The following is a 72,089-nucleotide window of genomic DNA, read 5'->3' as shown; positions in this document are numbered from 1 at the left end:
TGTGGATATCCATTTATGTTGACTATATTACTATACACACCTAGAGAAGGATCATCAGGACTCTTCCAAGATGTCATAAATCTCTCTAACCCTGTTACCAAGTCCTTCCCGAATTTCATTCCAGGTAGAAATGTGTCCCCTGGATAGTCAAAACTTTGCCAAATCATTTTTATTTTTATTCCACACAACTAAATTTCCGGTATCTAAAAGCTGCACTGCCACCACCAGATTATCACTCCGCACAGATACCGTCGAATTGTATGACCAAACAAACGAGCTTCCGCCACTACGAATCACCAGGTTTTCCTATCTGCTAAGCTCGAGCATGCCTGATGTATCTGCAATTGGGGTCTCCCTGTTAGCAACCCATACAACAGTACGATATGATATCTTCTTGTACCATATTCCCAGGTACCGGTTCTTGGACTTCCCGGGGCTAAAAAAGCTCAATTCGAACATTTCGCCTTCGGAAACAAGGGTGGCTTTACCATCTCTGATTTTTTCATTTTCAGATATGGTATCTAGTGCAGAACAAGCTGATGACAACACCACCATAAAAATATACAATAATAATAATATATTTAGGGACTGGGCCTCCATTGATGATCCAAAGCAGGAAATCAATGTATTTTAACCTTTTACTATCTTAGGTAATTCAATTAGTTTAAAATTTAAACAAGGGAAAATAGCCAAAATGGCCAAGACTTGGTCAACCTTTCGAAAATGGCCAAGTCAAACGTCTTGGGGAGACGCCACCAATGGGGTCTAGCGTCTTGGCGGCTGACCAACCATGCGCTGCCACGTGTCCGACAGTAAACTCAGGCGTCTGGACGTCTTGGCTGTGACGTTTCAGACGGCTTGAGATGTTTCGTTATGGCTGCCCATTTTTTCAGACAACTTGAGACGTTTCCGCCCGACTTGAGCCATATCACTCTCTTTATCCGGCTACATCAGCTCGAGCCGGATGTCTTATTTTAACGTTATGTTGTACGAATTGAAGACGTTTCAGTACGAGTCTAAGACGTTTTTGTAGCAATTTAAGAGGTTTTGCATTTATTTAGAGAGACCCCTTATTTAAATACTGTACATTATGAAAAACCGTATTTGAAGTATAAATCTAAGATTCTAAGAGTTTGTTTTTTATTAATTATCTCACAACATGAGGGTCAAGTTTGTTGTTTATACTGGGGGGAAGTGGGATGTCATTAACGGAAACATTGAGTATGTTACTCATGGCGATTCAAGGAGACGTGGTTTAGAAGTTGAAACAGATCATTCATATAATAGTTTTTTAAACTATGTTTCTAAGATGTGTGATACTCCAAACATTACATGGTTGTCATACCGGATGTCTACGTTTACTGATCCGATCGATATAATTAATGATCGAGATGTTAGGGTTTTTTTTTGATTTGGCGATGCAGAATCCTTTTGAATTATATAAATTATATGTTATTCAAGAGTTTGTTGTTGGTTCCTTTGGTTTTTCTTCTTTAAACAATTTCAAAACTCCAGATCTAAATATTTCAGTAAAAGAAAGTGTTGATGTTTTAAACGATGAGTGTTCTATTTTTGAAAAGAATTTTGAAAAATCATCCACGTCTAACAACGAATCAGCTTCTTCATCTATAGTGTTTGAGGCCGGTCATATATTCAATAACAAAGAAGAGATGAAGGTTGAGTTGGGAAAGAAATGTTTGTTAGAGCATTTCGAGTTTAAAGTTGATAGATCATCTAAGACACGGCATGAAGTGTCATGCATGGGTGATGGTTGTGAATGGCGATTTAAGGCATACGCTATTCCTGGTGGTAGTTTATTTTTTGTTAAACATATGAATGATAGACACACCTATTCGAAGACGCAAACACACCCACATTTCCGTTAGGCTAACCCAAAGGTTTTGGGTCACTTTTTAAAGGAATAACTAAAAGACAGTGGTAGGATATATCGAGCGAAAGAGATTGTCAAAGATTTTAGACAAAGGTTCGAGGTTGAGATAACAAACCTTCAAGCTTGGCGTGGTAAAAGCCATGCACTTGAACTTCTACAAGGAACAACCCGAGATTCTTTTGCCGAACTACCAATATACTGTTACAATTTGAAGCTTGCAAATCCTGGAAGCGTTACTCACATCTTGGTTGATGAGCAGAGTCGTTTTGAAATGGTTTTTGTTGCTTTAGGTGCTGCGGTAATTTACAACTTTTCTTTTGTACTTGCTCTTATTTTTTTTAAAGTAACATGGGTTTTGATCTTATTTTGTTATCATTAATTTTCAGATTCATAGCTTTATGTTTAATCTAAGACCGATCGTTATCATTAACGCGGCACACCTAAAGGGTGAATTTAAAGGGACGTTGTTTTTAGCAGTGGCATGGATGGAAATAATCAGATTTTACCAATTGCTTATGGCATTGGAAAATCAGAGGATGGTGAATCTTGGACATGGTTTCTCTCAAAGCTTAGAGACTGTGTTGGTGAAATAGCAGATATGGCGATCATTTCGGATAGGGCAAATTCTATACATGTAGGTGTTAGAAGCGTGTTTCCACGTGTTTACCACGAGTTGTGTTGTCGTCATTTAATGATGAATCTACATTTGTCGTCATCTAAAAAAAAGAGTATGAGGCACTATGGTGGAAGACATGTAAATCTTATCGGATGTCTGACTTTAACGAGTCATTCAATGCTTAGTGTCTTGTCGTTCCTAGAATACGCCAGGTTTTAACAAATATTGGGTTTGGTAGATGGGCGAGAGCTCATTGTCCCGGCAATCGATACCACTATATGACATCTAATAGTGCGGAGTCTATTAACTCTTTGTCTAGATTCTCGCGTAAGATGCCGATAACGCAACTTATCGAATTCTTCCGCGAGTCTGTACAAAAATGGTTTTATAACCGTCGACTGCAGGGCATGCAGGAGAGCCACTCACTGACTCAGTGGGCACAGAATAAAATTTTAAAGAAAATTGAAGGGTCTAGAACCTGGACTATTGCAGGCATCGGGGTAAACAGTTTTGTTGTTGAAGACGGTGGGAAAAGGGGTGTAGTTGATTTTTTGAATCGTTCGTGCAGCTGTCGTGTCTGGCAAGTTTCTGGTCTACCTTGTGGGCATGTGATTGTTGTTTCAAGATTTTTGGGTGAACCTGATTGCAGTCATTATGCATTCTCGTGTTATTCAAACGAAGTATACAAAAAACGTATGAAGAATCGATTAATCCTCTGCCTCATAGGTCTGAATGGGTGATACCAGAAGGCCTTGGCAGTGTATTACCCCCGCATATTACAAAACGTCAATCTGGCCATCCAAAAGAAAACACCCGAATCTTGTCTCGTGGGGAAGAGCCCGTTCAGGTATATTGTTCACGGTGTCGAACATACGGCCATGTTCGTGACGTTTGTTTAGATCCAATGCCATCACAGATTCATTCACGTAAATCATCAGGCAAAGGAAAAGGGAAAGAGATAGAAACCCAGAGTCCAACGGATGACATTTGTCCATCTTATAATTTAGCAGAATTTTAATAATAGCTTTTTTATGTTTTAATTAGGAAAATCATGTAACAAATTCTCGTAACCGCAATAGTAATTACTACTTTTAATTTATATAAGAATTAAATTTTACAATGCGTAAGTCCAGCCTTCAAAAATTAGTTGGTGTGTAGCACCCGACGTAGAGTTCATCAGCCATGTAGCGTCTATATTTGACACAAGCATCCTGCATGTTTACTTCGTTCCATATCAATGAACGGTTGTAAACTAGATTTTCCATTAGCATACATATGATAACACCTGAGTTTCGGCCAACATGAGCTCCGTGATCAGGCCACACAACATCCCCGCAATACTCTAAGGCTTCTACACTATTTATCCTCGAGTGTTGCCAGTACGATATACGACCCAGAAACCATACGAATGGAGATTCAAATTCTAAAAGAATTTGATGTATTTTCCTATGTATGCAAAATCCTTCTCTGCAATTACTTAGGTTACAGTTATCGGGAAAATAAGCATATATTTTAAGCGAACGCATATTTATTTTTAGAAGTAACCAGTGGTTTTCGTTGTGCGCTACGGGCTTGTAAATCTGCAAAAAATTGAAACGCAAATAAGCCCCAGAAAAGGTATTATTTTTAGGGATTTTTTTTAAAGTTACAAATTATTTAAAAAAATCAATATTTTTTTATAAAACATAAAATATAAAAATTGCTAATTTCTTTAAACCGAAAGTTTATTTTGAAATTTATTAAAATACGTACAAGTCTATTATTTCCTTGTCAAATGTTGGTGTAAAAAAGTAAAGGTCTGCAAATTTATAAAAAGCGTACATTCCGAATAAGCATATATCACAACGTACCGTATCAACGTCCCAAAAGGGAGGAAAAAATTCTTTTGAACCGTCTCCATATCCGTAGGCCTCTCTATTTTGTTCTATTATCATGTTAAAAAAGTAGGCAGGACTACTGTCCACCGATAATCATTTGACGACATCGCCCTTAACCGTCTGTGAAGCTCCCGTTGATACATTAGCTTGTTACACCATGCATTGATATGCTGAGAAAAATATGGTAAACGTTTGACAAAAAAAAAACACTATCATTAACAGGAAAGGTATTTCGAAGGTACCGTTTCCTGAATAAATCCGTTTCCACAAAATCCAAGTAATCCGCCCCACCATTCTTTTCCGAAAGGTGTTTTACCCATGTAGGTTGAGTAGCAAGTTGGAGTATCGCCGTCATAGTAAAACTCTAGAATATTTGGCGACCAATGTTCAAGCCGATCATTTTGGTTTATCCAAATGGTGCGTTGCACGGAATGAGAAATGTTTGAATAAGACATCCGGTGTGGCATTATTGACATAGTGAGGGCACACATATATATACACACATGTTCACAATATATATAATATATAATATTTTAATATAATATTCGAAACATATATACAAATAATATATATAATGAATTCTGTTTTATAATATATAAATTAATACAAATCATTGAATACATTCAATATCGTCCTCTTCTATCTCGTCGACTGATTATTTAGGAATAAGCGAGTTGTAGAAAAGTATCGAAAGATGGCGCCTCATCCTTGTAGCCATTATGCTTGTGTCTTCACCATCATTTAGTGGTTTTTTGTTAATCAACTGGTCTAGAAATATACAAACCTAAACCCCACAGTCCCCTAATGGTCCTGACTGCTGTGGCACGTCATCTGCATATACTATTTGAAACGGATACTTTAACGGTAAAGGTTTGTTGTCATAGTAACCATGCATACGAAGCCAATGGTCAAAAACAAAATTTATAAAACAAACCACTTCCGTTCTTCCTTTTTCCAATTGTTGCATGCCCATCAAGCTACAAAAAAACGAGCATTATTAATTTTAAAGTCATACCTTTTGAGAGACCGTTAAGTAAAACTATTAAATAATCAGCTACAAAAAAAACCAGCGTTTATAAATTTTTACCTGTCGTAAATAGTGAGGGTCTGGTTAACCAGGTTGAAAACTCCTACAAACCAGTGATTTGATGGTATAAATAACGGTACATACACCTTGTCAACGCTACATATCGGAGGAAAAGGTTCGACAACCCCGTTGAAGTAACCTTCGAACTTCTGATCTAAACTTTGACAATGCATCTGGAAATATGGGGTAAAATGGACCAACGGTTGGATGGATTTCTTGAATGATACATGTGTAGCATCCATCCAAAAAGGTGCTGTTATAAGGTTGGACAATTTTTGGGAAAGTTTATAGGAAAATTTAGTATATTAAGTATTAACAAAATAATTTATACTGCTTACATCATCGCTTAACCAGCCAGTCCCGTCAGTGCCTAGTAATGCCGCCCAGAAATCAGGACCAACAAAGCCGCCTGCTGTGAGGGTTAGTTGTCTATCGCCGCTAGTTGGTGCCAAATTTTGTATCGTTTTGATTAAGTTATCTTCATCATTTGCTATCTTTTTTTGCTTCCGCTTCTTGTTTCTGTAAACTGCAAACGGTGATAGCATAGCCTTTGCGGGCTTCACAAGCCTTTCGGACCGTCTCAGTTTTATCATCTCCGGATCCTCATTCTACAATAACATTATAACATTAATTTAAGAGGTAAATTAACAAAACGTATATGGATAACTAAAATAAACATATATGCAGCCCAAACTTACGGCTTCTTTTGTAACATTTTCGGGATTTGCTGACACATGATAGACATCCTTATCGAAGTTAAAATAGGAATCAACTGCCGCCTACAAATTTTTAAAAAAATGTTAGAAACATTTTTAAATAAATTTATTTTTTAGATTTTTATAACCAAATAAACGGGATTTTTGGATGAATACATTATGATCTTCATTTGCGATTGTTCCATTGGTGTTCGTATGTGGCTTGGAGTATTAACCGAAGCTATACGAAAAGTTTGCAACAACTCCGACTTGATCATGTCAGTCAACGCCCGGTTGTTTGAGAACATCATTGACTGAAATTTAGAGACAAGCTGCTCTTTAGAATGAAATCCTGATGAAAACTGACCGGGAGCAGCATCCCGTTGCAAGTCAGCCGTGTTTAACGGAATATCATGCGTCTAAACCGGTACTTCAGGTGCAAATCCGTGCATTTGAGGAACCTGATCCGGTACTGCATCATCGCTGAACAAGTCGGCAATGAAGTCCTTCATTGGCTGGCCGCAGTTTTCACTCGGGTCGATTGGATGTTGGATTGGAGGGGGTAATTCAGTCGGCATAGCAGGTTGATAAATTTGGCGTTCACGGTCCAAATAATCCGAGCTTGAAATGAACCACTGTGTCTCGGCCTCAAACTCAGTTGGTAGTATGAAGTTTAGCGGTTTATATTCTGGTCTCTATCAGATTGAAAGCAAACATTTTACAAAAAAAAAATGTTAAAAACTATTAACAGTTGAAACTGTTAAAACGTCGAATTTTCTTTTTTAATTTTATAATTTATAAAATTATAATTTGAAAATTCATTATAATTTTCAACGTTTAACAGTTTTTGTTATAACATTATAATTTGAAAATTCATATAGAATGTTTCAGAAACTATTAACGGTAGGAAATTTTGTTTTATAATTTTATATTTTTTTACTTTTAACAGTTTTTATTTTATAATTTTATAATTTTATCGGTTTTTATAATTTTTTATAAATATAATTTTTTAAAATTATAAAATTTTATAAAATTTGTCAGCAATTTCAGACAGAATATAGCAATTTACCTTTATTGCATTCGCTAAGATGCCATCAACACTACCCTTCATCAGCTTTTGTCCTTCTTGCCATCCTAAAATTTCGGAATGGTCTGACCATTGAAATACCCCCTCCTTTGTTTGAATTCTGGAAATACCTCTAGAATCCACATTTGTAAATGCATTAACATATTTAACAGGTATTAGTATACAAATTAAAACGAACATTACACTTAAAATATAAAATATATATACGATTTCCCAGGTACCTTAAAGGGCCAAACAAATCCATCTAACGAAAAACCCTTTGCGTCTTCCTTTTGACGAACGTGCATATCATACACGTTCGTATACGCGCTCTCCCAAAAATAATTACCCCATGGATATTGGTTAAAGTCATTCAGATTATCCACCAGGTGTAACAGTTTACTATCGATTGCATTTGAATCCTGCAACCCTAAAAACCCTTGACCCAAAACCATCAGTAGACATATCCTTGTGCAATCTTCGTTGCTATATCGCATCGGACCTTCAAACATATCTCTTATTCGTTCGAAAGCAATACGTTCACGGCCCGGGAAATGTCGGTTTTTAAATGAGTCAGGGTGGTCAATCGGGGTCCAGTTAGTGGACCCAAACCTTAACCTCGTTATTAGACAAAATTGTTTCGGGGTAAACATTAAAATTCTTGGCCTAGGCGATATGTAATCCCTAATCTGGGTGAAGGTGTATGCACTTGTAATTGTGCAACACCGAGTAAGAGTAGGCTATCACACATAACACACTTAATATCCAAAAAAGGCCCAAAACATGTCTACTTAATCTGGGATTCAATAGGTGTCGTCATTCTTTTGTTCAATGTCTTTACTATATTCCACGTTTGGCAAACTTTGATCTTTTTGGCCTTGTAAAGTAACAAATGAAAGAAAAAAAAAACAATTGAATCTTAAGTTTGCATTATAAAAAATAGTAAATATACTAAAATACTAAAACACTATAATAAAGGAAACAAAAGAGATAAAGTATCACCGCTACACATGGGACAAGATTTTCTCCAACGTCTTGCATGACGTGATCAGGTTGCAAGTGCTCTTGACGACCCATTGGTGGGTAACCGTAGTAATTTGGATCCATTCTCACTCAATGGGCAACGTGGTAGTTCGGCAGCAGAAATGAAATGGTGGTCTGGTCTTCAACGCGGGTCGGGTCTTTGGTCGGATCTTCAACGGTCGTCGGGTCTTTCTTCAGATCTTCAATGGTCGTCGGGTCTTTCTTCAAGGTGGTCCTAAGGAGAATGTGGTCCCGGAGACGTTTGCCGGCCAAAATGAAACACATGAACCCACACTCCCAAGGTCAAAACCTCTTCCACGACACGTGTAACGCGATGGCAAAACGGGGAAATGAACTGGAACACGTGTCGTTCATCAAACGGTTTGCATGTCTGAAACGTCTCAAGTAGCAGTTTAGACGTCTCAAGATTCTTGTGTAACGTCTCATGTATGTGGGAAACGTCTTAATAAACAAAACGTCTCGATATGTGGGAAACGTCTTAAATGTCAGAATGAAACGTCTTAAATGTACTTAAACGTCTTAAAATGCCACGTGTCAAACGTCTGAACCCCTGAGACGTCTTAAATATCGTGAAACGCCTTACACGTCCTGAAACGTCTTAAATCCTGAGACGTCTTAAGTGTCGTGAAACGTCTACGCGTCCTGAAACGTCTTAAATCCTGAAACGTCTCTTGCATGCATGCCACGTGTCGTTCATCAAACGGTTTGCATGTGGGAAACGTCTTGGTTGAAATGTCTTGACCAAAATTCTTATTTAATTTTAATTTATTGAATTTTTTTAATAAATTGTAATTCTTCCCTTTATGTGTAGTATTTGAGTACATTTCTGGAGCTCGCAAAAATGTCTGAAAAAAGTAAAAATGATGTATACTACTCGCAACCAGCAAACAAATCATCATCTTGGATTCTCAAAAAATGGAGAAGTTCCAAGGGTAAAAGTTTTTCTGAAGTTCCACAACCAAATGATTCAGAACAAATCCACTTTGTACACAATCAACAAAGTTTTCACCTCCACCGGGCTAGTACATGGGCAATTCCAGACGACGAAAGTGAGAACTGGTCAAAAGACATGGAAACATTCTACAGAAATGGAGATGCGCCGTTCTGTTATTCAGCAGTTTTCACAAGATCAATAGAGTTGGACAAAAAATTTTCGGGGACTCTATTAGGTTTTCGCTGTGGCGGCTACCTAACGTCAACAGTTAATTACTCTTCCTAATATTTTTATTAAATCTAAATTTTTTTCCCGTTATTAATTAATTTTAAATTACAACTTATACAACATATTGAAGGATGGGTGGGAAGGCTAATGGCTTGGAGGGATAGAAAGATTCAAAGGGATCCGTTGTTAAACTTGCGGTGGACAATTCTTCCACCACAATTTTATGAAACATTGTTAGATTCTACTCAACCACCCAAAATGGGCAGAACCATCATGTGATATTAGAGAACCTGGCAAACACATTGGTGATGTTAGAGGACTTGGCAAACACATTGGTGAGAGCCCATTGTGTTAGCCAAGCTCTCATCAACCACCCAAAACGGGCAGAACCGTCATGTGCCGAACAACCCGTTAGACCCTTAACGTGTCCGTTGTGGATGAGTTCTTGAACCCGATCGACCCCGCAGAGCACGTGGAAGGGGAAATCTGATCTCATCCCATTAAAAGGGAGAAGATCTGTGTCCGTTGTAGATGACTTTTTAAACCCGTTGTAGATGACTTCTTAGAACCGTTTGTTGAATCAGGGGGTCTGTCCATTTTTTGAAGCCGTGAACACCAATGGGGTAGAAGATATGGTGAAGAAGAAAACATTGTGTATAACAGGGTTGAAAATTGTGAACAACTTAAAAAGAGGTTTCAAACGTCTTAAAAATAACTTTGAAAACCGGGAAACGTCTTAAAAAAACTTTGGAAAACGGGAAACGTCTCAAGGTTTGAATGAAACGACTTAAAAAGAACTTTGGAAACCGTGAAACGTCTCAAACGTCTTAAGGTTTTAATGAAACGTCTTAATTTTTTTTTGAAAAACATGATAATTTCAGACGTCTCGAGCCGTGTTGAGACGTCTCAAGCCGGCTTCAAACGTCTCAAGCCATGCAAAACTATCAGCTTATCAACTCAACTTTTAAAACGTCTCAAGCCGCCGTCTGAAACGTCTCAGCCAAGACGTTAAGACGTCTGAGTTGTGTCGGACACATGGCAGCGTTTGGTTGGTCAGCCGCCAAGACGCTAGAACATGTTTGTGGCGTCTCTCCAAGACGTTTGACTTGGCTATTTTGGAAAAGTTGACCATAACTTGGCTATTTTGGCTATTTTCCCTTTTAAACAACTAAAGTCAAGTCAACTGATAGCAACTTTAGGGTCTGTTTGGTATGTGGTAATGGAATGAATGAGGGAATGGAATGGACGAGGTAATGGAATGGACAATGGAATGAAATGGATCATTACATTCCATTGTGATGTTTGGTTACTTATACGTGAATAGAATGATGTTTGGTTACGTATAATAAAATGAATCATTACTTTATACAATTTGATAGACAAAAAAAGACAAAGTAACGGAATACAATTATATTAAAAGAAAAAAAAATTAATTGCCTCAATAATAATAATAATAATATATTCATGGTAAAAACTTAATAATAAAAAATTGATATATATTAATATTAGTATTAATATAAATATAATAATAATAATAAATATAATAATAATAATAATAATAATAATAATAATAATAATAATAATAAATATATATTTATTTCCATTCCTTGAAGGAATGGGAAAAAAACACCTCTTTACCAAGGAATAGAAATTGTTATATATGGAAAGAGTTACATTCCTTTAGAATGCTCTATTCCATTACCACATGATAACCAAACATGTTTCTTTTTATTCCATCAAAATGATCCATTCCATTCCACCATCTATTCCTTCATACCAAACGCTACCTTACATTTTAGAATTATTAATGAGATGACTAGATGAAAACGTTGGTGGACCGGTGTGTTCATTTTTTTTTCTTTTGACAAATTATTCAAAAGTAGCCATAATTATTAAGAAGACAGAAAAAGAAAAATAAAACTCTTAATTTCACTGGCTCTTAAATAAGAACTAGGTTTTTTTCAGTCGCGCGTTGCAGTGAAACGGAGCAAACGATAATGTAAAACAAACGCTATTTGAAAATGTAGAACGTTGTTTAGAAAGTCAAACCGTTAGAATCGGTTCAGTTTATCATCGTATCATTTTACGATAGCAAATAAATACTTTATTTTTTAATATAAATTCGTTTTTAATAAAACTTATATTAATCGAGGGTAAAAAATAAGCTCAACTACGTACTTAAATTTTTAGAAAAAAAATTAACGAACATAATTTATTAAAGAAATATCAAATTAGTTGATAAAGTAAAGGTAAATTTAAATAAAGAAGAAAATATTATGGAAAACAAAATAAATGATAAAGGAAATATGGTTTTAGAAAAGAAAAAATAAAAATACGTTAAAAGCTAAAAGTAAATAGAAAAAAAAATAAAACATATTAAAATTTAAAAATAAATATTAAAAAATATATTAATATAATAAAATATTAAAAAGCTATATATTATTTTAAAATTAAAATTACTATTCATCTCCTTCGAAAACTATATATATATAATATATATAACTATATATATATAATATATATATAATATATAATATAATATAATAGTACTTACATGGACTCTAGTTTTTTTTAACGGCAAACAATACTTTTATTCCATACCAAATTTTACATCACCAACATGTTCAAATGGTTAGTAAGAAACTAGCCAACAATCTGAAAAAACCTCACTAAAATTACATATAACTAAAACATAAAAATAGTCATTTCCTAACCAACTTCAAATTTTAACCATTTATTCCAATTCAGGTTTGATTTTTTCCCCTGTTTGATCCATGAGAAGGATGTTGCCTGCATCTCTCCAAATATTGTCTCTAAATTCACCTTTTTCCGCTGAAAATGAGTTTGTTTCTCGCCTTCCAAATGGTCCAACACATTGTCAAAATTATTGTTTTTATGAAGCTTCTTTTCCAAACATTAATTGTGCTTTGTTTGTAGAGTTCCAGTAAATCCTTCATGTTGAAAGCGAAAATTTGTTGTAATTTGCACCACATACTCACTTTGTACCATAGAACTGAAGCCACATAACAAGCCGTGAATAAATGAACCGCATCTTCTTCTTGTTCCCCACAAAGTTTACATGTCGCTGACCCTTGTAACAATCCCCGCCTCTTTAAACCGCCCAGTGTTGCTAATCAATTTTGAATTCCTCGCCATCCGAAAATGTTGACCTTCTTTGACACCCCTTTATCCCAATCGTAGGGATAAAAAGGCACAGCGTATCTGGTTAATTCTGACCGAAGAGATAAAAGGGAGAAAAGTCCATCATTTGCCGGTGTCCACACCCACTTATCGGGGCCTGAAGTCAGACTAATCACTGTTAACATATCAGATAATTGTTGTAGTTCATCAAACTCTGTTGTTGAATTTGGACTCTGTCTCCATTCCTATTCCGTTAATCTAGCTTCCACTGTCGCCCGTTTATGTCTCTCTAGCCCATATAGATCCGGAAATCTATCCTTTAAAAGTCCTTCCCCAACCCACCAATCCAGCCAAAACAGCCAAAACCTTATATTTTTCCCATTCCCCACCACACCTTTAAATAATGGGTAAATTACACTTTTCGTCCTTTATGTTTGTAGCGGGTTGCAGTGGATAGCCTTTAACTTCAATAATTACAGCCACAATCCTTTATTTTAAAAACATGTTGCACGTTTCATCCTTTACCTCAAACTCAATTAGAAAATTAAGTTAGTTCTGATCACGTGTTTCGCACGTGAAGGCATTTAAGACCATTCACCTATCAACTACCCCACCATATAAATACCCCTTTTTCTTCCCCAAATCCCTCATTAGGGTTTTTCCAAACCTGCAACTCTCTAACTCAGCCACTATCTACCATCACCACCATCCTAATCCAGCAACCACCATCTCTCTCATCGTTACATATTCGGATCAAATGACAGAACCCTCGGATTAGAGATAGATTCCGACGGAGGTTTGCAGTTGTGGCCGGTGAACGGGACTCTAGTTTCAACAGTGATTGTGGTGTCTTCGCTGGAGAACGGGCGACGGCGGAGGATACGTCGTAGAACGGGACTCAAAGGTTGTTGATTTATTAAGCCACTTCAATATTTATTGAATTTCCAATATGTTTGTTTCTGTTGTTTCTTGTAATTAATTTATTAAGTCCCTTCAATATTTTTGTACTTTCTCTAATCTACGTCCATGAGTTTAAAGTTCTGTAATCGGTGGCGGAGAGAGTAGGTGTGAGGTCGCAAATACAGTCCCAAATCCAGTCCATCCTGTAACCATTGACAGTTCATACTTCCTCATACCTTCTTTCACAAACCTTAATATTTTATACCCGCATTTGCCAGTCAGTCAAATGCCTCGATTTCATCACTCCTCCTTTCTTAAGTGTCACAAGATTCCAATTACAATTATACAGAACTTGGTGGAAAGGTGAAGAAGAAAGGGAGAGGTGAAGAAGAAAGGGAGACGGGGTTCGTTTTGGTGGTGGCAGTGGTGGTGCACGGTAGTGGTTGTGGTGGTGAACCTTGCCGGAAACAACGGCGGTGGTAGCTCTCACAGTGATGGTGGGGCTGGGAATTGGCTGGGGAGAGATAGAGAGGGGAGAGAGAGTTCTGAAACAAAGTGAAACAAAGGGATGTGTTTTATTTTTTGTTTATTTGTTTAATTTAAATATATTAGTAAAATTATTAATTTACCCTCATGTGCAAGGCATATGCCATATTAACTAAAAAATTTAACCAAGTTAGGGTCAAAGGACCTAAGTTGTAACGAGTTTTACAAATAAAGGATTGTAACTGTAATTATTAAAGTTAAAGGCTATCCATTGCAATCAGATACAAACATAAAGGACGAAAAGTGTAATTTATCCTTAAATAATTGTCCAATATTCAGATTGTAGATTGTATGAACCAATTTTGTTATCCACTTTTACTTTCCCATTCCAGATTCCAGCAATACTTTCTTTAACAGGTAAATATGATGTGGAGTGCATGTGAGCATGAATTGCCATTATTGTTTTTCCCCATAAGCTCTCTTTCTCGTGTTTGAACCGCCACCACCATTTTGAGATTAAGCTGATATTCATGTCTTTGTGAGACCCCAACCCAAGGCCAAGGGCGAAGCATTATGGTTTCCCAGGGGTGCACTCGCCCCCCCCCCCCCCCCCAAATGTTTCGTTAGAAGTGTATATGGTCCGATTTTTCGTCCGAAAATTTAAAATTTATATAGGATCCCCCCCCCCCCCCGATTATTTTTCCTAAATGGTGGGTAGTTTGGTAAATATATTTTAACTCTTATTTTATTTGTTTAACCCTAGATTACCTATCACACAACAAACTTAATACCAAATTATTAATTATCAAATATTATTTATCTTTGTCCCAGCGGCCGTAGCTTTTTGTTTCTGCAATTCTGCCGCAAGAGACTTTTGGTTCTGACTTCTGTTTCTTCGGTTCTCCGGTAAGACTTTTGGGCCAATTTCACAATTTGGGAAGTGGTGCCATCCTTATCCATTTGCAATTCACGGTTCCACCAACATTTGGGTAACAATTCTTTTCTTTATTGTTTTATAGTTATTGTTAATAGGATTATAGGAATACATTGTTTACTTTTATTCATGAATGAGAATCATAATTACACAAATGACAAGATCTAAAATACTTAATAGATAAAGAGGACTTGATACTTTGATAATGAATTAATTAATGTATTATTAGTACTTGATGACATGATATTAATATATTGTTCATGTATTAATCATTGATGATTACTTCAATTATTTTATATAGAGAAAAATGCCCGGATAGTCCCTGTGGTTTCGTCTTTTTTCACCTATAGTCCCCAACTTTCTAAAATTACCTGAATAGTCCCCAAGTTTTCATTTTTTGTTCCCGGATAGTCCTTGGGTCTAACTTCAATTTGTTTTCTATGTTAAGAGGGTGTGAAATGACAAAAATACCCTTTCCTTAAAAGGCCAAACCATAGGGACTATCCGGGCATCTTCTTCATATTTATTTATAAAACCCCACCACCACACTTTATCTTCAACCTCCACCCACCATCACCCTCCTCCACCCTCCACCATCACCGTCACAGGGTGTGAAATGACAAAAAATAAGTCACCGCCGCCGAGCAGACGGCGGCGCCGCTGTCGCCGTCGTTCCTCTTTCCCCGATGTGCGCGCTCTCTCTCTCTATCTCTCCTCAAAACACAGCCAAACATCATCACTTTCACTCTCCTCCCTCTCGATTACTACATACAGACAACCAAAAACATAAAATCCTCACTTTCCTTCTCCTTCCTCTCGACTGATACCCGCAAAACCATTGGAGCCAGACACCGACCGACTGATACCCACAAAACCATTGGAGTCAGACACCGGCCGATGACCGGTAGCTCCCCACTCCGACGAAAGAAAAGGGAGCGTCGCACGCGGTGGCGGTGCGGCGACAGAACCGGAACAGGAAGAAAGGGAGACGAGAGAGAGACTGGAGATCGGAGACGCAGAAGGAACGACGGAGACGCCGTCTTACCGGAAACTGCTCATCGAAGGTGGGTTACTGGTCTCCTCCGACGAGCTTCCGAGTGGTTGAAGATGATTTGATATTGAAGATGGTTGGTTCGTTCATGTTTAAATCAGGTCAGACTTCAGGTATGGTTCAGCAGATTCATGTTCAGGCTTGGGTTAGAGGTGGGATATCTCGGGTTTACTCGGTAACCGGAAGATGAAGATGAAGGTGAGATGTGAAGTAGTGAAAGAGACTGTGCAGCCATGGAGGATCGAACAAAACCCTAGGGGATTCTGATGTTTAATCCTGTTCAGTATAGTGAAAGAGATTAAGACAATGTGACTGGATTTTGTTTTGTTTTTTTGAGAGATAATACAGATTGTTATTGCGTGAGATTCTAGAAAACCTTTGAATTGGGCCACACACTCAAATAGCGATGTAGTTTTGAGGTCGGTTCGGGGCAGCGGTGACTTATTTTTTATCATTTCCCACCCTGTGGCGGTGATGGTGGAGGGTGGAGGAGGGTGATGGTGGGTGGAGGTTGAAGATGAAGTGTGGTGGTGGGGTTTTATAAATAAAAATGAAGAAGATGCCCGGATAGTCCCTATGGTTTGGCCTTTTAAGGAAAGGGTTTTTGTCATTTCACACCCTCTTAACAGAGAAAACAAACAAACTGAAGTTAGACCCAGGGACTATCCGGGAACAAAAAATGAAAAATTGGGGACTATTCAGGTAATTTTAGAAAGTTGGGGACTATAGGGGAAAAAGGCGAAACCACGGGGACTATCCGGGCATTTTTCTCTTTTATATATGATATTAGTATACTTTTTATGTATTATTAGTCCATAATATTAATATAATGTTCCTATTCATTGTTTCCTTTTTGTTAGTAATTCATGGGAAAGGTGAAAACTATTCATTTTTTTTTCAAAAGAAAGGATGATGAACAAGAGAGTAAACGCCAAAAAGTTTCAACTAGTGAGCCTGAAGTGCATGAAGCGCCACCACCACCACAATCAAACACAATTCCAAATGAAGTTCCACCACCACAATCAAACTCAAACTCAAACGAAGCTCCACAACCACAATCAAACACTAATGAAGTGGATGATAATCTTTTAGAAAGAGATCCCGGTAAACGAAAACCGACGTGGGGGCATCCGGTTAATTTAAGAGAACAAGTAAGACGTGCTTATCTTTCTTTTGGACCTTACCAAATAAAACTTACAGAATATAAAGTTAATGGTACAAAGAAGCAAGCTCATAGGTTTTGATATCCTTGGTTCAAACTTTACCCTAATTAGTTAGAGTATTCTCCAACAACACATTCGGCTTATTGCTTTCTATGTTATCTTTTTTGTGACAAACCAAATATGAGCCATGGTCATGATACATTTACAGTTAAAGGGTTTGATAATTGGAATAAAGTTTGTGGGAAACAATGTGCATTCATGAAGCACATTAAAACTTCACATCATAGAGACGCCCTTTTATTGAGTCAAAACTTATTGAACCAAGAAGCACACCTTGATAATTCCATATCGAAGCCAAATAAGGAGATAATTATGAAGAATCGTTTACGATGAAAGACTACTGTTGATGTAGTTCGTTGGTTGACATACCAAGCTTGTGCTTTACGAGGACATGATGAATCTGCTAGTTCTAAAAATCGAGGTAATTTTCTGGAATTGCTAACACTTCTTGCTTCTTATAATGATGAAGTTTAAAAGGTTATATTAGAGAATGCTCCTTATAATGCAAAGTATACTTCTGGAGATATTCAAAAATAAATTCTTAGTATTATTGCCAATAAAATTCGAAAGCATATTCGTAGTGAAGTGGGGGATTCGGCCTTTTGTGTCATGGTTGATGAGTCATGAGATGAGTCAAAGAAAGAGCAAATGGCCATAGTTGTGAGATTTGTTGTTGAAGAAGGGATGATACAAGAATGGTTCTTGGATTTGGTTCATGTTAGGGATACTTTACCAGCAACTCTAAAAACAAGTTTGTGGAAACAACTTTTGCATTATCAGTTTGATGTTAGTAAGATTCTTGGGCAAGGTTGTGACTGTGGTTCGGCTAATCTTGACACTTCCAGTTTCAACTGCAACAACAAAATGGAGATTTTCAGCAACGAAAATATTCAAGAATCTCCTTCATAATAAAATGGCAGATGAATATCTCACAAATAGCTTGGTGATTTACATAGAAAAAGAAATTACTGATAAGTTTGATTCGGAAGACATAATTGATGAATTCAGAAACTTAAAGGTCGCCGGGCTGAGTTGTAATTCTTCGTCCAGGTTCCATTTATCTCGTATCATTATATATATATATATATATATATATATATATATATATATATATATATATATATAAGTCTTTTGTTTGTTATACAATATTTAGTTTTTCTATGTGTAAGAACGGGTCCTTTGAATGAATGAATTTTTTTTTAGTTTTATTTGGAACTATTATTATTTGACCCAACTTGAATCGAACAGCCGACCTGACCTGACTCGAAACATAACGATAGGAAAAAAAATTTCAATCCCATTACTTTACGCCCCCTCGAAACTTTTGGTCAAGCTCCGCCACAGCCCAAGGCCACCCATTTCAGTGGGACCAATTACCTTTTCCCAACAAACCCACGCCATTTTTGATGTCATCATTACCCCCCAAAAGAACCTACGACGGAGTGCCTCAAGCTTGTCCAAAACACCTTGCGGTGCCTTGAACAAAGAAAAGAAGTACAAAAGGAGACTATCCAATGTCGCTTTCAAAAGTGTTAGTCTTCTCCATAAAGACAATCACTTTTTGAAGCTATCGACCACCCCCTTCCACTGTCTTATTTGATTAATATTTACCCCCACATTTATCCCGAGATACTTACACGGGAACCTCCCAACTTTACTGTTTATTGTTAATGCCATTTGTGTTATCGCCTCTACACCAACCCCAATCCCAAAAATGTTTGATTTTTTATAGCTATTTTTCAGCCCCGAAATGTAATAAAAGTACCTCATTAGTCTGACTATATTACTAATCGTATTACCGTCCCAATCACCCATAAAAACCACATCATCCGCATACATCATGTGTGTTATCTTTGGCCCATTATTTGGTAAACAAAAACCCTTTATCATACCCAACATCGACGCTTTTGACATAAAACCGATTAGTGCCTCCAATGAAATTATAAAAATAAAAGGTGATAACGGGTCACCCTAGCGTACCCCCGTATAAAATTGGAATTCAAGAGTCGGGGATCCGTTTATTAACACCGACGCCCGAGAAGATGCCAAGATGCCCCTTACGCACTTCCTCCATCTACCTAGAAACCCCATTTGTTCATGAACCTTTTCTATAAACTTCCAATTAATCGTATCATACGCCTTTTCAATGTCGATTTCTAAATGAATGCTTTCTTTTTGATTTTTTCGCCTAAGATATAACCTCGTTTAAAATAAGAGGGTCGTCTAAAATGTTTAGGTTTGACAAAAAAAACCTGATTAAACCTCAGACACAACCGACCCTACCACCCCTTTAATCCTATTGGCAAGAATCTTGGAGATAATCTTTGAGATACTACCAATAAGACTAATTAGTCTATAATCATTAAAGGAAATATGATTCGTACCTTTTGGAATTAATGCCAAGAAAGACGATCTGCATCCTTGATTGATTACTCCATCTTCGTAGAACGCCTCCATTATTTTCACCAAATCTTCTTTGAAAATCTCCCAAAAATGTTTTATAAAACCATAATTGAAGCCATTTGGCCCCTGTGCTCGATCACTATCACATTCCCAGATCGCCTTTTTATTTCATTAAGGGTGAATGGTTCAACTATACCGCTCGTCTCTTCATTCGATAATTGTTTTAGGTTTGGCACAAGAAATTTGGGTTTTTGTTTCATCGATTCCCGAAACTTGAAAGCAAAGAACCTCCGAGCTTCCATTTTTATTTCTTCCAGATCTTTTACCCAAACCTCCTTAATATCTACCCCATTTATTCGTTTATCCATATTATTTTTATTAATAAGTCCGTGAAAAAACGCAAATTTTCATCCCCCTCCACCGCCCATTTTACTCTCGATTTTTGTTTTAAATCACTTGCCCTAGCTACAAGAATGTCATGTAATTGTTTTTTACTTTCTAACCATAATTGTTTTTTAGCTTCACTCAAAAGTCTATGTTCCATTGTATCCTCAAGGTCCCCAATTTTTGACTCCAAGTGTTTACCCAACGCATTATCCTTTTCCCGTTCCATATTCACCCAAACCCTTAAATATTTCTTTATCTGCTTCAATTTTTCAGCAAAATATCTGGTGGCCCATTTATGTTCACCGATTGAATTGCTTGCGACACCACCCCATCCAACCCTTCCCGCCCTAACCATGAGTTATAGAATCTAAAAGGTATGGAACCCAAATTACTTGCAGGGGTAGACAAAGTAATAGGATTGTGATCCGATTCACACCTTGGTAATGCCATCACCGATGCATCCGGCCATCGATTCCAAAAAGTAGACGAGACCAAAAATCTGTCCAATTTACTAAGTTTGTCACCCGAACCCGAGACCCTTGTGAATTCCCTACCACCCATCGGATATTCCAACAACCCATTGTCCTCTATGAATTCATTAAACGCCTCAGCACACCCAGCATTAAAATCCGTGTTAAACCGCTCCTCCGGGCACCGGACTGCGTTATAATCACCCAAAACAACCCATAAATCCTCCATAGACCCGAACTGATCCGAGATTGCTCTCCATAACTCTCTTTTCTGCGGTACTGTCTGTGGTGCATACACATTTATAAAGTGAATCACCTCCCCCTGTAGTTTCCCCGATAATAGTAGGAAGTTTTGATTTCGTTTTGAGAAAAAAACAGGATCCCAACGCCTGACCTCCTGTATGAGTTAACCCAGTCATATTCCACTACACCCCTCCCGCATAATCTATTAACTGGAATTTTTGACCCATCTTTAGAAAGTGTTTCTTGAACTGCCACAAAATTTGCTTTTTGTGACCCATCTTTAGAAAGCTATTATCTTGTGTTCTTCCTTCACCCCGCAGATGTTAACCGAGATAATCTTCATTGGTTAACATCTTGTTCACCTTTAGGTTGTACCAATTGTTCCATGTCTTTTTCCAGTCCGGACAGAAAGATCCCAACTGCATCCCTAACATTAATAGTTTTCTGAACCTCAGTGTTAACCGAATTCACCCTATCACCCTCAGCTCCTTCTTCCGTTGTAGGAGTGTTATCATCAACTATGCTCCCCTCCCTTCCCACCGCTGAAGAATTCAGGACATGAGAGGGAAAACGGAAATCAAAAGACGAACCTGGATTTTCAATGTCACGACTGGTCTTCGATAAGCGTCTTCCTCTGTAAGCCCGCTTAGGAAAACATAAATCCTGTTGTTGACGGCATCTCCTCTGATCGGTGTTATTGAAGATTTGTGAGAAAAATGGATAAGGCTTTGGGGGTGAACCATTTAGATCAATATCCACCAAAAACCCAGCTTCCCTCCTGGTCCTTTTTCTAGATGTAGGCCCATCCAAAAACTCGCTAGCAGGCTCCTCCTCATAACCAGAATCTTTTGGGTCAGGCCCAGTTGAGATAACAATTGGGATATCCCCTCTAGTTTATCTTTATGAGGGTAGAAAGCTATTAGTGTGCAAGTTTTTTTAACGGCTAATATTATTTCTTTACACCAATAACCCTTAATTATTTCTCTTGCCCGGCCAGGTTTAACCTAAGTGGGTGTATTAATTCTAAGTCCATCCGTAGTAGGGCCTGATGTAGCGCCCTCCCACCACATAGCACCCTATAGCGCCTTCGTACACCACCCCAAGGGGCGCCATACCCCTCCAACTTGCTTCCCTTGTGAAAATTTTCACGACGCCATACCCCTCCACCATTTGTTTTTCTCTCACACACTTATATATATATATATATATATATATATATATATATATATATATATATATATATAGGGTAGGGATATGGTAAAAAGTGTCTAAAATGTAAGAAGGGTAAGCAGTGTTTTAAACCATTGGATATTTGATCTAATGGTTGAGATCAATAGGGTATAAAAATATAAATTGTGTTTTAATTAGAGGGACTTTATGTAAAATTGAAGGGCAAGAGTGTCTTTTTCAATGTTTGAAATATGGTAACCATATCATACACGACCAAAACCTCCTACATTCACTCCTTTTTTCTTAAATATAGGAATTAATGATTCACCTTAATTGTAGGAGGTCTTTGGTTACATATTCGTCATACATTATCATAAAGAGAACTGTAATCAGATTCATGGCGTGGTGTTTTAAAACAACTGGATAAAATTGACTATGATTCAAGTCATGGTGTTTAATCTGGAGACATTATTCATGGCGTGGTGTTCTAAACATCTATGATTCAAGTCATGGTATTTTATCTGGAGACATTGTTCATGGGATGGTGTTTTAAACATCTATGATTCAAGTCATGGTGTTTTATCTGGAGACATTGTTCATGGCGTGGTGTTTTATCAAAACAAAACATTCCCAGATTTTAAAACACCAGTCATGGTGTTTTATCTGGAGACATTGTTCATGGCGTGGTGTTTTAAACATCTATGATTCAAGTCATAGATAAAACACCACGCCATGAACAATGTCTCCAGATAAAACACCATGACTTGAATCATAGTCAATGTCTCCAGTTTTTTAAAACACCACGCCATGAACAATGTATGATTCAAGTCATAGATAAAACACCACGCCATGAACAATGTCTCTAGATAAAACACCATGACTTGTATCATAGTCAATGTCTCCAGTTTTTTAAAACACCACGCTATGAACAATGTATGATTAAAAGATGTTGCGATTAAAAGATGATGAAGAATATAGAACAATCAGATGTGTAATGTTTCCTAAAATTTCTCCTAATTCAAAATTCGATTCAAACCTTAAAAAGCTCATCGGCAGTTTTTTTTTTTGGCAATTATTCTTGGAAATCAATTAAATGATAAAAATGTCAAATTACTAATATACCCTTTTGAATTAATTAGGATAAAGGACACTTGTCATTCCCAAATTATTTCTCACACTTCTCACAAAAGTCCCATTTTTTACGGGATCCTCTACCTATATATATATATATATGTGTGTATAATTGAAGAGGTATAACCCCACTACACACTCAAGTTATATAACCCCCTTCTTACAGGGGCGAAATTGGAGGGTGGTCAAGAGAGTCTGACTCTCCTATCACTGGAATTTATTGAATTTATATATATAAAATTAGAGTTTTAAAGAAACAAAAATAAAAAGGACCACCCCCCCTTCTCTAATTATAACACGTAAAGAAAATAAGCTTATGATGACCCCGACTAAAGAGCTCTGGTTTCGCCACAACTTTCTTACACAATTGCCACATGTCATATATGAATGTTTAGGCCTTGGTTAACACACACACAAAACGCACACTTGCACGAGTTTCTGTATATTTATATAATATAAATTTACAACATTCCGGTGCAAGGTAAGCTGTACTCTCAGCTGCTAATGTTGGACAATGGTTTTTTATGCAACCATGGGCTGATGTGGGTTGTTTTATAACTTTCTTCAAGCCAGCTTCTTCATTGAAACCATCATTACTCTCTCTTAGATTTCTCTTAGATCTTAGACCATGTGTAGTGGTGAAAGAAAATAGTGCCCCCACTATGGGGCATTATTCGACACGTGTCATCCCAGTTAGCATGGGACATTGTTCCAAAAGTGGCGTAGTGGGGCATTATTTCAATAACGCGCATGCAATCATTTCACAATTATTTATTTTTTAAAACTTTAAATACTTCATTAAATTAAAAAAAATGCAATACTAGAAATAAAAAGTTTAAAATCCGATTAAATTAATAAAAAAACACTAGTTGAACTTCAAAATCAAAACAGATTTACAAGTGCTAGGAAAAAAAACGTAAACTGGGAATATAAATAGCAGAACAAAACAAAAAAAAAAAGCACATGCTAAAAATTGACCATGTACTCCACCATTCCAGCAACAAACTCTTAACTACTACTTCTTTAACGTGCACCTCCATACAACTCGATCATTCTTAGACTAAATCTTCATTAACCAACAATCTCTAAAACCTATTTGACCCAGTAACCTACTGACCCAGTTCGATTCGACTCGCTGACCCGTAAACAAACTCGATTACCCAACAGTATAACCCCACATCTATGGGGTTATAAGGCTTGACCACTACACATGGCCTAAGTATAAGTCATATATAATGTAAGATTAATGTTATAAACTGATAATCAAAGTCCAAACTAAGAGAGGTACTGGATTTTGAGTCAACATACCCACAACCCCTCAAATTCACATCTTCATCGTGTGTTCATCAACAGATGGAAGAGATTCATGATCACCGCAACTCTCTTCAGTGAAAAAAGCAGGTGTATTAGGTTCAGGCAGTGGTCCCTCACTAACCAGCATGAGAACCACAGACCACATAGTTGGTCTATCTTCTGGATGATGCTGCACGCATAACAGCGCTACATGTATAGATCTTAGTACTTCAGAGACCACACATGAGGCCTGTAAAGATGCACTCAATAGTCCGGTGGACCTTCCTTCTTTATAGAGTCTCCATGCCTACGTCATATCAAACCAAAACACATAAAATCACTAGTTTCTGGTCAACATATTGGGATTTGGTCTTGCAACTAAACTTACATGTCCAAGAAGGTTATCATTGTGGCCTCCGTGAGAGAATTCTCTGTTTCTGTTCCCGCAAATTATCTCCAATACAAGGTGACTATTTTATGTTATGAGATATTATATAAAGTTTGAAAGTAAGGTACCATGTGAAATCATGGAGAGTGACTCAAACCAAATAGAAACCAGTCCAAGCTTTTGTTAGCCATGTACTCATAAATTAACATCAGTTCATTTTGATGAACGCAATATCCAAGAAGCTTCACAAGATTCCGATGCTGAAGTTTTGCAATACATATGACTTCATTCTTGAACTCATCAAGCCCTTCTTGGGAAGTTTCTGAGAGCCGCTTCACAGCGATTTCGAGTTGGTGTCAAATTCCCCAAATTTTTGCCTTTTCAATTCGAGATCTTTTGGATATTCATAAGTACGTCGGATTCTCTAAGATTAAGGCCGAAGCCATTAAAGGATTGGTTATTGTGGCGTGTTGGAAGATTTCGAAAGCAAGGAATGATCGGATTTTTTCTCATCGCTATGTCAATGTGGCGGACATAGTTGTGGACGTGAAGGCTATTGGTTTTTTGTGTTACAAATATAGATACAAAAGGAATAGTGTCGATCGGAAAAATTGGTGTACTCTTAACTTGATGTAATTAGTTGGTTGTTTGTGGCCGCGGCTTCCTGTTTCGCCTTGTAACAGGTTGTCGTTGGCATCTTTTGGTGAATGAAATTGATCTTTCAAAAAAAAAAAAAAGCATAATCAATCTAATTTCTACACCCTATTAGAGACTAAAAATATTGAATATATATTTACAATTGTTCCTACAGTAAATTTAAAATTGCCAAGAAAATGAGGGAAAATTACAGGTGTTTGAACATTTTCCTAACATAAATGCATGCTTGCTATCGAGCATACAACATTGTTAGTGTGGCTTCATCAACTGATGCAAGTGGTTCGAGTTCACGGAAGACCTCTTCATTGAAAAAAGCAGGCTGTTTAGGATCAGGCAATGGCCCCTCACTAACCAACATTAGAACCACTAACAACATCGTTGGTCTATCTTCTGCATGATGCTGCACACATAACAACGCAACATGTATAGATCTTAGTACTTCAAAAATGACATGTGAGGTCTGTAATGATCCACTCATTAATTCAATAGACCTTCCTTCTTTAAAGAGTCTCCATGCCTACATCAAACCAGAACACATATTTTAAAAGATCACTAGTTTCTGGTTAAGATATAGGGATTTGGTTAAACAACTTAACTTACATGTCCAAGAAGGTTATCATTGTGGTCTCCATGAGAAAATTCTTTGTTTTTCTTTCCACAAATTATCTCGAACACCAGAACACCAAAACTAAACACATCAGATTTTATAGAGAAATGCCCATGCACTGCATACTCCGGAGAAATGTAACCACTACAAATAGATCAAACAAGATATATTTACAGATTAGTGTGAAGAGGTTCTCATTCAATTTCAACTTCATTCTTTTATGGGGAAAAACAATTATTGTTATGAAGGATTCTTACTATGTTCCCACCACTTTCTTTGTCTTAGCGGTGGTATCATGTCCTAAAAATATTCTCGCAAGGCCGAAGTCAGATATTTTTGGATTCATGTCACCGTCCAACAATATATTACCTGCCTTGAGATCTCTGTGGATAATTTGGAGGCGGGAATCTTGATGTAGATAGAGAACACCTCGCGCTATCCCATGTATTGAATCGTTGAGGCCAGTCAAGCATCAAACTTCTTGTTTCATCTGCCAAAAGGTGACTACTATGTCATGTGTAATTATATAAATTTTAAAAGAGTTAAATGCCATTTAGTCCCTATGGTTTGGGCCATTCTGCCAGTTTAGTCCAAATATTTCATTTTTCACCTGTGGGTCCAAAAAGGTTTCACCGTTGCCATTTTAGTCCACTGCGTTAACTTCATCTATTTTTTCTGTTAACGAGAAGACCAATTTGGTCATTTTATATGTAATTCTGTTAACTACAAGGGTAAATCGGCCATATAAAATGACCGAATTGGCCTTCTCGTTAACAAAAAAAAATTGGATGAAGTTAACCCAGTGGACTAAAATGGCAACGGTGAAACATTTTTGAACCCACAGGTGAAAAATGAAAGCTTTGGACTAAACTGACAAAATGACTCAAACCACAGGTACTAAAATGGCATTTAACTCATTTTAAAAAGAATGGTACTAAGTGAAAGAGTGAGTCAACCAAAGAGAAACCAGTCCAAGCTTTTGTTAGTCATGTATTCATAAATTAAAATCAGTTCATTTTGATGAACACAATATCCGAGAAGTTTCACAAGATTCCGATGCTGAAGTTTTGCAATACAGATGACTTCATTCTTGAACTCATGAAGCCCTTGTTGGGATGTTTCTGAGAGTCGCTTAACAGCTATTTCTCTTCCATCTTCCAACACACCCTAAATGATTATGAGCATATGATAACTTATAATTTTGTAGATTTATACACTTTTGATCGATGAAAGGTATAAGCAATTTGTTCTGTTTAAAGGCATAAAGAAGTTACCTTGTAAACAGGACCAAAGCCGCCTTCCCCAATCTTATTGGAGGCACTTTAGTTATTTGTTGCCCTTACTACCTCATGTAGACTAAGATATTGTAAATCATCAAGTTGTTCCATCTGCAGACTTGCATCCTTTTCATCCTGCCCAGACCATTTCCCTACAAAATGATATTGTTACAAGATTTTTTGTATATCACAGATTATAAATTTACATTCTCCTTTATCTTACCTCGTCTTTTCTTTAGCTTTGGACAGGCATAACCCGCTGCAAAGAGGAGTGTCACAGCTGATGAAGTTAAAAGTACCAGTATAAGTATTCTTTTCCTTTTGTTGACATCGGACAGGAAATCCACCGGCCCTTTCATTAAGAAATAACTATAATTTAGAACTCAAACATATAGCTAAAACCATGAAAATGCTTACCTTTTAGCTCCGAGGCTGCCATTCTTATGTAAATATCTTGATCTACATCAAACTCCCTAACGTCCAGAAGCTGATCAAACCATAGCAAACATCCACTTCCTCCATTTCTAATATCTATATTGGCATAACATGTACAGCTGCAGTTCCCTTTGCAGGCCATCTCACATTCTCCGAGGGTCATGCTCACATTATACCATGCCCGTCGTGTGTGGTCTGGTACCTTCACTCTTGCAATTTTCAAAAAACCATCCCCATCACCAATCTCATTCCCATTCCTACAATGCAGAGGCTTTTTGCGTATACACCCACTTACCCAATCAGATGCTTCCCATTCTTTTGGATTTCTTGGTTCAAAACCATCCATGCAAGAACAAGGTGGATGCTTGTTAATGCTACAGATTCCATATGGACCACAGAGTGAAAATCGATCGCAAGTATCTATATCAGCGGTGGCATATACAATCCAGTCTTTGATTCGGTCAATCCATTGCAAAACTAGTGTCTTGCCATCCCATGTTAAAACCATCCGTTGAACAACTGAACTCTTAACTTCATATGTAGTATAGATTTCCTTTTCATTCATGACAAACTCAATTGAGTAAATCTGATTTTCTTTTTCTATAGGAAAACTGCTAAAGCCGAGACCATTCCACGGTCCAAGTCTCCCCGTTAAAATTTCACTTTTCAACCTCACACTTTGTGGATACCCGTTCGTGTCTAGTATATCACTATACACACCTACAGATGGATCATCGGGACTCTTCCAAGATGTCATGGACCTCTGCAGTCCTGTTACCAAGTCATTTCCGAATTTCATTCCTGGTAGATGTGTGTCACCAGGATAGTCAAAACTTTGCCAAATCATTTTATTTTTATTCCACACAACTAAATTTCCAGAATCTAGAAGCTGCACTGCCACAGCCATCATTGGATTATTATTCCACACAGATACCGTTGAATTGGATGACCAGACCATTGGGTTGCCGCCACTGCAAATCACCAGGTTTCCCTGTCTGCTGAGTTTGAGCAAGCCTGATGTATCTGCAATTGGTGTCTCCCTGTTAGCAACCCATACAACTGTACCATATGATATCTTCTTGTACCATATCCCCAGGTACCGGTTCTTGGACTTCCCGGGACTAAAAAAAGCCCAGTTCGAACATTTCGCCTTCGGAAACAAGGGTGGCTTTACCATCTTTGATATCTTGATTTGCAGATATGGTATCCAGTGCAGTGCAATGTGATAGCAGCAAGATCAAAGCAATAAAGAAGAATATATGTGTGGACTGGCCCTCCATTGATGCTCCAGAGAGAGCGATGATATTATTTGAGACTTTTCAAAATCCAACTTTCAGAATATATAACGTAAAGTGGACCATTGGGTAAGACACTATATATGACTTTGCTTCTCTATAAGGTCATTTTCAATGTACATGTATAGTAGTTTATATTAACTTATTTAAGTATATGCATATAAAATAATATTTTTTAATGCATAGTAGTTTACATTAATTTTAGAGGAATTTACGAAATGAGTTGCCAAAATAGCCAACTCATGCATCGTTGGAATGGGGCATCCTCCCTCTTATGTGTCCTTAATTCTTTAAAGAGTAAACTGCTAAAATCGTCCCTGTGGTTTAACTCAAATTGCTAGATCAGTCCAAAATCAACTTTTTTTGCTAAAGCAGTCCCTAAGCCTAGTTTCTGTTGCTATTTCAGTCCAATAATTAACACCGTTAGAACCTCCGTTAATGAATGGGTAAAACTGCTAAATTCGTCCCTGAGGTTTGATTCAAGTTGCTAGATGAAGGGGTAAGGTCCCAAAAACCTCATAAAAAGGATTTGAGACCATACCACAAACTGGCCTTTCAACCTTTTAACCTTGCGCGGCCGCGCATTGGTCTTACAAAAGGGAGAAAGTAATCATCAAATTATAGTCGCGCGCTCAAAGGAAAGCATAAAATCCTTGCGCCTTCTTCCATTAAAACCCTGAGATCAATACCTCCGCCCAAATATCCAAACTTGGATATCATTTTACCCAGACTTGGGATTTATTCAGCTGTGTACACACAGTAAGGTGTCACACTAGATTACAGCAGTAATCTTCTAGAAAGAATATGATCGTGCACCACCCAGACGGTTATAACCGTCTGGACACGTGTCATTATCACAAGCATCCCTGAAATCACAACAAAAGCATGCAATTGGAGAATGATCTCCACTTAATCACTTTCCACGTGGCAATCCCCCAGCCATAGATCAAACCACGATCCGTGTGCAATCACATCGGATCGAGGCAACTTAACGTGGGATTAAAGAATTTAACGGAAGGAAATATAACCGCTACGGCGTTAGCATCTTCCGTCATCTTTTCAATAATAGGTTTTCCCTCCCAAACTCCCGGTTATAAATACGAGAACTATTCAGGTATAAACGCAGATCACATTTACCTCTCAAATACTTTCTCTTCTCCATTACCAATACTTATTCTCACACCGGAGTCGGGTCAAGGAGAGAACCCTCTTCTCCCCTTGACGAGGCTAACGGTGCTCTTTTTTGCAGACTCACCGAAGAACGAGATCGGTAGCAACTGAATCAACCGAGAGAGAGCTAAACCTTTTATGCGGAATCAAACCCCCTAGATATCTCGGTTCCGACCATTTATCTAGTGTTTCTTCATTGGCGCCCACCGTTTTCTCAGTTTTTCTAGTTTTTACCTCGTTTCGATTCAGTTCATTCCATCCTTCTGTTTTTACACATGGCAGAAAATTCGTCATCTCACCGGCAACATGGTCCTCGACCAAAAGTTAGAAACAATTTCCAAATAGAAGGATCCCCAGAACATTGGGTTAACAGATGCCAAGCTGCTTTAAACACAATCGTTATGCAAATCGCCAGATCTGATTTCCCAAACATCAGATCTGGAGAAGAAATCAATACTACAGAATTGGACCCATCAACGCCATGTTGGGGGGGCGTCCAATCCAGCCAATACAGAGATAGCAGTTATCAGAAACAAATGCACATGGTTCAAGGAGGTCCATCACGAAGACCAAATAAACGAAACTATGATCAACATTGGAGAGAACAACAAGTCGTGTTCCCTGTTGTTCCTGGGGGGCCCCAGGAAGAACGACCAGTGATTATCACTGGTATTTTCGGTCATTACCGAACGGACTATATGTTCATAGATCCAGGTAGCTCGATGGACATCATATACGAACAGTACTTTAAACAGCTCGATTCAGAAGATAAAGCACGTTTGGAACCCGTCGATTTTCCCCTCACCGGATTCTGTAATGAAGCTGTATTCCCATTAGGGCAAATCGCTTTCCCGGTGACTTTATCAGATGGCAAACATTCACGAACAGTTACAGTCAATTTCATGGTCATGACAGCAACATCACGTCATGATGTTTTGCTCGGGGGAAGGTCACAAAGAGAATTCAGCATGATCACTTCCATTCCACATGCCGCTTGTGGATTTCCGACAGAAACCGGAGTTGCAATTCTCTATTCAAGCAAAGAAGTCATGTCCGTGGACAACGAACCACCAGCAAAGGTAGTCAAATCTTCGGCACTAAACGAACCAGAGAAATGGGTCCTAAACAACAAATACCTAGAGCAGACCATTCTGCTAGGACAAGCCATTTCACCAGCAACACGCATACAACTGAAAAAGTTGTTGTTTAACAACAAAGATATATTTGCTTGGTGCCCAGCAGACATGACTGGAGTTCCACGCGACATCGCGCAACATTGTCTAAACATTAAACCATCAGTAGAACCTGTTGCTCAGGGGAGGCGCAGCTTCAGTGAAGAAAAAGCAAAAGCGATGGACGAGCAAGTGGCAGAGTTACTCAATGCGGGAATCTTGCGCGAAGTAAAATACCATACATGGGTTGCCAACCCAGTGATGGTACAAAAACATAGCGGCGGATGGAGAATGTGTGTCGACTTCAAGGACCTAAACAAAGCATGCCCCAAAGATTGTTATGCACTCCCAGAGATAGACAAAAAAGTCGACTCTCTGGCATCATTCAGATGGAAATGCTTTCTCGACTGTTATAAGGGTTATCACCAGGTCCAGATGAAAAAAGAAGACGAAGACAAAACCGCGTTCCGCACAGATAAAGGCATCTACTGCTACACGAAAATGCCGTTTGGCTTGCGCAACGCAGGCGCAACTTATCAACGCCTAATGGACACAGTCTTTAGCGAGGATATTGGCAAAACTGTCGAAGTATACATGGATGACCTCGTCATCATGAGTCATGAAGAAGAGACAATGCTCAACAATATCCAGCGCACGTTCGATTCCTTACGTAGCGTGAACTTAAAACTTAACCCGACAAAATGCTCTTTCGGCATGGAAGAAGGAAAATTTTTGGGTTTCATAGTTACAAGAGACGGCTTTAAGGTCAATCCAGAAAAAGTGCAGGCCATCCAGTTAATGCCATCACCTGCAACAGTCAAAGAAATGCAAAGGCTCGCTGGACGATTAGCAGCTCTGAACAGATTCTTGGCTAATCATGCGGCAAAATCTTATCCATTTATCAGTACGCTGCGGAACTGCGGAAAGAAAACTCCTTTTCAATGGACGCCTGAAGCAGAAGCAGCATTCAAACAAATGAAAGAATGTTTAATTCAATTGCCAACACTGACCGCGCCAAAAGAAAAAGAACCATTAGTCTTATATCTGTCGGCCGCGGAAGTAGCAGTAGGCGCAGTATTAATGGTAGAACGGGAAAATATCCAGACTCCAATCTACTATATCAGCAAAATGCTCACTGGGCCCGAAACTCGTTACTCAATGATAGAAAAATTGGTTCTAGCACTAGTACACGCATCCAGACGCTTGCGCAGGTACTTCTCAGGCCATGTCATCACAGTCCTCACAAATTATCATTTAGGCCAAATCTTGTCAAAACCTGATGTGGCGGGAAGATTAGCTAAATGGGCCATTGAGCTGGGAGGCTACAACATTTTTTACAAACCAAGACCAGCAATCAAAGGGCAAGTTCTAGCAGACTTCGCCACTGAAGTTCCCATCGATAAAATACAAGAATGTGAGGCAATCCAGAACCCAACACCTGTTTTCGACGACAGAGTCTGGACCTTACACACAGATGGTGCTTCCAACGATGATGGAGCAGGAGCAGGCCTCCGATTAATCAGTCCGGATAATCACGAACTTACATATGCAATACGCTTAGATTTCCAAAGTACCAACAATGAAGCAGAATACGAAGCATTTTTAGCAGGTCTCCGTCTAGCACTCAAAATGGGGGCAAGAAACCTTGAAGCCAACGTTGACTCAAAGCTAGTAGCTGAACAAGTTAATGGTCGTTATGATGCGAAAGGGGAAGCTATGGCGTTGTACCTTGAACAAGCGCGGATGTTAATCAGCCAATTTCAAACATTTAAAGTTAATCACATAAACAGAAGCGAGAACAAGCACGCTGACGCACTAAGCAAGTTAGCTGCTACCAGCTTTAAGCACTTAGCAAAGGAGGTACGCATAGAGGTATTTTCCAACCCTTCTATTCATCTCAAGCAAGTAAGCGTCATAGAAATGGGAGATCCATCCTGGATGTCTCCAATCATCTTGTACCTTCAACACGGAAAACTTCCGGAAGGAAAGGCAGAAGCTCGAAAAATACAACACAAAGCAATAAATTACGAGATGGCGGATGGCGTCCTTTATCGAAAGTCATTCATGGGCCCATTACTACGCTGTGTTGATAAAACAGACGCCCAATACCTAGTCAGAGAAATCCACGAGGGATTATGCGGGATACACGCGGGACCGCGCATGGTCGTGGCAAAAATAATGAGCGCCGGATACTACTGGCCAGGAATGCACATGGACGCAGTTGATCTATTAAGAAGATGCGAGGCATGTCAACGCCACGCGCCAAAGACACTCCGACCCAAAAATCCGTTAATTCCCATTACTTCCGCCTGGCCATTCCAACAGTGGGGCATCGATCTTGTTGGCCCATTTCCTGACGCGCCGGGAGCAATAAAATTCATCATCGTCGCGGTGGACTACTTCACAAAATGGGTGGAAGCTAAAGCTTTGGCCTCAACAACAGCAATGGTAATCCGCAAATTTATACGGGAACATATCATTTGCAGATTCGGGTTACCATTGCGCATTATTTCCGACAATGGTACAAACTTCGCCGCAGAAGATCTTCAAAAATGGTTCAAAGAAATGAAGATCGAGCACAACTTTGCCTCCGTTGCGCATCCTCAAGCGAACGGTCAGGTAGAAAGCGTAAACAAACAAATCGTTGACGGCATAAAAGCGCGACTTGGGACAGCGCGCAGAGGGTGGGTTGACGAACTTCCCAGCATCCTCTGGGCGCATCGAACAATGCCAAAAACTAGCACCGGAGAAACTCCGTTCAGTCTAGTCTATGGGTCTGAGGCGGTCATTCCAGCTGAGATAGGTTTACCCTCACCGTGCATGTTAGCCATGGAAAAACAGAACAATGAACAAGAGCGAAGAATGGATTTGGATCTTCTGGAAGAGAGGCGCGAGAACACTGCCATAACGGAAGCAAGGTACAAATCCAAGCTCGAAAAATATTACAATGCGCGCGTGCGTGTTTGCACCTTTGTCCCGGGCGATTTTGTCTTACGCGACAACGAGGCTTCAAACGCCGAAAAACCCGGCAAATTAGCGCCAAGGTGGGAAGGATCGTACGTCATTAACGAGGTCTTAGGCAAGGGGGCATATACCCTAAAAAGGATCGATGGGACCTTAGTCCCCCGCACCTGGAACGCACAACAGTTGCGCAGGTGTTACATATGAACCAAGTCTACAAAAGCGGAAAGAACATACAGGCAATGTATTTCTTTATTATGTCTTGTATCACAAAGCCTTGCGCTCTTATCAATACAAACATCATTTTTACTTGCATCACTGCTTAATTACAAATTGCATGTAATTTCTTTGGTTCGCGCGAAAACGATATGGTCAAACATTGTACACCTCATGAACAGTCTAAAAACAGACAAACTGTTGTGCCTTTTAGACAAACGTTCACACATGAGCACAATACCATCCCTCATTCGCCTTACCTATCCAAAAGTAATTGTACACATGCAACATATTGTAATCCACACATACAAGAATTAAACCCTACGGAATAAAAGTATATCACAATATACATCATCAAAAAAGTGTAACATAAACACTTAACAAGATCATAGCAATGATCTTCAAAAAAAATTGTCCAGTACCAAAAGCTTACAAAAAAGCATTAACAAAAGACAGAAACTGGTCCTAAAGTTAAAACACTTAACCAGCACCGGAATCACCATCAATAACAGGCACCTGCTCACTCCGACGAATTTTCCGGCGTCGATACACTAACCGGCATTCTCCTTTTTGAAGCATCGGGAACCGAGCCATCAACCCATCGACATCCAACACAATATTAGCACCAGCAGTAACATCAGTATGCTGAAGAACCTTGCAGTCAGAATCAACAACCGCCGGAGAAGCAGGTTTGACCAGATTCTTTACCGGAATAATAGTGAGTGGTGGTGAACGAGAAAGAAGTACGAGACCTTCAGCAGCTTCATATACCCTAAGAACATCCAGCAAGAGACGAGTGTGGTAAGAACGTTTCATCCTTTTTAATAAGAATCAACTAGGAAGACAAGGTATCTCGAAAATACATATATAAAGAGAACTCAACCTCGAGAAAGGAGAAACCTATCATTAACTGTCAGAATTACGTCACATCTAAACGGCGCTACAGGAACCAGGGTCATTTCCCCATTAATGAAGTCTGACAAAGCGCCACTACAAGTCTCAAGACCAAAGAGAAAAATACCCACTCTTACTGCCGGACGACGTCATTACGTGTCAGAGCATGATTACAAAGTCACATTTTTTCCTTTTCCAACAAAATTAAATCTTCCCATAGAAGATTCCGCATCTTTCACGCCCAAAAACATTTCCCTCTCATAAGTCCAGTGCTCCACTTATTTGCATAAGTACAACACTAGACTGGGGGGACTTGAAGGGGTAAGGTCCCAAAAACCTCATAAAAAGGATTTGAGACCATACCACAAACTGGCCTTTCAACCTTTTAACCTTGCGCGGCCGCGCATTGGTCTTACAAAAGGGAGAAAGTAATCATCAAATTATAGTCGCGCGCTCAAAGGAAAGCATAAAATCCTTGCGCCTTCTTCCATTAAAACCCTGAGATCAATACCTCCGCCCAAATATCCAAACTTGGATATCATTTTACCCAGACTTGGGATTTATTCAGCTGTGTACACACAGTAAGGTGTCACACTAGATTACAGCAGTAATCTTCTAGAAAGAATATGATCGTGCACCACCCAGACGGTTATAACCGTCTGGACACGTGTCATTATCACAAGCATCCCTGAAATCACAACAAAAGCATGCAATTGGAGAATGATCTCCACTTAATCACTTTCCACGTGGCAATCCCCCGGCCATAGATCCAACCACGATCCGTGTGCAATCACATCGGATCGAGGCAACTTAACGTGGGATTAAAGAATTTAACGGAAGGAAATATAACCGCTACGGCGTTAGCATCTTCCGTCATCTTTTCAATAACAGGTTTTCCCTCCCAAACTCCCGGTTATAAATACGAGAACTATTCAGGTATAAACGCAGATCACATTTACCTCTCAAATACTTTCTCTTCTCCATTACCAATACTTATTCTCACACCGGAGTCGGGTCAAGGAGAGAACCCTCTTCTCCCCTTGACGAGGCTAACGGTGCTCTTTTTTGCAGACTCACCGGAGAAGGAGATCGGTAGCAACTGAATCAACCGAGAGAGAGCTAACCCTTTTATGCGGAATCAAACCCCCTAGATATCTCGGTTTCGACCATTTATCTAGTGTTTCTTCATGATGTTAATGATTTATATACCTAAATAAGTTTATAATCTACATAAGTTTATAATTAACAAATTCAAAAAATTAATGCAAGTCTAGAAAAATACCTAAATAAGTTTATAATCTACATAAGTTTATAATTAACAAATTCAAAAAATTAATGCAAGTCTAGAAAAATTATATACCTAAATAAGTTTATAATTAACAAATTCAAAAAACTTGATTTGGACTGATCTAGCAACTTGAATCAAACATCAGGGACGAATTTAGCAGTTTTACCCATTCATTAACGGAGGTTCTAACGGTGTTAATTTACTGGACTGAAATAGCAACAGAAACTAGGCTCAGGGACTGTTTTAGCAAAAAAAGTTGATTTTGGACTGATCTAGCAATTTGAGTCAAACCTCAGGGATGATTTTAGCAGTTTACTCTTCTTTAAATGTATGCGTGCATGGATGAAGCAGGAAGTACGAAAATGGGATGCATGGGATGAGTCACAGATGCATGAGATGAGTCACGGACGCATGGGATGAGTAACGGATGCATGGGATGCCTCAAAGCTCCTAAAAGTAAATTTTATGAGTCACGGACGCATGGGATGAGTCACGGATGCATGGGATGAGTCACGAATGCATGGGATGCATGATGTCACTGAGACACGTGTCACTTCTACATTGGCGGACGCATAAATGACCCTGCAGGCGCATAAGCTCCCTCGTAATTCGTGATGCCCTGCTCCAAAGATGCATGAGCTGGCCATTTTAGTGCATATAAAATAATAAGTACTTCAAATGTTGAAACATTCCGGTATAAAAAAAACCAGTGACCAAAAGGGCCTTTGGCTTATAAGAGTAGATTATTGTAAAAAAAATTAATAATAAACCAGGCATATTTTCCACAACATACATTCTAGAATCAATAACAACTTTACATTTACGCTTTCCTGGATTTCCATTCACATGCTTTGGTCAAACTCTCTGTTTTTAATCAACAAGACACACTGTGGTTATCTGCCAAATGTACATCTTCTAATTTGTTTGCTTCATATTGCAATGAACTTCATAATTCTTCGACACAAAATTGAACTCAATTACCTCTTTCGGTTTAAATTTTGAACCCAATCTCTTTGAGTCCACAATGACAATCGTTCATCTATGAGTCTACAAATTGCCGCCGGTTGTAACACTACTGCCGCCATAGCCAAAAAAATGACTTTAATTGCAGGTCTTCAAGTCGAGAGCCAACATTCGGTCTCCTCTGAGAAACCGTGCTCAGATAATTGTAATGATCTTGGTTCAATTGGGAACTCTAGATGGATCTTGTTTCGGGTAAAAAAAATCTGTCATGACTTATAAATACGGCACAAATATAATACGAAATTTATGGGTTAATATTTACTCTAAACTAGCAATAACACCCGCGCGCGTTGCGACGCGGTACATCGCAAACATCAAATGGATTAGTCCGAACTTTATGTGATGCGTTAACCATATGAAATTAGACAGAAACGTAAAACGTAGAAAAGAATAACTAAGTTGATCTAAGATCTGCGAGTTGCGACAAACTTATCAAACGGAGAAAAAGAATTGCGTTGCAACTGGCCTGTCAAATGTGAAGAAGTAGACAAAAAAGCGTTGAACCCCACACGCACGTTGCTGCGTGTTGACTCGCAAAATTTAGAACGAAGCGTGAACTGAAAAACTTGCAAAAAATGAAAAGTATGAGAGACTAAAGTTGAAAATTAAAAAGTGTTGAGGTTAAATTGAAAAGTTAAAAAGCTTAGGGTTAAAACTAAAAAACTCTAAGGTGTTAAAAATGAAAAATGCAAAAAATTTTTGAAAAACTCCCCATCCACAAGTTACAACTACATAAAGCAACTAAATGTTGCTAATTTATAAGTTGGAAATGGGTTCGTGTTAATTTCAGGCTGAATCCATGAACCTGTTTAGCTAAACAGGTAGGGTTTGGGTCAACATGGTCGGATTGATGGGTCGATCCGTCTAACCCATTTATATTATATTATATTTTATACAATATGTTTTATGTTATTAATTAAATTGGGTTTCTATTTTATGCCATAAGTATAACTTAAAAAGAAAATTTGACGTATGTTTTTATAATTTAAATGTAATTGTATAATACGGATCTGTGTTTTTTTGTAGTAAATTTTAGTTTTAATATATTAATTTGCGGAAAAAATATTAAAAAAAATATTTTTTTGGTTAAACGTGTCGTGTTCGGGTAAACCCCCGAATATTCGGGTTGTGTTCGGGTTCACGTCTATGACACGATTTTCGGATTCGGGGCGTGTTCAGGGTTGTCTAAAATCCTTTCAAGATACCTCTCCAATCACAATCCCTTGTGATGTCCACGGCTGGGGACAACTATGGGGCTTGCCCTCTTGCTTATTAAACTTTTGGATGAAGCAGGAGTCAAAATCGGTTCTCTCTTCAAATTTTCATAGAAAATTAAAGATTAGAGGAGAGAGGTCATTCCTTCTCTTAATTATTTACATACTATATATTATTGTTTATAGGTCCTCATCAAGGGTGTTTTTGCTTGTTCCCGAAACACTAAGGCCATGTTTAACTTAGCTTTTCAAAACAACTTATAACTCTTTGGAAAAGTTAATAAGTCACAATGGAGTGACTTATTTACCTTTCCCCTCACAAAATAGTTTCATACAACCACTTTTTAACTTTTCAAAAAGTCAATAAACTAATAAGTCACTAAACTAAGCACTCCCAAACACCCCCTAAGGGTGGTTTTCCAGGGTTTTTTGTCCGACACCGAGTACCCGATCTTCCACTTTGTTGCCCAATTTTTATTACAACATTTAGTCCGACAGTTTGTTCAAAGTGACTTATTTTATCCTTGAAATGAACACCACTTAAACTTTTTTGTTAGATTATAAATGTTTTAACCTTGAAATGGACACTAGTTAAACTTTTTCGACAAATTATAAAAAGAAATAATATCAAAATCTATCTTAACATTAAAAAAAATAAATTAAAAAACCTAATTTTCCATGGGCCCCAACCATTTTCTAGCAAATGGGATTTCATCCTATGCCTAAAATACTCTTACCAAATGATAAACAATGTATATAAGCTTTAAATATATATAAGCTTTAGATTAATTTTAGGGGCATTTTTTCTATTTATAAAAAACAAATTATAATGTCAAAAATTTGAAACTAGTCTCTCAAATAATAAAAGAATTTAAAATTTAAAATTGTTATTTTGGTCGAACCAAATTGATGAGAATCGTGTTTAACTATTTGGGACCCACTTAATATTAAAAAAAATGTATTACCACATTTAGTCCAACAGTTTGTTATAAAACGCCAAAAGTTGGTACCGGATTGAGTTTGATAGTCTTTTAGTTCGAGAAATTTGGTACTGCTACCCAGTACCATTTTAATATTATAATAATTGTTATTTTCTTTACTTTTTAAAATAACTTGTTTTATCCTTGAAATAGACACTGGTTAAACTTTTTTTTTATTAAATTATAAATGTTTTATCCTTGGACACCGGTTAAACTTTTTTGTCAAATTATAAAAAGAAATAAGATCAGGGGCATTTTTTCTACTTAAAAAGAGTTAGCAAAAAGTATCAAGTCTAACGAATTATATTGTCAAAAACTGGAATCTGGTCTCTCAAACAATAAAAGAATTTAAATTTATAAATTGTTATTTTGCTCAAAACCAAATGGATGATTATCGTGCTTAATTGTGTGGGACCCACTTAATATTAAAAAAATTGTATCAACACATTTAGTCCAACAATTTGTTCATCCTTAAAATGAGCATCAGTTAAACTCTTTTATGAAATTATAAATGTTTTATCCTTGGACACCGGTTAAACTTTTTTGTCAAATTATAAAAAGAAATAATATCAAAATTCATCTTTAACATTAAAAAAAAATTAAAAAACCTAATTCTCCATGGCCCCACCCATTTTTTAGCAAGATTTCAACTAGGGATGAACTCAGTACTGACCGGTACCGAACCAGTACCGGAACCGAAAGTACCGTTACCGAAAATCCTCAAAAGTGGGTACCGGTACTGGTACCGAATATACCCGGTATGGTACGGTTCGGTACCGGTACCGGTACGGTACTGGTATTTGAGGGTAAAAATCGGCAAATACCGGTACCGAAAATATCAAAATTCGGTACCAAATCGGTACCGAAAAGGTACCCGGTTCGGTAAATTCGGTACCGGTACCGGTACCTGGTCCATTTTGCTCATCCCTAATTTCAACCGTGTGCCCAAAATACCCTTACCAAATGATAAACAATATATATAAGCTTTAAATATATATAATCTTTAAATTAATTTTAGGGGCATTTTTTCAACTTATAAAAAATTTAGCAAAAAATATAAAGTCTAATGAATTATATTGTCAAAAACTAGAAGCTTGAAAACTGGTCTCTCAAACAATAAAAGAATTTAAAACTATAAATTGTTATTTTGGTCAAACCAAATGGATGAGAATTGTGTTTAATTGTGTGGGGCCCATTTAATATTAAAAAAAATTGTATTAACACATTTAGTCCAATAGTTTGTTCAAAGTAACTTGATATATCCTTGAAATGAACACTAGTTAAACTTTTTTGTTAAATTATAAATGTTTTATCCTTGGATACAGTTAAACTTTTTTTGTTAAATTATAAAAAGAAATAATATCAAAATCATCTTAACTTTAAAAAAATAAATTAAAAAACCTAATTCTCCATGGCCCCACCCATTTTTTAGCAAATGGGATTTCATCCGTGTGCCCAAAATACCCTTACCAAATGATAAACAACATATATAAGCTTTAAATTAATTTCAGGGGCATTTTTTCTACTTATAAACAAGTTAGCAAAAAGTATAAAGTCTAATAAATTATAATATCAAAAGCTGGAAACTAGTCTCTCAAACTATAAGCCATAATACACTATATAACCATGTGCATGTTATCGAGCACACAATAGTGTTATCGTGTGTTCATCAACAGATGGAAGAGATTCATGATCACCGCAACTCTCTTCAGTGAAAAAAGCAGGTGTTTTAGGTTCAGGCAGTGGTCCCTCACTAACCAGCATGAGAACCACAGACCACATAGTTGGTCTATCTTCTGGATGATGCTGCACGCATAACAGCGCTACATGTATAGATCTTAGTACTTCAGAGACCACACATGAGGCCTGTAAAGATGCACTCAATAGTCCGGTGGACCTTCCTTCTTTATACAGTCTCCATGCCTACATCCAACCAAACACATTAAAAAAAACACTAGTTCCTAGTCTATAATTACTTAACTTACATGTCCAAGAAGGTTATCACTATGGCCCCCATGAGAGAATTCTCTGTTTCTCTTCCCGCAAATTATCTCCAACACCAGAACACCAAAACTAAATACATCAGATTTAACTGAGAAACGACCATGCACTGCATACTCTGGAGAAATGTAACCACTACGGAGATGTCAAGCAAAATAAATTTACAGATTAGTATCTCATCTTTGTTCTTTTCTGGGGAAAAAAAATGTATTCACACTAAGGAGCATAATCTCACTATGTTCCGACCACTTTCTTTGTCTTATTGGTGGTATCTCGCCCCACAAACTTTCTAGCTAGGCCGAAGTCAGATATTTTTGGATTCATGTCACCGTCCAGCAAAATATTAGCTGCCTTGAGATCTCTGTGGATAATCTGAAGGCGGGAATCTTGATGTAGATAGAGAATACCTCGAGCTATCCCCTCTATTATATTGAAACGTTGAGGCCAGTTAAGCATCAAGCTTCTGGTTTCATCTGCCGATAGGTGACTACTATATGTTACGTGTTATTATATAAAATTTAAAAGTAAGATACTGTGTAAAACCATTGAGAGTGACAAACCAAATAGAAACCAGTCCAAGCTTTTGTTAGTCATGTACTCGTATATCAAAATCAGTTCATTTTGATGAATGCAATATCCAAGAAGCTTCACAAGATTCCGATGCTGAAGTTTTGCAATACAGATGACCTCATTCTTGAACTCATCAACCCCTTGTTGGGAACTTTCTGAGAGTCGCTTGACAGCTATTTGTCTTCCATCCTTCAACACACCCTAAAAGAATACAATTATGATTATTATAACTAGTAATTCTGAAAAGTTTACACTTTTGATTCATGATAGGAATAAGCAATGCATTTTGTTTAAGAAGCATAAAGAAGTTACCTTGTAAACCGGACCAAAGCCACCTTGTCCAATCTTATTGGAGACGCTGAAGTTACCTGTGGCCCTGGCTACTTCATATAAGCTAAAACATTGTATATCATCAAGCTGTTCCATCTGCAGACTTGTATTCTTTTCATCATGCACATTCCACTTTCCTAAAAAAGATTTTACTTCTTAAATTCCGTATCCTATAAACATGCAAATGTGCTAACATTACTTGCTACTTGGTGTTACCTTGACCTTTCAAGTGAGGCGTTTTCTTTATCCTTCTACAGGCATATGCCACTACAAAGAGAAGTAGCAGAGCTGATGTAGTTAAAAGCACCAGTATAAAATTTCTTTTCCATTCGTTGAGATCGGACTGGGAGTTCACAAGACCTTTCAATAAGAAATAATAATCATTTAGCACATAAGCTAAAAACACAATGAGAGTCTATTTTTTATATAAAAAAAAAGTATGTACCTTCTAATTCAGAGGCTGACATTCTTATGTAAATATCTTGATCCACGTCATATTCTCTTGTGTCCAAAAGCTCATCAAGCCATAGCAAACATCCACTTCCTCCATTTCTGATATCCAAACTTGTATAAGCCGTACAAGAGCAGTTCCTTTTGCAAGCTATCTCACATTCTCCGAGGGTCATGCTCACATTATACCATGCCCGTCGTGTGTCTGGTACCTTTACTCTTGCAATTTTCCAAAAACCATCCCCATCACCACTCCTATTACCACACTGCAGAGGCTTTTTGCGTATACACCCACTTACCCAATCTGACGTCTCCCATTCTTCTGGATTTCTTGGTTCAAACCCTTGCATACATGTACAAGGTGGATGCATGTTAATACTACAGATTCCATAAGGACCGCAGAGTGAAAATCGATCACAACTATCTACTGCAACGTCTGCGTACACAATCCAGTCTTTGATTCGCTCAATCCATTGCAAAAACAGTGTCTTTCCATCCCATGTCAAAACTACCCTTTGAACAACCGAACTTTTCAGTACATATGTATGATAGATTTCTTTCTCATTCATCACAAACTCGGTGGAGTAAATCTTATTCTCTTTTTCAATAGGAAAGCCACTAAACCCGAGGCCATTCCACGGTCCAAGTCTTGCTTGTAAAACTTGACTCTGCCTCCCCAATGTTTGTGGATATCCATTCGTGTCGACTATATTACTATACACACCTACAGAAGGATCATCAGGACTCTTCCAAGATGTCATGAATCTCTCTAACCCTGTTACCAAGTCCTTCCCGAATTTCATTCCAGGTAGAAATGTGTCCCCTGGATAGTCAAAACTTTGCCAAATCATTTTATTTCTATTCCACACGACAAGATTTCCGCTTTCTAAAAGCTGCGCCACCACTACTGAATTATTACCCGTCGAATTGGATGACCAAACCAACGAGTTTCCGCCACTACGAATCACCAGGTTTCCCAGTCTGGTAAGCTCGAGCATGCCTGATGTATCTGCAATTGGTGTCTCCCTGTTAGCAACCCATACAACTGTACGATATGATATCTTCTTGTACCATATTCCGAGGTACCGGTTCTTGGACTTGCCGGGACTAAAAAAGCCCAATTCGAACATTTCGCCTTCAGAAACAAGGGTGGCTTTACCATCTCTGATTTTTTCATTTGCAGATATGGTATCTAGTGCAGAACAATCTGATGACAACAAAACCATACAAACTAAGAATAATAATAATAATATATTTAGGGACTGGGCCTCCATTGGTGATCCAAAGCATGAAATCAATTTATTTTAATCATTTTACTATTCAATTGGTTTAAAAGAAACATATAAAGTCAAGTAAACTATGGTGGTCTTCTTTACGTACGTGACCATTTTTCAACAAATATTTATTACCAATTTAAGTTTTATTTATTTATTAAAAAAAGGAACCTTCTGAATAGTCGCCGGAGATTAGAAGTCAATGAATTAGGTCGGATTTAAACGTGTTAAGATGTATTAAGGGAAGGGAATTTTAAGGGAATGGAAAGGAAAAGATGTGATTATATTCGTGTTCCCGAGTTTAATGAAATGAAAAGGAAATGAAAGGAAATTAAACATTTTATGTGTTCCCGAGTTGGGAGGAAAAGAAAAGAAAGTTACAATTTTACTATTATACCCTTTTAACATAAAACATCTTAATCTCATGTAAACACACTTTGAATTATAAGTACCAGTCATAACATTATTTCAGTAAATCAAAAAGGTAAAACTTAATAAAAACTTGATCATTCATTCAAATATAAAGAAAACACATCAAATATTAAAACAAATCATTATTTATGTATATAATGTATTTATGTATTATTTATGAACATTATAAAAATATTGGTTCAGCTTAGTGCTTTGAAAGTGGTATGAAATATCATTTTAAATAATGCTTTTGCCAATAAAATTGTAGAGGCAGATCTCCTATATGTAGATACCTGCTGTTGTCCTCAACGGCATGGTAGGATGAAAGATGTAATTTAAAACATATACATACACATAAACCTTCAACCAATGAATAACATGAATCCTTCAACTAGAAATTGTCTTCGACATACATAACCAAAAAATAAAGTACCCAATAAAAGAAATTAAAATGTCTTAATTGTCCGAAATCACTAAACAAAAAAACGAGTAATCCTTTAATCATCTTTTGGACTCGTTTATTTATCCGCACCCATCATATCTTTAAGTACATCCATTCGTATTTCAGGAGGACAACTAAATAATGTCCTTGCTTTTGCCTGATTGGTCGCTAAATAATTTAAAGCCTTCGGTATTTCATGGGACTCCAAACCCATCGGCGCCAATTCCTTATAAATTTCCTCACCTGTATACTCACGATGATGAACTCTATCTAATATTTTATTGCCATCTACAATAGCATTAGCAACATTCTCAAAGCAATTTATAAGCTTTGAGTTAAATGTTTCATCTTCTTGCTCTAGTTTTCTTTTTTTAGTTTTATACTTTTTTGCATTAGAAGATTGTTCAGGGGGAGGAGGCGTAGTACCTAATACTTGAATATCATCTTCAATATTGTACTCGTTCTCCAAAGTTATTTCATTGGTCGCTAGTAAGTCATCCACATCTGTAATCGTTTCTATATTAATGGTGTCGTTATTGTTCAATCGAGCATTCATTTCCTTAGCAGTTTCAGCATGTATACCCGACGCCCTATCCCTTGCAAATAGCGCTAATAGTTCGTTGTAGTTTGACACTTTTTTTGTCTTCAATGATGCAGCCTCGGGTTTTGACTGTTAAGCAAAAAAAAGATAATTAGTATTATAAATGATAACATAAATATTTTAAGGAATTTTAAAACTAAAACACTTACCTCTATCAACTTATTCCATACTTCATCCTCTGCTTCAATTAGTTGAGTATCAGGATTCCATGAGAACCCACTCAATGAAGTTCCTCGAAACATATCGTACCATTGAGAAAAACGTATTTTTAGTGTTTTTAAACGATTCCTCAAATGGTTTTTAGTAATCTCCATTTTAATAATATCTCTTGGAAGTTTTGTAGTCAACTCTTCAATCATATTAGCGTATGCCTGTGTAGTAAATGTCCCATTGATCCTATTACCTTTATCTTGTTGCGTTATCATTGCTTGAATGAAGGCATTGTCCATAATCTCTGTCCACTTCAATTGTTCCTTCTTACTGGTATTTCCACTGACTTCAAGTTTGATCATGATGATTTTCTTCATGGTAACATAAATAAATAATACAAAGTTAAAATAATTGAAAATTTACAAATGGTAAATGTAATAATGATAATAATTTCAAATACCAATCATCAATACAATGTCAAATAGAAAAATTAAAATGTACTATTCTAGAACTACTTTGACATATCTATTTCATCATTCGGATAAGCCAAATAGTTAGTCCACATTTCATTAGCAATTGAATTCCTTAGTTGGTCTGCTCTGGTATTACCCTCACGTATGTCTCCTGTACTATGACGTTCTTCTTCTTCTGATCCATTTAACACCTCATGTAAGACCTCATCTTCGAGATCTTTGTCACGATCTTCCTCTAGTAAAAAGTTGTGTAAAATACAACATGCCAAAAAGATGCGTGATTGTGTTTCACAAGAGTAAAATGGTTCTGTCGTACTTCTAATGATAGGAAACCTCTTTTTTAGGACACCAAATGCTCTTTCTATTGCGTTACGCAATGAAGCATGACGAAGGTTAAACAATTCCTTTGAATTCTTAGGGGCATGAGCGGAGTACTCTTTCAAATGATACCTAACACCTCTATATGGTGTCATTAGTGTAATCGTATGAGGTAAGCCCGCATCTACTAAACAAAATCTACCTATAAATAAGTTGGAATTAGTACTATTATAAAAAATTACACAACTAAGTAAATTCGGATTAAGGTATTACCGGTCGGAATGACTAGTTTATCATCTCTAGTAAGTGCATTCTTTATTATTCTTGAATCCGACGCGGTACCCTCCCAACCAGTTAAAATATATGTAAACTTTAAATCAAATGTACAAGCAGCCAATACATTTATTGTCGGGTATCCTTTGCGACCACGATATCTAGGGGCATCTTTGTTAGGTACCTTGACACGAACATGTGTTCCATCAATTGCCCCTATGCAGTCCTTGAAAAACGGATAAAATCGTTTTTTTTCTTGAATTTCTTTCGGGACAATATCACCTTTCGGTTGTTGAATATAACGACTTTCTAACGATATAATCGCTTGCAAAACTCTATGGAGGCATCGACTGGTTGTTGATCCAGAACGACGGTACATCCAAGAGGCAAGCCGGTTTCTCAAGTCATTACCTACAATATGCAAAAATCTTGCAACTTGCTCTTCAACGGACATACGTTGAGTAGGTCGAAGACCACCATCACGCTTTAGGATATTGCACAATGTCATAAAAGCTTTCTCACTCATACGGATAAGTTCACGACATTTACCACTTTTTGAAAGATCATGTAACATCTCTTCTCGTACACATCGTCTTTGTAAAATTTCATCTCTAGTAGGTAAATTAACATGTTTTTTGGTAAACATTCTATGTCGTATAATAAAAACCACCAATAAGCAAAATATTTTAATTGCTTGCAATTGTTTAGCTCGCACAACATGAATTGTATTGAGTATCTGATTATCCATAGCAAAGGGCCAAAATTCGCTTAAAAAGAAAGAAAAAAAACATCTCTTTAGCACAATGGAAAAGACAAACCAGATCCACATAATGATATTAACACAAATAAAAAAGACATAGTGGGTTTATAAAAGATAATGTTAATTCATAAAAGATAATAGATTAAATGAACATGTTAATTCATATCAGTATGCTACTTTATGTAAAAAAATATTACACTTCGTTTAGTTATAATCTCAAAATAACACAATACACTGTTCTTCAAAGTTTAAACAATAATTTACTCAATTAATAAACTCTTATCATCAAAACTATTATAAAATTCATAATAGAAACTCTAAAACAATAATAATAATTGATCACAGAGTAGCCGTCAAAATGGCCAATAACATTCTTTAACAATAGAGTAGCCATTCTCATTGTAATGGCCCATAACATTATTAATACTAGAGTAGCCGTCAAAATGGCCAATAACATTCTTTAACACTAGAGTAGCCTATGCAAACAGAATTATAAATCCATAATTGCATATTAAAACTCATACCTGGTTATCGAGATGGATGAGAAAATTGGCGGCAGAAGAGGAGCAAACTGATGATTTTGGCGCCAGAGAAAAAAACAATGTATTAGGTTAAAGAATGGTGTACGCTATTTTATTTATAATGAATTAGAGGGTAGTTTAGGAAATTTAAAAATGTCTAAGATTTATAATAATCTTTTCTCACCAAATCACTCCAAATTGGGAGGATGAATATTTGCATCAATCATCCCCTTGTTTCCTTTCTTTTCTCATCACTTCCCTTCCTAAAAAAAACTCTGGAACACATTTTTTAATCTCTTCCTTTTAATTCCTTTCTCTTCTCTTGTTAAATGAAACTCGGGAACATAGTGTTAATGTGTTGATTAACCGTAAATCGACGAGTGAGGTGAATACGCCATGATATGATCTAATGGATCTCCTTCAAGCCCTAGGGTTTCTGGTTCGTCATTGATGTCAACTCCACAGGTGGACTTCTGTTTCTCTTTTTTATTTTCAATGAGTTTCCCCTTACTTGTAAGAATGGGGCGTGAGTCGCCATGTGCCACAAGCCCCAAAAAATAAGGGGTGGAGGAATGTGAATTTAGGACATGAGTTGATGACAGCTTATAGCTCAGTGGTCATGGGAGATGAGGGAACACTTCTGGCATTTAGTCTTAAGTTTGATTCCTGATTTTTTCGGGTTTTAGTGGTTCTTCATTGTTATGTGCTTGAGCGGGTGAAGAGTCGGGTTTTCTCTGAAACTAGTGGCTTGGTAGGCTAGGGGCTTTGTACGTGCAAGTTGGCTGCCATGGGTCTACCTTTTAACCAATGGGTATCGCATACAGAATACCCAGTGTTGCTTAAGTTGAATGTTCAAAAAAAAAAGGCCATGAGTTGACACATGTAACATTATTTTTGTTTTCTTTTAAATTAATAAATGAAATTAATTTATATTAAAAACATTTTTATTAATTAAAAAAAAGACAATCACAATTAAATTAAAAAAAATACATCAAATTAAATTTAAAAAAAACTACATCAAACAAATAAAAAAAACATAAAAAGGGGAATTGGAAATAAATAATCTCACCTAACTCAATTTGGTCGATAATAATCCTAAGTCAGTTATTTGCCGATAATAATCCGAACTGGTCAATTTTTTTTTTTTTTTTTTTTTTTGTAAAATAGTCAGCCGTTAAAATAGCTTAACGGAATTGTGCTCGAAATGGCTTGATTTTTGTTAATTCGAAGTTTAAACACCCGAATTAAAGCACCGTTTTCGTGGGTTGGGGCAGTATTTCGAGGTAAGTTTTACATCATTCGACTCCTATCCTTGTTCTGATCAAAAGTCCTAAAACATCGGTTTGTAATTCGGAAAAAAAACTTAACTCCGTTAAGCTATTTTAACGGCGGACTATTTTAAAAAAAAATTGACAAGTTCGGATTATTATTGGCCAATAACTGACTTGGAATTGTTATCAGCCAAATTGAGTTAGATGGATTATTTCTTTCCAATTTGCCTAAAAAAACTACGACATCACATATTTTTATTTTTCATCATCATCAGAGTTATATCTCGGAAGCGTCCAAATATGTTCAACCAAATCCGCACGAAGGTTGTGATGCATCTGCCTGTCTTGAATTTGAAATCTGTTAAACGATCTGGCTTCATCACTAATTCCTTTGTTATTTGATTTCTCCCCTCCCCATAATATTCACAAATCAACGGTCAAATAACCAACGGCTATTTTTTTTTTAAATTTACAACGGTCAAAAGAATGGATCAATAAAACACTGCCACGTTGTTAATTTTCTCCGCCCCACGCCAGTGACTTCCCCCACGCCAAACCCAAGCCCACCTCTAGGCGGTGTTCCGGGCGAGAATTCCTAACCCACGCTCCCAACCCATGCCCACTCCTTGCAGTCTAAAAGAAAAATGTCTGGATAGCCTATGTGGTTTGCTCCATTTTCATAGTGTGAAATGACTAAAATGCCCTTACTAATAAAAAATATTTCAAACATTAAAAAATCTAATTAATCCTTATAAGTAGGCCCCATCAGTTTCTTAAAATATAAAACTAACTCATCTACCCCACCCCTATCCCCCTCCTTCCCTCTGTCTTCCGACAAACCCACTCCAACCGCACCTCAAACCCCCACCGCTGTAACTCCGCCCCCCACCGCTACAACGGTTTCATTTAAGAACACCACACAGGGGCGTTAAGAGGGGGGGGGGGATAAATACAACTCATATCCCTTCAAATTCACATCTTTAAATCGATTTGAGGTTAATAAGGCATTTGAAGAAAGCAATAGTAATGGTATTATGTTTAATTAAGGTAACAATTTTGATTTGAAAAGTAAGACACATGCAACTTTTTCAAGATCTACTGATGTAGAATATAAGGTTATGTGCTCAACAACTTGTTAAACAATGTATCCTTGTGAAACAATGTCGCCTTTGAATGTTTGTAGATATTTAAAACTTGTGTCTAAGCTACTAGTTAGGTTATTTTGTGATGATAAACCTGCTTTGTTAATAACAGTTAATCCAGTGTTTCATGATCACACCAAACACTTGGAAATTGATCTGCATTTTGCTAGGAAAAAAAATGAAAGTGGAATAATTCAAATATAAAAATTAAGTTCTAAAAATCAATTGGCAGACATTTTAATGAAGCTTGAAAGAATAAGGCCTGAAATTGTGACATTACTGAAACTGTGGTTGCTTGTACACACTGCTTGGAACTAAAGAGACTAGATTGTGTTGCTTGATAAAATTATAGCAAAGTAAATCATGAACATCGAAAACAAACATATGGTATATACGCATAATAAATGTCGAGCCATCATCCTTGCATATACATTTCTGCCATTTTAATGCATTTACTGGTGAGATATAAACATGCCGTGGTCTTCATTGACTATAAAAGCATGTGCTTGCTATCGAGCATACAATAGTGTTATCGCGTGTTCATCAACTGATGGAAGAGATTCGTGATCACTGCAGCTCTCTCCAATGAAAAAAGCAGGCGTTTTAGGTTCAGACAGTGGTCCTTCACTAACCAGCATGAGAACCACTGACCACATAGTCGGTCTATCTTCTGGACGATGCTGCACGCATAACAGCGCAACATGTATTGATCTTAGTACCTCAGAGACCACACATGAGGCCTGTAAAGATGCACTCAATAGTCCAATGGACCTTCCTTCTTTATAGAGTTTCCATGCCTACATCCAACCAAACACATATTATAAAAGTTCACTTGTTTGTGGTCAAACCTATTGATATCTGATGAGTATTACAACTTACATGCCCAAGAAGGTTATCAGTGTGCCCTCCATGAGAGAATTCTCTGTTTCTCTTCCCGCAAATTATCTCCAACACCAGAACACCAAAACTAAATACATCAGATTTAATTGAGAAACGGCCATGTACTGCGTACTCTGGAGAAATGTAACCGCTATACACAAGTTAGCCAAATTAAATTAATAAATTAGTATTAAAGTTTTTTGTTAAATCTCATCTTTCTTCTTTTGTGTGAAAAAAAAGTTACAGAGGATGTTCTTACTGTGTTCCAACAACTTTCTTTGTCTTATTAGTGGTATCATGTCCTACAAAGTTTCTAGCTAGCCCGAAGTCGGATATTTTTGGATTCATATCACTGTCCAGCAAAATATTACTTGCCTTGAGATCTCTGTGGATAATTTGAAGGCGGGAATCTTGATGTAGATAGAGAATACCTCGAGCTATCCCATGTATTATGTTGAATCGTTGAGGCCAGTTCAGCATCAAGCTTCTGGTTTCATCTGCCAATAGGTGACTACTATATGTTACGTGTTATTATATAAAATTTGAAAGTAAGATGCTATGTAAAACCATTGAGAGTGACAAACCAAAAAGAAACCAGTCCAAGCTTTTGTTAGTCAGATATTCATAAATCAAAATCAGTTCATTTTGATGAACGCAATATCCAAGAAGCTTCACAAGATTCCGATGCTGAAGTTTTGCAATACAGATGACTTCATTCTTGAACTCATCAAGCCCTTGTTGAGATGTTTCTGAGAGCCGCTTCACAGCTATTTCTCTTCCATCCTTCAACACACCCTAAAATAAATACAAGTGTAATTATGATAACTTGTAATTCTGAAGATTTTACGCTTTCGATTCATGATAGTGATAAGCAATGCATCGTATTTAAGAAACATAAACAAAGTTACCTTGTAAACCGGACCAAAGCCACCTTCTCCAATCTTATTGGAGACACTGAAGTTACCTGTGGCCCTGGCTACTTCGTATAAGCTAAAAGACTGTAAATCATCAAGCTGTTCCATCTGCAGACTTGTATTCTTTTCATCATGCACATACAACTTTCCTACAAAATCATATTGTTACATGAAATTTTTAATTTCGTATCGTATAAACATGCAAAAATTTCAACATTACTCGCTCCTGTGGGTTACCTTGTCTTTCCATGGGAGGCGTTTTCTTGATTTTTCTACATGCATATGCCACAGCAAAGAGAAGTAGCATGGCTGATGAAGTTAAAAGCACTACTACAAGTATTATTTTCCTTTCGTTGAGATCGGACTGGGATTTCACAAAACCTTTTATTAAGGAAGAATAACAGATTAGCACATATGCTAAAAACACAATGATAGTCCATTTTTAGAAGAAAATCATGTACCTTTTAACTCAGAGGCTGCAATTTTTATGTAAATATCTTGATCTACATCATATTCTCTAGTGTCCAAAAGCTCATCAAGCCATAGCAAACATCCACTTCCTCCATTTCTGATATCTGAACTTGTATAACCTGCACAAGAGCAGTTCCTTTTGCAGGCCATCTCACATTCTCCAAGGGTCATGCTCACATTATACCACACACGTCGTGTGTCTGGTACCTTCACTCTTGCAATTTTCCAAAAACCATCCTCGTCCCCATCACCACTCCCGTTCCCACAATGCAGTGGCTTTTTGCGTATACACCCACTCGCCCAATCAGACGCCTCCCATTGTTCAGGATTTTTTGGTTCAAACCCTTGAATACAAGTACAAGGTGGATGTTTGTTAATGCTACAGATTCCAAAAGGCCCACAGAGTGAAAATCGATCACAAGTATCTACATCAGCGGTTGAATAAAGAATCCAGTCTTTGATTCGCTCAATCCATTGCAAAACTAGTGTCTTACCATCCCATGTTAAAACCACCCGTTGAACAACTGAACTTTTAAGTTCATATTTATAATAGATTTCCTTTTCATTCATGACAAAATCGGTTGAGTAAATCTGATTTCCTTCTTCAATAGGAAAACCGCCAAAGCCGAGACCATTCCACGGTCCATGTCTTCCCTGTAAAATTTCACCCTGAAACCTTAACGTTTGTGGATATCCATTCGTGTCGTGTATATTCCTATACACGCCTGTAGAAGGATCATCCGGGCTCTTCCAAGAGGTCATGCACCACTGCATCCCTGTTACCAAATCCTTCCCTAATTTCATTCCCGGAAGAAACGTGTCCCCTGGATAGTCAAAACTTTGCCAAATCATTTTATTTCTATTCCACACAACAAGATTTCCGCTTTCTAAAAGCTGCGCCACCACTACCGAATTATTACCCGTCGAATTGGATGACCAAACCACCGAGTTTCCGCCACTACAAATCACCAGGTTTCCCTGTCTGCTAAGCTTGAGCAAGCCTGATGTATCTGCAATTGGTGTCTCCCTGTTAGCAACCCATACAACAGTCCCATATGATATCTTCTTGTACCATATTCCCAGGTACCGGTTCTTGGACTTCCCGGGACTAAAAAAGCCCAGTTCGAACATTTCGCCTTTGGAAACAAGGGTGGCATTACCATCTCTGATTTCTTGATTTGCAGATATGGTATCTACTGCAGAACAACCTGATGACAGCATGATCAAAGCAAGAAAGACTAATAATACATGTATGGACTGGTGCTCCATTGATGATGCAAAGTATGAAAGCAGTGCCAATATATAAATCATCTTACTAGTTACTGTCTAAGATAATTCACAAGGTTTGAAAGTCAAATGTCTAGAGTCAAGTCAGCTAGATGGCTGTCGCCACTATTCGACAAATAGATATAATTTTTTAATAATGTATATCTACCAATTCAACGTTTATTTAATGAAAGAAAATAGTTTTTTAGCAAGTTGTATATCTACCAATTCAACGTTGATTGTTACTGTTCTGATATTGAACAATAAACTCAATGTTTACATGGGATTTAAGCGCTTTTAGAGTTTCAGCAGAATATACACAGTAACAGAAACATAATGTTTACCTTTAATTGTGTTGATTGCCGGAGAGAAAGCTAGATGAAGAAGAAAGGTCGTCAGGGTGGTCAGAGGAGGAGGTTGCGGAAGAAGGGTGTGGAACTAATTTTTTTAATTTTTATTTTTGAATTTTGCTCCATCAGTTTTTACAAAAAAAAAAAAAAAATCATTTTCCTTCAAAAGATTTAAAATATCGATTTACCTTCAAAAGATCTATTAGTTGTTTCATTTTTATCCAAACTTCTAACAACATCCATCTCCTTCGTCAAGTCTAACCAAAAACATCCATTTTCCTTCAAAAGATTTACAATATCGATTTACCTCCAAAAGTTTTATTAGTTGTTTCATTTTTATCCAAACTTCTAATAACATCCATCTCCTTCGTTAAGTCTAACCCGTGTATCTGTGATGTGATGAGTATCTTTGTCATTTTCCATACTACGACAAAAAAATCCCTACACAAACACTAAAAAAAACTATACAAAAACCTAGTAGTTCACGTCAGCTCGCTATGGAATAAGTTTTTGAAGATAGCGAACTGACGTGAACTACTGGGTTTTTGTGTAGGGATTTTTTATTTTAGTATGAAAAATGACCAAGATACCCATCACATGACAGACATATAGGTTAGACTTAACAAAGGAGGTGGATGTTGTTAGAGGCATGGATAAAAATGTAATAGTTGATAAAACTTTTAGAGGTAAATCGATGTTTTAAATCTTTTTGAGGAAAATGGATGTTTTTGTCAAACCTCAAGGAGCAAAATTGAATTTAACTCTTTATTTTTTATTGTAGGGTGGTTCCATTTATATTTCTTTTATTTTTTAAGCATGTTTAGAAAAAAAAAATTCAAAGTTTGTTCAAATTTAAAAAGTGGAGTGACTTTGATATGTAAAAGTTATGTTGGTTTTTTATAGTATTTGCATTTATATTAATTATAGTGAGATTCTTTCGCGCTACGCTATGATGATTAGTCTTATATATTTGATTCATTACGATAGTGACACTCGCTATAACAGTTGAAAGAGGAAAACCCAAAACTAAAGTCGTAATATGCCTAAAAGGATATTGACATATGTTTTATATAGATGGACAACCAGAAACCACTTTATCTTGAATACAACTTTGTTGTCTACAAAATTTCACTAGAATGCCGGAAAAAAAAATAAAAAAAAACATTTGTATTTTTGTTTTAAGTTAACGAACACAAATTATGAAAAGAAATTAAAATTAAAATTATAACAGTAACTATTTTAAATATATTTTAGATAAATATATGTCCTGGTTGTTTATCTAGTGAGTTGTCCAATATTGTATACATCTTTAAATTTAGATTTAGATTGTTAAGTTCTATAAGAGGAGGAGGGGCGGTATGTTAACTTTCTGTGATACTCGAATTCAACGCGTGATAAACAAACAAATTCCACCGCCACCTCATTTTATAACGCGTGATGATTGCGAACTTCTTTAACGCGTGATTTTCTTCACGGCGTGATGATATTATTTTGTGAGGGTAATTATTGGTTGGGGGGAAATTGTTAGGTGTGGTGGTGAGTGATGACCATTTCCACCAAAAAAGGTTGTGAGTGATAGAAAAATGGTTGCTGACATGACGGAATATAGGGTATGTTTGGCAAAACTAGCTGGTGGCTGGTAGCTGGAAGCTGAAAGCTGATAGCTGGAAGCTGAAAGCTGGTAGCTAGAAGCTCGTAGCTGGTAGCTGTAGCTTTTTAGATATTAAGGTGTTTGGCAGAGTAGCTGGAGCTTTTAATAAAATGTATAAAATGACCAAAATAGGCATAAATAAAAAAAAACAAAATACTAAACATAATTACACACACACACACACACACACACACACACACATATATATATATATATATATATATATATATATATATATATATATATATATATATAAAAGTTATTTCTCAAATGAATAAAACATTGTCATTTTCAATTAAATAAAACATAGTTATTGACAAACAGTCATAACATAATATAATACAATTAGATCATTAATGTCGTGCATTCCATATCAAAGTAGCAATTTCGTTGCGAACATGTTTCATCTCATTCGATGTTCCTTCAAATAGACCGCTAGTGCTTGTGTCATGGTTACGAACATCATGCAGTTCATCTCGTGGTATGTAGTTTGGATGTTGCTCCATTACAGTAAACATGAAATCTTCTTGAGAATTACGTATATAGTTATGCAATGCAAATGTAGCCATGATAACATCAATTTGTGTTTGCACGCTATACTTGGGCATTTTACCAAGTATCTTAAATCGTTTCTTCAAAATTCCAAATGACCTCTCAATATGACTTCGTAAAGATGAATGTGAACGGTTGAAAGCTTCTTGCATGTTATTCGGGGGCTCTCTTTGAAATTGAGATTGATGGTATCTTGTCTTGGAATATGGAACAAGGTATCCTTTTCTATCTGGATAACCTTTATCAACCAAATAATATCTACCTGATAAAGGAGTTGAAAAAACAAAAGGCGTTAGAATTTATTAAAAGTAACATGAAACAATTCCAAATATATGTGTAAGTAATTCGAAATATTACCTTCAGGTGGTTGTGGGAAGTTGAATTTACTATTTTGGGTGGCGTTAATGAAAACACGCGTGTCATGTGCTGATCCCTCCCATCCGATCGATACGAATGTGAAACACATATCGAAATCACATGTTGCCATTACGTTGAAAGTTGGTACCCCTTTTCTACCAATATACGGTAGTTGCTGACTTTCTGGGATACAGGCCCCTATGTGTGTACCATCAATACATCCAATACAATCCTATATATAATTTGAACATTAGTCAAGTAACAAAGTACACAAGTAGGAATGATATTAATCAATTTAATACCTTGAAATACGGCATGTATCTTTTGTCATTCAAGATTTGAGGTGGTATGAATTGAAAAGTTGGATCTTTTGGTTTTATAACGTCACGTGCTAGACCTTGAAAACCTTTACCTCTACCAGCTATTGCCTCTAGAACTTCATGAAAGGCTCTACTAATAGTCTCCCCAGAACGTTGAAAACGCTCCCCAACATCCCTGTTAGATAAACCCAATGCCAATGTATACAAAAATATCCCTACCTTCTCACAAGTTGACATTCTATCACTCGACTGCAATCCATAGTTTGATTCAAGCTCTCTACATAATTTCGTAAACACGTTTGGATGCATTCTGAATGCATTTACACATCGTATAGGATTGCCATTTAAAACTTCCATCATCCAAGCCTGTCCCGTTTGAGGTGATGTCATGCATGGTTCCTTGTACATATGCTTATAATAGTATGCAGCAACTAGATCACATGTATAGGTTGAATCCAACAAAAAATTATAGCAATGCAGTTTGTGATTCTTCTTGCTTGTTTCATTATTCATTATAACCCTGATAATAAATTCAATATCAGCTTAACATATAAAAACTTTAATAGCTAAAATATAAATGGATAAATAGCTTAACATATAGTCATGTCACTAAACATCAAGGTAAAAAAAATCAATCCAAAAGCAATAAAGTTCAAACAAATAGAAACAATAATGTCTTCGTAACATGTCCTCAAAGAAAACTTGAGTCAGTGAGCCTTTGCTTTCGTTGCAGCCACGCTAACCTACCATGATCATGTGGCACATTTATAAACATTTCTCTTTTCACGGGATCTTCAAATAAATCCATTGCAAATAACCACAACTCCTCATCTTCTCTTATTAATCCTGCATCTACCATCCGGCTAAGTAAACCCATAGCAGCTTCAATACTAAACTTAGTACTTTGACTGAGTTTGGAAGAATCTGATTCTAATATTTCTAGAGCACGTTGTTGATTCATACTACTTTGAGTTAAATGTTCTTTAAGTATTGAAGCTCCCAATGATTCTCTCCCTTTACGTTTCATCTTAACTGGTTTAGGCTTAGTGTTTACTTTAGTAGACTTTTCAAAATTCTTTGCAACCTCACTTGGGCTTAATGTTGATGCATCATGTTGACTTACTTCATTCAAGAAGTCACCAAAGAAATTGTCACCTCCCACAACATTGTCATCCTCAAGGTTCTCAACATTGTCATCCTCAAGGTTCTCAACATGCACCTCATTGAATGTAGTTGGATCCATAGAGGGTGCCACACAATTTTCCCCACTAGCAACTACATCTCCAAATAACTGATCCCACTCTTCTTGTAGTTGTATAGATTGTTGGTTATTTTGAATTGCTAGAACTTTCGGATTTTCCTACAGAATATAATGGTGAATCTTTAGTTATCATTACGACTGGAATATTATAAGGCATTTAAATTTTGAATGAGTTATATTATGTCACCTGAATTTTTCTTTTCCACCATTCTTCAGAACAATTAAGTTGCTTGGTACTTTCATTCCAACCTAGACCAGTCTCTCCATTCTTAAGTGACTTCCAAAGGTTGTACTCTTTTCTCATACTGTCATACTTGTTCTTCATAGCTTTGTCACTGGCGAATTTATGATTTATAACTTTTTCAAACTCTGGCTGAAGAGTGACCCATTTGAATGGGGAAGTTCGACCATGCTTCGTGATAAATTTGTTTAGGAACCGACATAATTCTAAAACCATTTCTTTTGGCCAAATTTCTCTTTTCCCTTTCTCTTTTTTAGAATCCATCTAGCAACCATGCATACATACATATGTACACAATTGCAAAATAAGAATTATATCGCAAAAACGACATTTTTAACAACATAATAATCAAAGAACTAAAGATTCTTACACGTTACATTCAAATATGTCATATAATATTCAAAGATTCAAATATGTCATATAATATTCAAAGAACTTGTTGCTTATTAAGCCTATGTTCATTATGGCAAATCAACAACATATTTACCTATCAGATGCTTGAAGGGCACTTAGATGCTTGAAGGGCACTTGATGTCTTAAGTGTAAAACTTACAGCAAAATGACTATTATTTTCTATCTAGATTTAATGTTAGAACTTAACATATACCCATTGATATTCTCTGTCTGTTAATAAAAAAGTGTAAAACTTACAGCAAAAGCCTATGTGATGTGACTAAAAACCTAGAAGCAACATCATAACCTTTTGTTTATGTGCAATTGTAATCTTGCTGGTTTACCTTAATATAATGCCATTCCAATAAAAAAAGGACAAAACAATCATAACCTTTTCAGTTCCCAATATTAGGTGTTTTGGGATAAAGGTGTCTCTCTGCTACAAATGAGCTACTTGTACAATTCATTACTGATATATATGTTATTGTTTATATAATCTTATCATTCTTTTGTGTTTAACAACTAAAATATATTTGCCAACAAGCATACCATGTCTCTGCTATCTTTCATCCCATATTGTGCAACACTTCTTATGATAGCAATATAGCATATTAACTAGGGGTGTAAATGATGCGCAACGGCTCGAGAGCTACCCGGGATCGGATCAGTAAAAAGCTCGAACGAGTCGACCTTTAACGAGTCTGAGCCCGAGCTCGGGCCTAAAATATGACTCGTTTAGCTATCGAGCCCGAGCTCGAGCTTTGCATACAAAGATCGTTTAGGCTTGCGAGCCTAAACGAGCCTAAACATAATTTTATATATATATATATTATATAACATTGGTGGGCCGAGCTCAAGTCGAGCTTTGACTCGTTTAAATTATATTAAAACGAGCTCTAGCCGAGCTTGGAACTCGTTTAAAATTGTTCTCAAATAATCTCGAGCCGAGCCGGACTCGAGCTTTGGATTTTACTTACGAGCCGAGCTCGAGCTCAAAATTTTAGGCTCGAACCGACCCGAGCTCGAGCTCGAGCTTCACAAAAACATCACGAGCCGAACTCGAGTAGTGGAAGGCTCGGGCTCGGCCCGACTTGTTTACATCCCTAATCGTGTGATATGAGGATTCTACCATATTTAAAAAAAACATGAACTATAATCAATAAATAATAAATAAATAATAGACATGATTGATTATAACAGGGATGGATCTAATTAAATAAGAACATGCATGAATCAACAATTTCGATTGTATTGATTACTTTAACTGAAAGTAATTATGTAACAAGTGGTACTGCGATGAATCATCTTTCTCATACAAGTTCGATTGTATTAAATTATAGTTTGATTGTATCAAATAAGAACATGCATTAAACTCAAAGTAAATATGTGTATTAAAGTTACAATCGAATTAAATAAAACATGCACTGGGATCGATAGTTGAGGAGTAGTCTCTATATAAGAATAGGGAACATGCATACCTTTGTTGGCTTTAACTTGCGACCGATCAACGTTTCTTGAAAATTTGGGATGATGAAGATTGTAGGTTATTTAAGTAATTTAAGCCCTAAAAGCTTGTAGGTTTTTTAAACGCTACTATAACAAGCGTTTCAATAAGAGCTTTTCAACTAATCTAAAAGCCTTAAGCCTGTTTCAACCAAACAAGGCTTTTATTGGGCCTGGAGCTTTTTCTTAAAAGCTTGAAGCTTGAAGCTCCTAAAAGCTCCTAAAAGCTTCTAAAAGCTCGTTGCCAAACACGCCCATAATTGGATATTGTGAGTGATGGAATTCTATCACTAGTGACCACCCCCACTCCCCTAAAACAGAAAGCTTACAATGTTTCTATTTCTACAACTAAATTACACCAATAAATACTAATTATGCTACATGCTAAGATTTGAACACTCGTCCTCTTTCTAAAAGACAAGACCCTCTACCACTTAGCCACAACTAAAATTACATCATGGGTAACCCGATCTCAAATAGAGTTCCATGATGGTGTTTGACAAAACTAGCCTTAGACTGCGGGGAGTGGAGGGGCTTGGGTTGGGGGTATTGCTCGACACATGGCGAGGGTGAGATCCACAAGCTTATGGTGAAAAATGAGGGGTGTGATCTGGCGTAGCTTAGCTTGGCGCGGCCAGCCATGTGATTTCTTTTAATTAAAGTAGCCAACCAAAACCAGCCATATTGAACCAGCCAACCAAAGCCAACCAAGTCACCCTGCCTCCTGCCCCACGCCAGGCTGAATACCCACACCAAATGGGCACCGCCCCAACCAACGCCAACTCGGAGTGGAGCAGCTGGCGTTGGCTGGCTTCCCCTATCCCAACCAACGCCCCACTCCCTACAGTCTTAGAACCAGTTCAACACCTCTTTATACATTGCCACTAAGTTGTTTCAATGTAGGTCCCCTTGATGTATGGATCTTTCACAGAATTGTCAATCCAATCAAGAGTGCGGAATCCTCTTGATCCGAATATCACAGAAACAAGTAGAAGAACAGAATTCCAATTCAAACCGGGTTTCTATTGATTATCAAACACGAGTATTACAATCAATCAAACCCTAATTTCGTCTAAGGCTAGCTCTCACGAAATTACTCTCTCTCAAAATCTATTTTGGCTGATTTACCTAAACCCTAAAGCCTAACCTTGTTTATATAACACAAGGTTTGCAACTTGGGCTGTTTACTACATGGGCAAGCCCAATTCGTTCCCCCTTGACCCAACTGGGTTTTGTTTAGCCCAAACTCTATTATTTCACTAATACAAAGCTAAACCCGCTAATTGTTTATCGTTTAACTAATTACAAGATAACCAAAGACCAAATCTAAGTTGTTGTCACAAATATGCACCAACAAACTCCCCCCTTGACAATAGCTTCATAAAATAACTTTGTCTTTAGTCTTCTTGCAATTATTCATGTAGTCTTGCACTGTCTTTGGTCTTTGGATAACTTGAGCTTCAATTGCTTCTGTCAGCAACAGACTCCCCCTAATCTGATGCATCCAATCACCAAATCTTCAAAACGTTAGCACTTGAGTAAACTCCAGTTCAGCATTTGCAAAGCACTCTTCAACACTTCAACTTTGTCTGTAATGTAGAAAGGAGGTTCTACCATGCATCCAATCAAACTCTCATCTTCACACTTCACAACTATTTCTCAGCAACAAACTGCTTCAATATGTATACTATAAAACAAACATCTCGAGAAACCATAAGAATTTTTCAACAAAGTTAGATAAATTATTATTATTCAAGAGATAGTTAAACTGTATCACAGATTAAGCATTTTCAACTTATCACCAACACGCAAAAACTTTTTGTCCAACACACAAGAACCTGCATGATTTAAAAATTTTGAACTCACTTTCTAACACCATCTCCCCCTATCGGTAACAAATCCTCCACGAATAACAGTTTTCCGTACGTTAAGAATTTTAAACAGAAAAAGACACTAATTTTGGATTTTTTTATATTTTTCTGAAATAACAAAAACAATAAACACTCTATTTTTGTGAGAATCACCGGTAAGAAGATCATATCAGCACAATCAAACTGTTTCACACAATTAGATGATTCTTTATTTAATTTTTTTTCGTGAAAAGCAGTCCAAGACGATTACCAGTATGTTTGTCCACTTAAACAAAATGCATGAACATTTCAAGTACCATTACCATATGATACGTTAAGGTAATTTTATTACTGATATACTAGTGTGTCCCACTTCAGGATATACCCCCGCGATCAAGGTATGCACAAAGATTCATCGTAGTAGGTGAGTATACTGAATTCATCCGTATTATTTTTCAAAGTTTAGATAATTGGTGATCAGGTCAGTACTTTCGTACAGCAAAGAGACCAAAATATCCAACGAGGGCTAAGACAAATACCATTTTTGATACGATTTATGCATTTTGCACTTTTTGAATGACTCTCTAGGAGAGCTTCTTCATTTATGGCATTTGGCATTTTTTACTCTTTTAAGATATCCTGGTTGTGCCTAGGTCAGCATGTATCTGGATGCAGCAGAAGGACAACCCTGATATCCCCAGATGAAATAACAATATAAAGACCCAAAACCTCAGATTTTGGCAATCTATCAACGCAAGAATTAAGGTCATTAAACCATACACCACTGATGTGTTCCCCACTCATATTCAGTTCGTTTAGGTTTATATCACATTGGTAAGTTGACTATTTCATGCTTTTTGCCTACTGGTACATCATATGATGAAGCAGCTATCACACTTAAGCAATTTAATTTCAGTTTGAGTGTGACAGTCTAACTTGCTGATGTACTATCATTTCTCCTTTTCACATAGTGATAACTCATTTTTGATTTTCTATTTTTTTATGTTTTTGATTTTTTTGATTTTTTTAATGTTTTTGTATTTTTGATTTTTAAGAAAAGCAGTAAACTATTTACAAAATTCTTATGAAAAACCAGTTATTCAGGATTCCTCATCCCGTTGAGTTCGACTAAATGTTCAAAGCGAGCCCTGTCAAATGCTTTAGTATAAAGATCTGCCAGGTTATCTTCTGTGTCGACTCGATGTAATTCAATTAGTCTCTTTTCAGCACAGTCCCGTATAAAATGATGATGAATGTCAATATGTTTTGTGCGACTGTGTTTCACGGGATTATTTGTTATAGAAATTGTGGCATTATTGTCTATCATAATAGGAGTACTAGTGAAATGCAAACCGTAATCGCGCATCTGTTGTTGTATCCAGAGAACCTGAGAGCAGCAGCTACCCGCAGCAATATATTCAGCTTCACACGTAGATGTAGACACACAAGATTGCTTCTTGCATTACCAAGACACAATCCTGCCGCCTAAGAACTAACAACCACCTGTTGTAGACTTTCTGTTCGACTTGCATACTCCAAAGTCTGAGTCAGTGTAAGCAACAAAATTCAGATCACTATCAGATGGATACCACAACCCATGTTTAGGTTTCCCCTTTAAGTAACGAAGAATCCGCTTCACTGCTTTCATGTGTGACTCTTTTGGATTAGCCTGATATCTGGCACACAAGCATACGGCAAACATGATGTCGGGTCTTGAAGCAGTCATGTCACACCCCGATTTCCACGTGTCACCGGTGGGCCCGGTGTGGGGTACAGTGACGTAGTTGGCATCGTCATAGACAAACAACACAATATAATAATGCACAGCGGAAGCAGAATAGATACATTTCAACTTTAATTTAAAATGACATAATAACATCATAAGTAGTTGAAACGGATCCACAGGCGGATCAATAAAATAAGATAAAAATTGTTCAACAGATATTTTGTCGTCCGAGCTTGCGAGACTATAGTGGACGCTCTTAGGAAAACAGCCAGCCTATTTCGTATAGTACCTGCACTTAACCTTTTGGGAAAAATACGTCAGTTTACACTGGTAAATACAAATCGACTGACTCATTTTGAAAATGATTGAAAATTGATTTAAATGCACAAGGCATAAATATTTTTTTATTAACTTGGGATAATTATGCAATATAAACTTGTGAACGAATTACATGCACTCGTATCTTTGGTGGCCCGGGATCTGCTGTCCGGGCTAAAGATTAAATGACACACCACATTAAAGAGTTATACACGCCGAGTGTACGCCTACACCCCGTGCTCTGGTCGTGGCCATCTCGTAAGATAATGCCAAGGATATCCGGGACACGGTCAATAACCCCCCAAAGCCTAAAGTAAGACAAGACTGTTTAAACGAGTCGCACAAGCTATTCAAGACTGTACACCCATAAGGTGCAGGACTTGTGCGCCCGATCAAGCGGTATTTTAAATACCGTACCCTAAGCCCGTATAGGGAAAATAAGTCAAAATGTATTTACCTGAGCAAGTATGTAACACAAACGGTAAGTGTGGTAGCTTTTACTGGGCCTCCTAATCTGGAACAAAGGTTTATAATAACCTATTAGATTTCTAACGGGTCTTTTATTTAAGCTTAAGCTTTGACCGGTTAGTTTTAAGGATGATACGGTTTACGCACGATTAAGCGAAAGACCGGATAGAATGTGATTTAGACCCGACAAGTTTGAATACTTGTATAATATGGGTATACTAAATACATTCTGGATTTTGAGATAAAAATGATAACGTTTGACCCGTTTCGGTCAATTTACGCATACTAGTTACGTAAACCGAACCGAACGCAAAAAGGGCGTTACGGGTAGCCAAATGAGTCAAATGCAAGTTCCCTGAGATAATATGCTTTATATATGATATAATATCAGTAAGTTATGTTCTATATTGCCCGGAATAATTTTAAACTCAATTTATGCCTTAGAAGGGCATTTTGGTCATTTAAAAGATTATGAAAGAGTCAAATTAGAAATCTGAGTTTCGGGTCTGGTTTATACAGTAAATATACTTTATTTAATATGTTATAACAGTAGGGTATGACCCATATACCAAACTTAACATTTAAAAATCAAACTATGCACCGTAGGGGTATTTTAGTAATTTCACAAGGGCTAAAACTGCCAAAACTGGAAACCTGAGTTCATATACTTATACTTACTGTTATTATATGAAAATATACTAATTACATCAGTAGGTATAAGTCTTATATGTTAAAAACGGGTATAACGCTTACTATGCGCTTAAAACGCTAAAAATGCGATTTAGAGCCGTTTCCGGGTTTATATATGAAAGCTGAGATTTTTATATTTCCAGAAGGCTCAAAATAATTTATTTAACATATAAATTCAGTAGGAAAAGGTTTCGGGTCAAAAGGATGCATAAAACTCATTTTATGGCCTAAATGGTCAAAACCAACATAAACCGAAATAACTAAGCGATTTAAGATACGACCAACCAAAAATTAAATAAAAATCATCAAAAATCCCAAAATATTATATAACATCAGTTGGTAAAAAGTTTTGTATCAAAACGTGGCCAGAAATAGGTTATACACGAAAAGGACCGTTTATGTAACTTTATAATATAGTTTTACGCTAATGGCCATAACTCACAATCTGGACCGCCAACTGATCCGAAATTTTCGGTGCAAGTTTATATATTAGAAATAAAGATTTCTACTCTTTCATTTTTCCAAAAATCATGTTTTATATCAAAAAGGGCAAAATAGTCAACTTTTAAGCATAATCGGAAACATGCAATTGAAGCGGTTAAGCATAGACTCAACAACAAAAATTCCAGAAAGTTTTACCAAAATAAAATAGTAAAAAAAATACTCTCCAATACAGATCTCAAACATGCATGTACGAATCCGAATCGGTAGTCTACGAATTAGTCGTTTTACAAGACTTTCGGTTCCGATTCGTATCTATACTAAAGATTGTCGAGTTGATCATGGTAAAACACATTCTTATATTCATTATAAAGCTATCTATGATGATCAAACAGATTGCATGTCATTTACATTACCATTCAAGCTTATTTTTGCAAAAATCACTTCTGTTGACTTTTTAGAAACACGTTTGACTCGACAATTAGCATGCATATAGTGGGAATCAGATAATACCCTTTTGAGGGTTTGTTTCCCACATAAATACCAACATATTTGTGGTTTCAATTCGAGAAATGACTGAGAGAAATTCGTTTAATCAGAAAGTCAAAGTATAAGAACATTCAGTTTGACTTTTACTAATAATCGATGTAAGAACGAATTAGAGATTGAATTAAGAGCTTACAAAGGTCCTATAGATGCTTAGATAACACTAGGAATCGGCCTTGATGTTCAGATTAGCTCCAGAAGTCTGCCTTGAAGGTTCTTGAGAGTTGAGAGCTTTTGTTTACAATTGCAAGTGCCAAGAATGAGCTCTTTGATCTGATTTAAAGCTGAAATCAGATGTCTTGAAGAGGTTACTGTTGCTATAGGCATGCAAGACATATTATTGGAGCAAAAGGAGGTGGCCACAGCTGTTACCAACTTCAAATTCGGACCAGAAATGCAAAATTCGCGAATTTATGTTACTGGGGGTCTCACGCGGCCCGCTTGGGTCAGTCCAGGCGGGTCGCCTGACCTGCTGATCAGCCAAACAAGTTTCCAACTTGGCAGCTTTGGTCCCTGAACTTGTATGCGATGTTTCGGCTTCATATCTTGACTCGTAAACCCTAAATCTTGGTTTTTAAGAACCTTAGGACATTTACCTACATGGTAATGTCCTCGGATAACTTTGCGCTCAACCGAAAAGCCATGAAATTCGACGTTGACGCTTTTAGTCCCTTAAGTACGGTTTTGGCCATAACTTTCTCATACGTTGACGAAACTTCATGAAATTTTTACCACATATTCTAGTGAGTATATTTTAGCTTCTCAAAGCTTCGGGTCTGCCAAAAGTTCACTCAGAGGTATAAATTAAACATGTTGACACTTTTGGCCCCTATAGTTTGCAATTCCTCACTTTTGTGCAATTTCCGCGTCGTATGATCCATGAACCATCCGTTTAAGGTTATAAACATTATGTAGGGTTATCATAGAGTCTATTTATCCATTGTTGACACTTTGGACCCTTACGTTCCATAGTTTTCACCGTTTGTCACTTTTAGTCCCTCTAAAGTATACTTTCACATACCGGAACCTTATGACACGTGTCAAGACATTATTGGACGAAATTTTTCGAGGTGTTACATCCTCACCCCCTTAAAAGAAATCTCGTCCCCGAGATTTACTGAAACAAGTGGGGATATTTTTCTTTCATCGTGGATTCCACTTCCCACGTGTATTCGGGACCTCTACGGGCATCCCATTTGACCTTAACAATAGGCACGTGCTTCCTTCGAAGCTTCTTTACCTGTCGATCCTCAATCGACAAAGGTTTTTCCACAAATTTCAGACTCTCGTCTATGTGTATATCCGTATGCGGTATAACCAGTGATTCGTCAGCGAAACACTTCTTCAAATTACAGATGTGAAACACATTATGAATAGCGCTAAGCTCTTCAGGCAAGTTTAACTTGTAAGCGACTGACCCGACACGTTCGATAATCTCGAAAGGTCCTATGTATCTCAGGCTTAGCTTGCCTTTCTTTCCAAATCGCATCACACCCTTCCAGGGCGATACTTTAAGCAATACTTTATCACCTACATCGAAGTGAAAGTCTTTGCGCTTAGGATCCGCATAACTTTTCTGCCTATCCCTGGCAGCTTTCAAACGATCGCGAATCTGAGCGATCTTGTCTGTCGTCTCGAAGACGATATCTGGTCCTGACAGTTGGACTTCTCCAACTTCTGCCCAACAAATGGGCGATTTACACTTTCTACCGTATAAGGCCTCAAAAGGCGCAGCCTTTATGCTGGAATGGTAGCTATTGTTGTAGGAGAATTCAATCAGTGGTAGGTTCTTATCTCAACTACCACCCAAGTCGATCGCACATGCACGAAGCATGTCTTCCAAAGTTTGAATAGTACGCTCACTCTGACCATCAGTCTGAGGATGGTAAGCCGTACTAAAATTCAAACGAGTGCCCAACGACTGTTGGAAACTCTTCCAAAAATGCGACGTATATCTGGTATCTCTATCGGAGATAATAGATATAGGTATACCATGTAGCGCTACGATCTTATCGACGTATAATTGGGCTAACATATCTGAGTTATACGTCTCCTTGATGGGTAGAAAATGAGCTGACTTAGTCAGTCTATCTACTATGACCCATATGGTATCATTTCCCTTTTTCGTCTTCGGCAACTTGGTGATGAAATCCATTGTCACCATTTCCCATTTCCACTTGGGAATTTCAGGTTGTTGAAGCAAACCTGACGGCTTCTGATGCTCAGCTTTGACTTGCGCACAAGTCAAACACTTTGCTACATGTTCAGCTACTGACTTTTTCAAACCAATCCACCAGTAGTTTGCTTTCAAATCCTGGTACATCTTATCAGCTCCAGGATGAACGGAATATTTAGAGCTGTGGGCTTCCTGGAGGATAACATCCCGAAGTCCTCCATAAACTGGAACCCATATTCGTCCGTTTAGTCGTAGCATTCCATCTTTGTCGTAGGATAACTGCTCCTCAGTTACTCCTAACTTTTCCGCATGATAGTTAGCTTCCAACACAGCTTCCTTCTGTGCAGCTAACACCCTTTCGTTCAAATTATTTCTTATTTCTATGCGCTTGGCATTGATTCTGATTGGTTTTACCCTTTCCTTTCTGCTTAAGGCGTCGGCAACTACATTTGCCTTGCCTGGATGGTATCTTATCTCACAGTCATAGTCATTTAAAGTTTCCATCCATCGCCTTTGACGCATGTTCAATTCCTTCTGATTGAACAGATGCTGAAGACTCTTGTGATCCGAATAGATTATGCACTTGGTTCCATACAAGTAATGTCTCCATAGCTTCAAAGCAAACACAACCGCACTCAATTCCAAATCGTGGGTGGTGTAATTCTTCTCGTGCACCTTGAGCTGGCGAGAAGCGTAGGCAATGACTTTGCCTCTCTGCATGAGCACACAGCCCATACCAGTGTGCGATGCATCGCAATACACTATGAAATCTTCTATGCCATCGGGCAATGTCAACACTGGAGCATTGCTCAGCTTCTTCTTCAAAATATCGAAGGATTCCTGCTGCTTAGGGCCCCAATCAAACTTAATCTTCTTACGAGTCAATGAAGTTAGGGGCGCAGCAATTCTTGAAAAGTTCTCGATAAATCGCCTATAATATCCTGCCAATCCGAGGAAACTGCGAATCTCGGTAGGAGTCTTCGGCTCCTGCCAGTTCATGACTGCTTCTACTTTAGCGGGATCTACTTGGATACCACGCTCGCTTACTATATGTCCAAGGAATTGGACTTCTCGAAGCCAAAATTCACACTTCGAAAATTTGGCATAAAGCTTCTCTTGATGCAGAAGTTTGAGAATACAACGAAGGTGTTTCTCATGGTCAGCTTGGCTCTTCGAGTAGATAAGGATGTCGTCAATAAAGACGATAACGAATTTATCTAAATAAGGCTTGCAGACACGATTCATGAGGTCCATGAACGCGGCTGGTGCGTTTGTGAGCCCAAACGGCATCACTAGGAACTCGTAATGTCCATAACGAGTCTTAAACGCGGTCTTGTGTACGTCTTCATCCTTGACCTTTAACTGATGATATCCTGACCTCAGGTCAATCTTAGAGAAATAGCTTGCTCCTTGCAACTGATCGAACAGATCGTCGATCCTGGGTAACGGATATCTATTCTTGATAGTGACCTTATTAAGCTCACGGTAATCGATGCACAGACGCATCGATCCATCCTTCTTCTTAACGAACAAGATTGGCGCTCCCTAAGGAGACGAGCTAGGTCTAATAAAACCTTTAGCTAACAAATCATCCAACTGCGTCCTCAACTCCTTCATCTCCGTTGGTGCCAATCTGTAAGGTGCTCTTGCTACAGGCGCAGTGCCTGGAATGATGTCTATCCGAAACTCCACTTGCCTATCCGGTGGCAAACCGGGTAGTTCTTCAGGAAATACTTCAGGATATTCCGAGATAACAGGAATATCTTCAATCTTCGGCTTCGGCTCATCAATGGTAACTTGTGCCATATAGATGACACATCCTTTCTGCATGCACCTGGATGCTTTGAGCATGGACACTTACTCCGGCAATCCATGCTGGGTGTCTCCTTGAATAGTAAGTGACTCACCAGACGGAGTCTTAACTATTACTTGTTTTCTATTGCACAGAATCTGGGCTTGGTTACTCGATAACCAATCCATGCCTATCACTATATCGAATCCAGCTAGCTTAAAGGGAAGCAGGGTTAACGGGAAAGAATGATTCCTAATGGATATAACACATCCATCTAGAACAGTCGAGGCGGTTTCTATGGTTCCATCAGCTAATTCCACCTCATATTTCACACTTAGGGTTTTAACAGGAAGGTTCAACAATTTACAAAACTTATCATCTACAAACGACTTATCGGCTCCTGAATCAAACAAGACTCTAGCAAAAACATCATTTACAAGAAACGTACCCGTAATGACGTTGTCGTCTAGGACTGCTTCCTTGGCGTCCATTCTGAAGACTCTCGCATTAGTCTTCTTCCCATCATCAACCTTCTTCGCATTCTTTGGGCAGTTGGGCCGAATGTGCCCTTTCTCGTTGCAACCAAAACAGGTTGCATCCTTCATTTTCTTGCAATCCACAGCTTTATGATCTGTGGACTTGCAGATCCCACAACGTTTCTCGAAAGACTGGGACTTAGACTCTTGCCTGCATCTCCCAAAGTGATGCCTCCTACAAACCTTGCATTTGGGTTTCTCACTCGACTGACGATCTCCTTTCTTAGATCCCGACCCTTTTTGGTGGTCGTTGCTCCCTCTGTGTCGTTTCTCAGACCTTCGTGAGGTGTCATCCTCACGTTTCCTTTTGTTTTCTTCTGAGCTCTTAATAGCTCTCAATCTGACCACATCTTGAGTGAGGGAGAGGGATAGATCAGCTACTGATCTAAATGTAGTAGGCCTTGAAGCCTTGATGCTTGCCTTTATCTCCGGTGCCAGACCCCCAATGAATCGAGCAATCCTTCGCGGCTCCGGGGTCACCAGATAAGGCACTAATCGAGATAAAGTGTTGAACGTAGTAAGGTACGCTTGACAATCGAGATTCTTCATAACCA

General features: G+C 37.5%; 3 protein-coding genes and 1 pseudogene across 5 annotated transcripts; all 4 read right to left on the bottom strand.

Annotated features, from left to right (window-relative positions):
• Positions 1–25,467: 25,467 nt before the first annotated feature.
• LOC110894994 lies at positions 25,468–28,914 on the bottom strand (annotated as a pseudogene).
• A 12,479-nt stretch (positions 28,915–41,393) lies between these two features.
• Positions 41,394–54,367, bottom strand: LOC110892904. The gene is made up of 19 exons (XM_035981268.1): positions 53,089–54,367; positions 52,865–53,008; positions 52,622–52,776; positions 52,298–52,508; positions 51,973–52,210; positions 51,714–51,864; positions 51,345–51,631; positions 47,141–47,907; positions 46,866–47,069; positions 46,592–46,784; positions 46,076–46,406; positions 45,416–45,995; positions 43,194–44,498; positions 42,965–43,108; positions 42,731–42,885; positions 42,409–42,619; positions 42,084–42,321; positions 41,833–41,983; positions 41,394–41,770 (listed from the first exon to the last, which is right to left on the bottom strand). Exons 1-19 carry the CDS (start codon positions 54,365–54,367, stop codon positions 41,483–41,485), a joined length of 7,032 nt encoding a protein of 2,343 aa, XP_035837161.1. The 3' UTR covers positions 41,394–41,482.
• On the bottom strand, positions 45,245–48,743 carry LOC110894997 (uncharacterized protein At2g29880-like). Of its 3 annotated transcripts, none has more exons than XM_035980547.1 (4): positions 48,606–48,743; positions 48,425–48,471; positions 46,076–46,447; positions 45,245–45,995 (listed from the first exon to the last, which is right to left on the bottom strand). In XM_035980547.1, exons 3-4 carry the CDS (start codon positions 46,436–46,438, stop codon positions 45,402–45,404), a joined length of 957 nt encoding a protein of 318 aa, XP_035836440.1. In that variant the 5' UTR covers positions 46,439–46,447; positions 48,425–48,471; positions 48,606–48,743; the 3' UTR covers positions 45,245–45,401. The 3 variants fall into 3 exon arrangements, with proteins under 3 accessions (XP_035836440.1, XP_035836441.1, XP_021997949.1); XM_035980548.1 differs by having other exon boundaries at positions 45,245–45,568; positions 45,752–45,995; positions 48,425–48,732; XM_022142257.2 differs by having other exon boundaries at positions 48,425–48,732.
• LOC118484704 lies at positions 46,536–48,430 on the bottom strand. The gene is made up of 2 exons (XM_035980546.1): positions 47,141–48,430; positions 46,536–47,069 (listed from the first exon to the last, which is right to left on the bottom strand). The coding sequence occupies exons 1-2, from the start codon at positions 47,967–47,969 to the stop codon at positions 46,588–46,590; spliced, it is 1,311 nt and encodes a 436-aa protein (XP_035836439.1). The 5' UTR covers positions 47,970–48,430; the 3' UTR covers positions 46,536–46,587.
• Positions 54,368–72,089: the final 17,722 nt, after the last annotated feature.

This window comes from Helianthus annuus, chromosome 12, assembly GCF_002127325.2.
Source record: "Helianthus annuus cultivar XRQ/B chromosome 12, HanXRQr2.0-SUNRISE, whole genome shotgun sequence".
Classification (NCBI taxonomy): Eukaryota; Viridiplantae; Streptophyta; class Magnoliopsida; order Asterales; family Asteraceae; genus Helianthus; species Helianthus annuus.
This window is presented reverse-complemented; position numbering and strand designations above follow the sequence as displayed.

Bases quoted from the DNA above. Each gene is read 5' to 3' on its own strand.
- LOC110892904 (XM_035981268.1), bottom strand. From the start codon at position 54,367: ATGGAGCACCAGTCCATACATGTATTATTAGTCTTTCTTGCTTTGATC. The intron at 51,632-51,713 runs GTAAGTTGTAAT...GGTTGGATGTAG, and splicing joins CTGATAACCTTCTTGGGCAT to GCATGGAAACTCTATAAAGA. The intron at 44,499-45,415 runs GTGCGGATAAAT...ATGATTAAAATA, and splicing joins TGTACTTAAAGATATGATGG to AATTGATTTCATGCTTTGGA.
- LOC110894997 (XM_035980547.1), bottom strand. From the start codon at position 46,438: ATGATCAAACTTGAAGTCAGTGGAAATACCAGTAAGAAGGAACAATTG. The intron at 45,996-46,075 runs GTAAGTGTTTTA...TTTGCTTAACAG, and splicing joins TATGGAATAAGTTGATAGAG to TCAAAACCCGAGGCTGCATC.
- LOC118484704 (XM_035980546.1), bottom strand. From the start codon at position 47,969: ATGTGGATCTGGTTTGTCTTTTCCATTGTGCTAAAGAGATGTTTTTTT. The intron at 47,070-47,140 runs GTAATACCTTAA...ACTTATTTATAG, and splicing joins TAAACTAGTCATTCCGACCG to GTAGATTTTGTTTAGTAGAT.